Genomic DNA, 72089 nt, shown 5'->3' on the forward strand with positions numbered 1-72089 from the left:
CAACCTGGCCAATGTGGCAAAACCCCGTCTCTACTAAAAATACAAAAATCAGCCAGGTGTGGTGGCGGGTGCCTGTAATCGGGAGGCTTAGGCAGGAGAATCGCTTGAACCCTGAAGGCGGAGGTTGCAGTGAGCCGAGATTGCGCCACTGCACTTCAGTCTGGGCAGCGAGCAAGACTCCTTCTCAAAAAACAACCAAAAAAAGGAGTTCTTTTAATGTTTTACTATTAAGTATGATGTTTTCTGTAAAGTATGTATGCGTGTGTAACTATATGAAGATAAGTTTTGATGAAGAGCTTAGGCTGGTTTTTTTTTTTTTTTTTTTTTGAGACAGAATCTTGCTGTGCTGCCCAGGCTGGAGTGCAGTGGCATGGTCTTGGCTCACTGAAACTTCCGCCTCCCGGGTTCAAGCGATTCTTGCCTCAGCCTCTCAAGTAGCTGGGATTACAGGCGCGTGCCACCACGCCGGCTCATATTTGTATTATTAGTAGAGACAGGGTTTCACCATGTTGGCCAGGCTGGTCTCGAACTCAAACTTAGGCTGTTTTCAACTCAAGAATGAACACTGATTTTTATCAACGCTTTTTCTCCTATCTCTTTAATCATATTTTTCCTATAATTCGTTAATACGGTAAATTATATTAATAAATTTTCTAAAGTTGAAGGAAATTTACATTTTTCAAGAAATTAAAATTGGAATTTAAAATTTTGTATGGTAGCAGTAAAAAGAGCACACAATAAAATTTACCATCTTAACCATTTCTAAGTGTAGAGTCAGTAGTGTTAAATGTGTCCACTTTGTTGTGCAGCCGATCTCCAGAACGTTTTCATCTTGCAGAACTGAAATTCTATACCTATTAAACAACTCCCCATTTTTCCTGTTCCTTCAGTCCCCGGCAACCACCATTCTACTTTCTCTTTCTTCCTAAAATTAAAATAGGACTATCATATGATCTGGCAATCCCGCTGCAGGATATATTCCAAAGGAAATAAAATCAGTACATTGAAGAGATATTTGCATTCCCATGTTTGCTGCAGCATTATTCACAATCGCCAAGAGATGGAACCGATCTAAGGGCCCTTCAATGGGAGAATAAAGAAAATGTGGTACATACACACAATAGGACACTATTCAGCCTTACAAGAAAACCCCAAATTCTATCATTTGTGAAAACATGGGTGAAACTGGAGGATGTTATGTTACGTGAAATAAGCTAGGCAAAGAAAGGCAAAATATCATGTGACCTCACTTATATGTGGAATCTAAAAAAATTAAACTCATAGAATTTGAGAGCAGAATACGGGTTGCCAGGGGCTGGGACTGGGAGTAGGCTGGGAAATGTTGGTCAAAGGGTATAAAGTTTCAGTTAAACAGGAGGAATAAGTTCAAAAGATCTATCATAAAACACGGTGACTACAGTTAGTAACAATGCATTATCAAAAATTGTACTCTTGAAAATTGCTGAGAGTAGAGTTTAAGTGTTCTCACCACAAAAAAACAAGTATATGAGATGATATGTTTATTAATTAGCTTGATTTAATCATTCCATAATGTATACAGATTTCAAAGCATCATGCTGTACACGATAAATATATACAATTTTGAGTTGTCAAAAAACAAACACGGGAAAAAAGAGAAAAGAGAAAATAAAAAGAATGAAATACAGTTATAATACTCTACCCCGTCTCATTCTACTAAAGGATGAAGAGACCAACATCTACCCAAAAGATCAGTAGTCTCCAGGTTCCTCCTATTTTCCAATCCATCCCAAAGCCCACAGATATAATAAAGGTTGCCTCCAATTTTACCTGCGTCTGAATTTGTGGAGGGGAAGTGAGGGGAGAATCATGTTTGTTACTTAATCTACCCCAATGCAGAGATCATGTTGCTACTAATGCCCATACAACTATAACTAGTACTACCAGTAACATTTCATAAAGTACTTTCTCCATAAATTATCTACGTTTGAGCTAAAATGTACTTGTGAGTTACTTAATACCATCCCCGTTTATGTATAAAAGTTTATAACTAAACCAACATCACACAGCTGCCTAATAAAATCAGGCTTCAAACCTTAAAACCATTTTTTCTTTAATAGTTTTAAAACTATTCATGTGGTCTATTTCTTCTTGAGTCCATGTTGCAAGGTATGTATAATATATTTTTTAAAGAATTTACCTATAACTTTATTGGTATAATAAACTTGATATATTATTTTACTATTTTTTTAAATGGTTGGAGCACCTGTAGTTATATACCCATTTCATTACAATATTGTTTATTTGTATGATGTCTCTATTAATCAAAGTTGGCAGAGGTTTGTGAATTTAATAGTATTTTCTAAAGGGCCAACTTTGCATTTTTGATCCCCTATTGTATGTTTTAATTCTTTTTTATTGATTTCGGCTTTATTTTTATTACTTCATTCCACTTACTTTATTTGGTACCTTTTTTTTTAACTTCAAAGTTTTTGCCTTAGTTCAGTATTTTTCAGTTTTCTTACTCATATTGTAGACATTGAATGCATTAATTTTTTCTCTAAATATTTTATTACCGTTACTGAGTTACTTACAAGCATATTTTTATTTTTCAAGTGTATGAGCATTTAGTAAGTTTTCTGTGACTATCAATTTTTGTAATTATTATATTTTCATAAAAGAACATTTTATAACTTGCAAATGATCTACATGTGGTTTAAGAAAATCTGGATTTTCCAATTATTAGAAATAATTTAATATAGTTTATAATATTGAGGATACAAATTGTGTTCTATATTCCTATTTATTTCTTTTTCTTTTCTTTTCTCCTTCCTTCCTTCCTTCCTTCTATCTTTTCTTTCTTTCTCTCTCTTCTCTCTCTCTTCTCTCTTTCTCTCTTTCTTTCTTTCTTTCTTCCTTTCTTCCTTTCTTCCTTTCTTCCTTTCTTTCCTTTCTTTTTCTCTCTTTCTCTCTTTCTCTCTCTTTTTTTGAGATAGAGTCTTGCTCTGTCACCCGGCAGTTGATCTCAGTTCACTGCAACAACCTCTGCTTCCTGGGTTAAAGCAATTCTCATGCCTCAGCCTCCCAAGTAGCTGAGACCACAGGTGCACACCACCATGCCCGGCTAATTTTTGTATTTTCAGTAGAGACAGGGTTTCACCATGTTGGCCAGGCTGGTCTCGAACTCCTGGCCTCAAATGATCCTCCCACCTTGGCCTCCCAAAGTACTGGGACTAGAGGCATGTGTCACTGTGCCTCGCTATCTTTGCTTATTTCTTAACAAGAAAGGTGTTTTAAAATCTTACTATGAAAACAGATTTGTAAGTTTACCTTTGTAGTTCTCTCAAATTTCATCAAATTTCATGAATTTCATGAAATTCAACTTTCATATTGAAATTATATTTTGAGCTTTACAAACTTAAATTATTATATCTTTCTGGTGAGTTTAACCTTTTACACTATTGTGTTCTCTTTATCTCTAGAATTATTTTTTGTCTTAAATTATATAATTTCTGACATTAGTTTTATATTTTATGTTGTTTAATGTAAAATGAATCAGAATTTTAATATATATATATCTGAATTTTAATATACATATATATCTGAAATTTAACATACATATATTAATATACATATATTCAGATTTACTAAAATTAAAATACATATATTAAAATACATATATTCAGATATATTAAAATTTTTAAAAATTTTTAAAATTTTAAAAATTTAGCCTGAATTTTTAAAAATCTAGCCTGAAACACCTTGACTTTTAACATGTGTTGTCTGTTTAAGCTTATTGCGATTAATCATACATTTGGATTTATTTCAAATGTGTTACTGTAAATCCTCTATTCTATTTTTACTTTAGTATTTGTTTTGACTTTAATGTTGACTCTGAATTTAAAATTTTATAATCTTAAACTAATTCTTCACTTGCCCAACAATGTAGTGATTTTATAATAGTTGAATTCCCATTACTTTTCTCCTTTCCTATTTGACAAACATGGCTCACTGTAGCCTTGACCTCCTGGCCTCAAGCGATCCTCCCACCTCAGCCGGCCACCTGAGTAGCTGGGACTATAGGCGTGCACCACCACACTTGGCTAGAGATATTGTTTTATATATTCAGGGTTGTTTATTAAAGATTAACCCATGTTTACTAGTTTCTTTTCTTGAGTTTCTCACCATTCTTTCTTGTCTCTTAGACTTTACTTTTTTCCTAATTTTTATTTTTACTAAATTAAATCACATATGCATGTCTTTATTGAGCCTCTGTTAATAGTACAGACTCAAAGTCTTGTTTGTTGCCTTTATTATGCCCATATTCCTACACTGTAATTTTACTGTTTATAAAATTGACATTTTTGCTTAGCACTTTTTGATATAATTTGGCTCTTTTATGGCTTCTGTTATTACTGTTGAAAAGTCAGCTGCCTAATTATTTTTTTAAAAAATTGTTTTTAACCTCTGGCTTCTTTTAAGGTCTTTTTTTTGTTTTTGTTGCTCTGCAGGTTTTTCAGTGTGTCCAGAGAGATTTCTATTTATTTATTCTACTTAGGGTATATTGGGAATCTGAAAACTTGCATTTTTTCTTATTTCTAAAATAAACCTTAGCAAATTTATTTGAAGATTCTCTCCACCTTTCTTCCGTTATTTCTTTTATGCATGTCCATTAATGAATATTAGATAACCTCTATTTATGGCCCACCTTTTTTTAACCCTTAATTTCATATGTTTTTTTCTCTTTATCCTTCTGGACTTCATACTGTATAATTTCCCCAGATCTACTTTCCAGTGCATTGATTTTGTCTTCAGCTTTGTCTTTCCAGATGTTTAACTAGTTTATTAAAGTTTTGATTTCAGTTATTATATATTTCATTTCTATATAATCTATGTGGTTATATTTCAAATATACATCATTTAGTCTCCCCTTCTTCTGAAATAATTTAAATGCCCTCATATTTAAACATATTCAATATAATTAATTTACTTTTTATTCTTTATCTGATTATTCCAGTATCTGTAGGTTTATGGACCTGATTTGTTATTTGTTGTCTCTCCCAGCTCTAGTTAATAACAAATACACTATTTTCTTTTTAGTTGTGAGAATTTAACTCTTGATTGTATGGTTCTTGTAGGCCTGGGTTGAAAGTGTTTCCTTTAAATGGAGATTCACCTTTGGCTTTACTCAGTTCTAGGAGCCACTACCAATGAAGGACCATTTAAAAATAATTATCACCTTAGAGTTTTAGGATTAAATAGTATGAATTGTAGTCCCAATGCTCCATGTTTGAAATCTTAAGGGAGACTTTCCCCCTCTATCCCAAGTCAAGGAAGAGATAGGCAAAGTTCTATATCTATGTCACATATACCCTGTGTGTGTATGTGAGTGTGTTTCCTTAATTCAGTCTACTTGTTCACAGGGGATGACTGCAGACTTGGTCTTCTGACCTCCATGAAAAAACAAGCCATTACAACTGAAGTTATCTGACATCATGGTTTGGCAGAAGGTCCTAAGGCCGCTGCTAATTCCATTGCTTGGTTAATTATAGACTCAAGATTTCTGGATGTTTTCAGCCTTTGAGAATATCCACCACACACACACACACACACACACACACACACACACAGTTCAGTTATATATTTAAATATTTAAAATATGTTAGTTCTATACCTGAAATATTTTCTTACTATATTTTGTTCTACCATACTCTCACACAAAGTTTTTTCTTTTTTTTAAGAAAATAGTTACAAAGTTAAAAAATAGTTACAAAGTTAAAAAATGATATAAGGCTTATATTTAGTTATGCTATATGGGTTAGAAAAAGTAATGAGCTTTCAGGTACTGGTTTATATATAATCACACTTATAAAAACAAAAATGTTTTCTAATTTTGTAATCACACTTATAAAAACAAAAATATTTTCTAATTTTTTAAAGCATATTACTATTGTTTTCATTTAGGAGTGTAAGAAAGTGAAACAAGTTTGTTTTCAAGTACTATATTAAAGAGACAACCCTTAGGAATGTCAAATGAACCTTTAAAAAAATTAAAGTTTTTCCAATTTGCTGACCACAGGGAGGACAATGCATTTAGCACTCTTACTTGACTAGAGAAAGCCAAGGTATGTTTTAATTCCAAGAATCAAATTTTTATCATGAGTGGTTTTTGACCTCACTTCAGTTACAATGGCTTAGGTTATATTTAATGTGTGGAACAGAGAGAAGGGATGAGAATGACTTTACCTGGTAAACTTAAATGTCTCGTTTCTTTAAAATTGACATTATTTACATGAAGACAGGGTACATTGCACTTGTTTGTAAGGATTTCCGAATGTTTGTGTTTATTTATTCATTGTGGGAAAGAAACATTTCTTTAAAAAAGAAAGCACTTTGGCAATAAAGGAAAAGAAATGAGCTTTCATCCTGGGGAAATGGTGTGTATATCTGATTTCCTTTTAAGCAATTTCAAATTGCTGGATATATTTATAATGGGTGGCAATTTTTAATCATTGGGGGTAATAACCTCATGTTTTTTATTAGTTATTTGGCTTTAATAGGCCATTCAAGTAATGCTTTAGCTAATAGTTTTTTTGTTTTTAGAGGGAAGGAAACAACATTTTGTTATTATTCAGGAAAACCATATTGCTTCTTAATGATCTGTTATCACTGAGTTTCTTGGTTCTCTTATTCTGCGTAGTGTCTGCCATTTGGTATTCAAAAGATTCATTATTATTTTTATAGAATTAATCATAAAGTTCTAGTTCAGATATACAGCAATCATTTGATGCTCTGGTCCTTATAGTCTTCTATTTAGAATGCCCACAGCTTTAGCCTGTACTACTTTAATAGAAAGCATGCCATTTTGGCTATTAGATAAGGTATCTATATTAATTATTTGAAAAAGAAAAATGCAAAAATTGTTGTGAATTACTTTATACTTGAATTTAGTGGCTTGTTTTTTCCTCATGGTTATAGCTTTAACATTGGAAATCTCCTTGTCCATCTTTGAGGGGGTAGGCCAGGGTTTGGGACGGGCAGGATTGAGGATCATTATTTTTGGTAGGGGTTGGAACCTTGCCAATGTGTGTCTGGGGAGTCACCGAGTCTCAGATGTTTTGAATAAAGTGTAACTTGGATTCCACTTTCACTTCATTTGGTAACAACACATATTATTCCAGTGAAATTCTGATAATTTGCAGGGCTGCTAAAATGCACAGGTTTTTATCTGGAGTTTTGATTGCTTCTTTTGTGAATTGTTCCATAGAGCAGTTTTAATTGGTAATACTTTTCTTCAAATAAAAAAGTAGACCAAAAATATTGTGGCTTTTAAAAAACTAACATTTGACCAATTTGGTTCTTTGATTCTTTCATATTTGAAAAAGTACAAATGGTTTGGATACAATGGCAATATGTGGAACAAAGTTATCATCAACCAGAACATAGTGGAATGTTGTTAGTGACCTCTCAGAAATAAAGTCTTACATATTGTGAAAAAACGCACGATGAACTTAGCTAAAGGTAGCCCTTGTGAAAAGAAATAGGGTGCAACTGACAAAGTCATTGTCAAATTTCTTTATTACCATGGGTGGGAGGGCGGCAAGGAGGAGGTAAAAGGAGCAGCCTGGGCATGCCACATCTTAAACTTGACACACTCACTAATGTTAATAATCTTTAAAAATGTCTGAAATCTAAGGATTCAGTCTTTGTTATTTGATTTTTTCCCAAATTTCTTCTTCTTTATTTCATTTGTTTTTAACACTGACTAGTCTTCAGAGCCACCAGGGGGTGGTGTGATGGGTCCCCCACCAAGGTACTTAAGGGTGTATGTCCGCTGCTTGGGTCTTGAAGGCTGGGTCATGAGCCAAGGTCATGGTGCCCAGCTCAGGAGCAGATGTCCCTGAGAACCCAAACATCCCGGGGCATAGCTGGGAACATACCAAGGAAAACAAGGAAAACGGTCTCATCACACACACACACACAGAGTAGACAAAGGTTCAGAAAATGAACTTAAAAGCCACTTAGAGATGGGAGGCAGTGCAACTCTCTTCTTTTTTTTTTTTTTTTTTTTGAGACAGAGTCTCGTTCTGTCTCTCAGGCTGGAATGCAGTGGTGTGATCTTGGCTCACGGCAACCTTCACCTCCCAGGTTCAAGCAATTCTGCTGCCTCAGCCTCTGGAGTAACTAGGATTGCAGGCGTGTGCCACCACGCCCAGCTAATTTTGTATTTTTAGTAGAGGTGAGGTTTCACCATGTTGGCCAGGCTGCTCTCGAACTCCTGACCTCAGGTGATTCACCCACCTCGGCCTCCCAGTGTGCCGGGATTACAGGCATGAGCCACCGTGCCCGGCCACAGTGCAGCTCTCTAGAGGTGTCCCGTTGCCACCTGGCAGTGCCCTATACATAAGACCTAATGAACTCATCTACTCACCAAGGAGTATGTGAGTTTATTACAGTCCCAAGTTTTCTCTTTCTTAAAAATACATATGATACTCCAATACCATTGAATCAGAATTTTTAGGACATCTGCATTTTTAAAAGTTTCTTCAGATAAATATGATAATTGTGACCCACTGGTCCATCGTCTATTAAATATCTCCTAAAATCTCTTCCTTTTCTTTGTAAACAAGTTCATGTCAGAAGAGCGATCAATTCAAGATATTTTCTCTCCCAGTTAGCTATTGATCTAATCTATGCATTGTAGGATTTTGCCACAGATGAGATATGCAACAGTAAATAATCTCCAAAACAAATTAAATTTTTGATTCATTCTGCTGTCTAGGAAGACATAGGTAAGCAAAGACATAGTCCTGATTTTAAAAGCCTGTGAATCAAACACTTTGCCAAGGGTTATAGAGGCATCTATTGACTGTGTCCTTTCTATGCTTTCACATACAAATTTATATTTCCTGTCAATTTTCTAAATAGAAAACAAAAGAGTTGTTTAGTAAACATCCTTGGGGTGTTCATGTAGATCCCTGTTTAGCAGAAAACTTGTGAAGAAAATGCCCATTTTGTGTAAGGCTCTGTATGTAGGAACTCAGTCATGACAGAAATACGTTCTTGGAAAAATATAAACCCATATTCAAATGATTTTCAGTTTTCTTTTTTTAGTGTGTTCAGCTGGAACTTGTCAGCATTTCAAGGGAAAGAAGTCACTCACTAATTAATGCTGGAGGTGGTGAGTGAATGTGTGTGTGTGAGTGTACGTGCATGTGTAGGAGGATATAGAAATTAAGGGAGAGTAGGTTTTTACTTTATTTAATTCCCATACTACTTTTCTCAGATTTATATTTCTTTGTGATTAATTTTTCTCAGACACAGTAATAAGATCTGAGTTTTTTCTCCAATCCCATGTTTATTTATTTGATTTACAGACAACACAGCAAGCCTTGCTTTGTTCTTCTGTCATCTTAGTTGTAGGTCTATTGGATCTTTGATCAATTTAGTCTTTTTTTCTTTTGAATTTTCTCCAGATACTATAAATTGTAGCAGGTCCTTTGGAATTAATATAGTTTATCACCTCGGTAGGTTCTAAATTAAGATTCTTTAATAATGTACAGGAAGTGTTTATGACCTTTAGAGTGGATCAATGATTACAGGTTTTAAGAGGTTCAGAAAGTCCAAGGAGACCTTCCCCTCAAACCATTCTGCTTAAAAAAGGAAGGGTCACCAGCCAGACCAGCAACAAAATTCCAAACAAAATAAAACAATCATACAAACAAACAAAAAAAACCCTCTGCATTACTGGGAAGGTAAAACAACAAGAACCCTCGTGCATTGCTTGTGAGATGGAAATGTAGGAAAATTTTGGCTAGTGTCTAGTAAAGCTAAACATACATATACCCTATGAGTCAGTAATTTCACTCATCTGTATATGTTCACCATAAATTCCTGCTGAAGTATATCAGAAGATTTCTAATATTTTTCTTTTCTTTCTTTCTTTCTTTTCTTTCTTTCTTCTCTTTCTTTCTTTCTTTCTTTCTTTTTCTTTCTTTCTTTTCTTTCTTTCTTTCTCTCTCTCTCTCTCTCTCTCTCTCTTTCTTTCTTTCTTTCTTTTTTCTTTCTTTTGAGATGGAGTCTTGCTCTGTCACCCAGGCTGGAGTGCAGTGGTGCGATCTCAGCTCACTGCAACCTCTGCCTCCAGGGTTCAAGCAAATCTCCTGCCTTGGCCTCCCGAGTAGCTGGGACTACAGGCATGTACCACCATGCTAGGTTAATTTTTGTATTTTTTGTAGAGACTGGGTTTCACCATGTTGTCCAGGCTGGCTTTGACCTCCTGACTGCAAGTGATCTGCCCACCTCAGCCTCCCAAAGTGTTGGGATTACAGGTGTGAGCCACCATGCCCAGCCTTGACATATTTCAAAGTAGCGTTGCAATGGACCAAAATATATGTGTGCATGCATATGTGTATATATTAAAATGAGCCAAAATGCCCATCAACAATCAAATACATGAGTTAATTATGACATACTCATACATTGGAGTAGTATGTAACTATAAAAATGAATAAATTACAAATACACAAGAAATGTGGATCCACCTTAAGGGCATAATATCGAACAAAAAAGGCCAGACATGATATATCCTATGCAAATGGAATCACATCAATAAAACAGACATAATGTAATCATATTTTAGGCATGTATAATTGTATGTAAAATCTTAAAGTCAGGAAGCAAATAGGCATTTCAGGGATACTGGTTACAGCTGCAGGACGGGAGGCATTTATATTGAAGAAGTGGCAAGTCTGGGACTCTCTTATATTATGTCTTGCCATGAGTACCAGTTACGTTGCTGTGCATGTCAACAGTTCATTAAGGTGTACATTTGTTTTAGGCACTTCTCTTTATGTATTATATTTGATAATTACAAATAAAGTACCTGAACTATGTTTAAAACGAAAATGAAGACACAATCACATGTGTTGATAAAGGAAGTTTCAGGGTTTCACCTAAACTTACAAAAGCAAGGACAGACCCTGCTAATTGAACTTTGCTCTTCACTCCTCCTGGTGCGCCTTGTTATTAGGGCACATGTGGCAAGCTGTGACATGCTGAGGAGCCCCCCTGCAATGGTGTCAGGGGGATGAAATAAGGTTGGAGAGGAAGCCTTACATCGGAATCTCATTACTTGGGTGAGGTTAAGTCAGACACTTCATGTTACTATAGCATAGTTGTGTGTGTGTTCATATGTTAATTCTATTCTAGTATAATGAGGGAAGTGCTGGAATTCAGCACCAGCCAAGTACCTAATGTGCCCTTCAACCCCTGACCATAATGAATATAAAATGCTGGTAGTAATAGATAGATTGAAATGAAAAACCCCTTCATCTTGGCATGTGAGAGATTTGCAATCACATTTGGATTCTCAAAGTGCTGTTTGATTGGAGATTAACATGTGGGTGGCTTGACCTTTCTTGCAAGAGCCGTTGTTTTTACACTAGATGTGTGAAAAACAAATTTCAAATAGCTGCCCTATTGTACTTCTTTTGTGATTCATATTATCACCCTTTTAGATTTCTCAGCAATAATGGCGCTTATTAAACTCACTGGGTCTTTTTTTTCCCCTTAACTCTACTTAAACACCTTTTTTTTTTTTTTTTTTTTTTTTTTTGTCTTCCATAGGGGTGGAATTTTCTACCAACAGAAAAGTTTTTTCACATTCTTACACTGTCAACATATGGTTTTTTGATTGGCTTGTGCTTTAGTCCCAAGAATGTCTGCTTTAGAAATTAAGGGAAGCCTTGGGATATTTTGTATAGAGATTTTTCACCAATTCCTAGGGGGGAAAACATCGTATATTATTTTTATCAGCTTTAAAATCATTTTCTTTCTTTCTTTATTTTGAGACAGAGGCTCACTCTGTTGCCCAGGCTGGAATGCAGTGGTGCGATCCCTGCTTACTGCAGCCTCCACCTGCCAGTTAAGCAGGTGGCAAGATTCTCTTGCCTCAGCCTCCCAAGTAGCTGGGATCACAGGCCACACCCGGCTAATTTTTGTCTTTTTAGTAGACTTAGTTTCACCATGTTGGCCAGGCTGGTCTCGAACCCCAGGCCTTAAGTAATACACCCACCTTGGCCTCCCAAAGTGCTGTGATTACAGTAGTGATCCACTGTGCCAGGCCCATATTTTCTACATATAGATCTTTCTTTTGTCTTAGTTTTTTTCCCTTCATAAGTGTTTCCTACATGCTACCTTGTAAACCAATATGTCAATTTTTCTTGTTACAGCTATCAAATTGCAACAAAGTAGATTTAGGTTCTTGTCAAATTCTAAAATATTTTTAATTAAAAAAATTTAGAAGATGATCAAAATTGACCTACACTTTTAAATCTCTGAGTGAAGAAATTATCTGAAACTATATATTTTGTACTCCCAGTGTGGATCAATTTATTTTAAGCTTTTTGGAGTTGAGGTTGGGGTGTGGTTTGGAGAAGCAAATAATAGTTCCCCAAATTGAGGGCAAGTAATCATACCACTGTTGAGATATCTGACATTCCTCCATATTTTATGTAGGCTGAGATGTAAATTATTTTCCATCATGTATGCTTTGTTTGGTTATAGATACAATCTTTATTTTATTATTATTATTATTATTATTATTATTATTATTTTTGAGATGGAGTCTCACTCTGTCACCCAGGCTGGAGTGCAGTGGTACAATCTCGGCTCACTGCAGCCTCTGCCTCCTGGGTTCAAGCGATTCTCCTGCCCCAGCCTTCCAAGTAACTGGGATGACAGTGAGTGCCACCACACCTGGTTAATTTTTGTATTTTTAGTAGAGATGGTGTTTCATCATGTTGGCCAGGCTGGTCTCGAACTTCTGACCTCAACTGATCCATCTACCTTGGCCTCCCAAAGTGCTGGGATTACAGGAGTGAGCCACAGTGCCTGGCCTTGGTTATAGATACAATCTTTATACCCGTAGCTCGTTTGAACTTATTTTAAATATTTGGAAGCTATTAAATAGTTCCTACTCAATGGAGTAATGAATGCCAGCTCAAAAATCAAATACACGTGAGGAATCTTTTACCCAATCAAATCAACTAATAAACAGTAATATATCCCCTCTAGAAAGTTTAGCTATTTTGGTGTTCAGTGGTATCTTGTTCTGTTTCATAGAACATCTTCTTTTGAAGAACGGCATGGGGCAAAAGGGAATGTAAAAAGGCATTAAAATATTTAAATTTAATTCTGGGGTCTAAGTTTCTTAAGTAGCATCTGTAAAGGAAGCCTTTCTGTTTTAATGTTTCCCCTGTATTACTCACATCATTTTAGGGGCACACCACAAAATATGTTATTTCAATAGCTACATATTGAGTTTGTTTGAGGAGAATAGCTTTGAAAATCAATTTATTTTGTCTTATTTTCCTTAAGGCTGACTTATAAAAGCAATATTCCCCTAGTTGATTTCCTTTCTTTTCATAAGCTACCCAGGAAGAGATTTTGTGAGTCATGTTGCACTAAAAAATGGCCCTTGTTCCTTAAGTGTCATATGGACTAGAGCAAATACTGACTTTAAGTGGTCTTAGGAGCAGATTGATGGGACATTTGTACGTTGAAAAGCTATCTCTGGGGATTTGTAGAAACTCTTATTCAGAAAATAGATAGAAGTATGCACGCTCTTCAGGGTCACTGGGGAGTATAAGCAAAATGCCATCCAACCAGCAGTGACTGCCAAGACTTATCCACACTTCTGCCATCCGGTAGAATATGAAACAAAGCTGGAGTAAGCAACTTCCTGTGGCCCTTCTGCTGCTCTCACAAGTGGCTTTCTTAGATGATAGCCTTTGTCATCTGTAAACGTGACTTACTGTGGAGAGGAGACAAGTGATCCTCAAGTAGCGTCAGGCTGAAGTTCATCCTGGTTCCATCAAGATTTTTCAAAGTCAGAAGTTAAAATGTGGATTGACCTACTTGAAACTTTCTTAGCTGAAATATGGAGGATAAAATGTGGATGACACAAGCAGGCAAGATCTGGGAGGATTCTCATGCACCTCAACATCAATGGAACCACATTTGAAACCCATATGAAAACCCAAGCCCTAGACTGAGTTACTCACAAACAATGGGAAAAGTGAAGTTTTACAGGGGGTAGGGAGAGTGGTGAATTATAGGAATATAGATAGTGTAGGGAGAAGAGAAATAGACTCAGAAGAGCATTTATTAACCCTGCTAACATAAACTTTGCTGATAATGAGCTTAAAGATACTTGAGATGATGTCTTCCCTGCCATGATTCAGTCTGGCTTCTCTAGGCAGTGCACATACTTTGGTGTAGGTGACAGGGAGTGTTACACAAGAATACACGACCACTTTGTAGTGCTGGCCAGCCAGATGAAAATGAGCTCTAGGTAATGCAGTATTGCTGTTGGGAATATCCCTGTTTCTGTCCTTGTGTGTGTATCTACATATAGTTAGATATCAACACAGACACACACACACACACACACACACACAAATACACACACACAAACTTGGTGGCAATACACGGAGATTTTCATGATGCTTAAGAAAAGTGAAATTTCCTTTTCCTGGGGTGCATATATGTCAGTGGCAGGGTGCCTGAGGTGCTGGGCCAGCTCTGCCCCGTGGGTGAACTTGGGTGGTCTGTCTGAGGTGAGAGGCTTAGGTTGTGGGCTGGTGACCTATCTCAGCCTGTGCAGCTGACTAACAAGCAATTGTCTTCTAACCAAGTGTTGAACTGCATCCAGGTCTGTGGAAGGTTAGTCTACTTCCCCTCCAGGATTCAAGGCTCAAACAAGTTTCTCTTTGCTTTCCATGATGCATAAAAAGATTAAAAAAAAATTGTGAAAGTTTGCTGGCACCTTCATCTGGAAGGAAGTACAGTAGGTCCTTAGAAAGATACTCACCTCTCTGTGCCCTCTGTGAGGGGTGAGAGCCCTGACTCTGCAGGGGAGCAATTTGTTAAACGAAGGAGGAATTTTGGCAGTGAGAGTGCCAATGACTGGATGGGGTATATATGTCTTGGTCCCTCTGCCAGCAATTCCAGAACTTCCTTCCTCTAGTTCTGTGGCTGCAAAAATGAGAGCTAGAATAACGGGGCAGGGGGTGGGTGTGGGGCTAAGGGATGGGACACTATTCGTCTCCCTGCTTTGAGTATTAGCAGAAGAAAGTTGGGCGCAACCACTAGGGCTCCCTGGATGCTGTTTTTCATTAGAGCTACAGAAGATGTTTTACTTTGCGTCCTCTTTTAACTTGCAATCTTGCATATTCTAGCTCTGAATGTGTAAAATAACTTGGGGTAAATCAGTCTTAAGCAAAATCTCCAAATGAATGACTTGTTTGTGGGACTTGCTGTTCTCTTTTATTTATTTTAATTTTTCAAATGCTCGTTACTGTTTGGTGCCACCCCAGTTTTTAGGATGACTAATGATTTCATGCAGCCAGGGATCCCTCCTCAGAGAGGTCGAAAAACGTCAGATTAAAAGCAACCACAGCTAATTATAGGATGTGAAGATAGCTGAGTTTCTTGATAAAATCCAGAAGCATTTGCATTTTAAAAATGGAGACCTCGTTGCTGAGAAATCCAGAGGAACAGACCTTTAAAGACAGATTGTTGGGTATTTTTATGTCTGGGCAAGGGAGATATTTTGGGGCAAGGAAAGCTTCTTAAATTACACCATTCTGGCGTGCTGCCTTTATCTACTTGTAAGGTTAGTCCTAGTCATGGATGGGATGTATCCAGATGAATGGCATTGTTCGCTAGCAAAATGAGGCCATCAAAAGTGCCTGTGATTTTCCCATGGTCAGATGAAAGTTACTCTTAATCATTTAATTTTGCTTCTCATTTTATCAGCAGCCTCTAGAATGCTTTCCAGGGTTATTAAAATGATGATTAATTAAAACACAGGTAAGAGTTAATGAGATTTGAAAAGTGCTTGGGCATCATTGAGGCAGATAGTTCTAGGTAAGGAGATTCTGAAAGAAAGTCATCATCATTCCATCATCATCTTGATCACCACCATCACCATTGATAATAACCGTTAGCATTTAAGTGGTACCTATTTTCCAGAGATTTCAGCATCTGACAGAAAATTCCTTGCTCTCACAACATCCTATTAATGACAGAAGGTGGTTGTGGTTTAAGAAATCATGATGGTTATCACTCACTGGGTCCTGGCTGTCTAGTCATGCTGATGCATCTGTTCTCTCTCCTTGACTTTTCTGTCCCTCTAGAGCTGTGTAGCAACAGTACAGTGAATGGGCAGAACCTTGTCACCCAGGGACTGTGAAGAGCAGAGCTCTCTGTTCTTGTCAGTTGCCATTCACACTCATCTTGGGGGAATATTACACCTAATTCGTCTCAGCTCATTCTGTTCATCTGTTGCCTCATTCCTTTTTCTCAGCAATTTGTCTTTTTCCCTCTCTTTCTCCTGTCTTTTCTAGCATTCTACTGCCTCCCCTATCTCCATTCTCTATTCTCTTTCTATTTTCAATGGCCAGTTCATGTCTCTATTGTTCCTTAGTTTGCCCTGTCTTGGAAGCTTATACAAGATAAACCAGAGATGTAGAGATACGTGCGGGGAAACAGCTCTCTTTGACTTTCTTTTCTTTTCTTTTTTTTTTTTTTTTTGAGACGGAGTCTCACTCTGTTGCCCAGACTGCAGTGCAGAGTGGCATGGTCTTGGCTCACTGCAACCTCTGCCTCCTGGGTTCAGGCAATTCTCCTGCCTCAGCCTCCTGAGTAGCTGGGACCACCAGTGCACACTATTACGCCCGGCTAATTTTTGTATTTTTAGTAGAGACGGGATTTCGCCATATTGGTCAGGCTGGTCTTGAACTCCTGACCTCGTGATCCACCCGCCTTGGCCTCCCAAAGTGCAGGCATTACAGGCGTGAGCCACTGCGCCTGGCCTGTTTGACTTTCAAAACTGGGGAATTAAGTACTTTGCTCTGTTTCTAGTGTACATGGTTTTATGTGTTGATACTTCTCTGCCTTTGGTGACTGTTAGCATGTTTTTAGTAACTTGATTAGGTCAAAGTGACTGATTTCTTTTTTAGTTCAGCTCTCTTGTTCTCTATTAAAGTTTCATAGAAATTGGAGTGGGAGAGGAAATTTTGAGGGCTTCCAAGCAGAGTTTTGGCAACATGTACATTCAAGGGAGGAGTAAGAAGGATTGTGGACTCTGTACTGGTCAAGTGTGCATCCAAGTCTGCGGAGTAACAGACAACAGCTCACATGCATTGAGCACATGCTCTCTGCTAAGCATGGTTGTAAGCACTTAATAAATAATAACTAGGCATAGTCAACTCTGTATTATTAAATTACCTGTACTCTATGACTCCTTAGCTCCTGCCTTTTTGTATTTGCTTTTTTTCTTCAGTGTTCTTGGTAACAATTTCTTTTCCCTAATTTAAAATTCATCATGCCTGAAATATAAAGACAAAGACCCATCCATACCTTGGATGGGACTGAGAAGGTCACTCCCTATAATCTGTTACAGTGGGATTGTGTTTCTGTGAAGGGAAAATTGAATTGCAACATTAAAGAATTAAATTAGGCAGTAATAGTGAGTCTTTCTCTATTTGAAGTAGTCTTTCTAGTCTATGATTTTAGTGTTTCTGAAGATGTTACAAAAATAATTGTTCTTGCCTGGCACAGTAGCTGAGTCCCAGCTTCTCGGGAGTCTGAGAGGGGAAGATCACTTGAATTCAGGAGTTAGAGTCTAGTCTGGGCAACACAGTAAGACTGAGCCCTCCATCTCTCTCTCTCTCTCTCTCTCTCTCTCTCTCTCTCTCTCTCTCTCTCTATATATATATATATATATATATATATATATGGCATTGTATATATATATACAATGGTGGGTTATAAATAAACAAATGACCCTGCTTTTGGCTAGAGTTTATTCTGGCCACTTTCAAAACAAATAATTTTTCTGTAGGCATATTTGTTACAGACATATTCATTTGTGAGGAAGAAAAACATTTTCTATAGATGGTCAGAAGTTGCAGCATCCTCCTGTTTTGAGAAATGGTAAATCTAAAAACATAAAACAAAACAAACAGAAATCCACAGCACCTTTACAAATCTAAGATTTTTTTTTTTTCACATGATAGAAACTTGGTTCTCTTGGCCTCCATTAGGGAGGTGTTTTGATGTTCTCCTTTTTATTTCTTTTTAAAATAACCTTTTATGTCCTAGTGCTTGTGAAAAATACCTTTGATTCTCACTTGACCTCTTCCACTGAATTGGAAAATTTGGTTCCATTCTCTTAGCAGGTAAATAGCCTTAAAACCATTCATGGTTTTGTCAGGGTAGAGAAGAGTTGAAAAGCATTACATATGTTCCAAGTTAAGAGAGGCCAATCTTGCTGTTTTCAAGTGGTTCCTTCCCCTCCCTTCTTCTATTACGGGCTCAACCACAATGGAGCTTTAATCAGCTTCATTGATTTAAAGCTAATTTGCACTTGGCTTCAAGGTTAAGGTCCACAGCATAAGCTGAAGACCTTTAAATCAGAAGTCAGACTGAAAAGCCTTAGGTATATCATATTGTCTGCTGTGCATAAGAATGACAGCTCTTGATGACTGCGAATTAACTATTGGGGAAAAAGGCACAAAGCCAGTTTTTCTTCTGTGTTAATATAACCTCTGCTAGCCGAGTTTCACAGCATTGCTATCAACATTTCTGCTTCATCATGTAAATGGATGGAATTGTCTCAAAATACTTTGGGACTATGATGTTTGTAGCCATCCATTTCTGCTTGGTTTCAGTTGGATTTCAACCTAATTGCCAAACTGATTCCATCTGTAATAACTTTTAACATTTATTTTTCCCAAAGGGAAAAAAAATGTCTTGTCTGTATTCTGCAATTAAGAAGGTGATGAAATATTCAGTGTATGTCTCCACTCTGACTAAATTCTTTTGTTAACTTTATCAGATAAACTATAAAATATTAACCAGGCTCACTGTTTGAGCATGTGCAGATGGCATAATATTTACCAGACATATTTTTAATACACATTTAATTTTATAAATTGAATTAACTATTACATGGCTAATTTTTTTCCTCTCTTTTCCAAATTGATGCAACAAGCATCCCTGTTGTTGGCTGTATGTACTACACTAGAACATTTGTGGATAATTACATAAGCTTAGCTGTGGATATAATAAATAACATTTCCTCCAAACTTAACCACATGAAATCAAATCAAGCAGAAATAATGCTATTTTCTAAGCAAAATTATGCTGAGTCGCAATATGTGGGTTCTTTGCTTTTTTTTCTCTGACAGCTCAGTTTTTAAAATTTTCTGGAACGTTTAAATAGGTAAGTTAATTTTACCCACCTCTCTTATCCTCTATACGACTTGTTGTATATATCCATATCTTCTCTGCCATTCCCAAATGTACTAACATAATACCCACATAATGCTTCACCTAAATCAGATTTTCTTAGAATGTGATTTGGACTGAATCAAGGTCAAATTCTAAATCATGGCACAAAGAGCCATGAAAACCCTTTTTTTTTTTTTTTTAATAATTAACAAAAAGGCTTGGTTATTGGTGAGCTGCTAAAATATCAAAATGGTTCTGAGCAGGGCAGCCGTGTGATAGAGGTTATACTAGAATTTCACGGTAGGGATTGGAGAAAGGAGGGCGGATGGCTAATTCTGAGAGTCAGGGATAGTGGTAAGGAGGACATAACAATTTGGCTAAGATTTAAATGTTTGCCTATTTGGACGAGGGGTGTGCAGTGTAGAAAGGACATTCTAAGCAGAGGGAATGGTGGGAAGGGCCTGTGGGAAGTGGTGAATGTGTGATTACCATGAGAGACCTGTGAAAATACCTGGAGTATGAAGGAGAGAGTGGTAAGAGAGGAAATTAGGAGGGTAGTTGCAGCCTAGAACCTAAAGGTAGAATTAGCAGGACGTGCTGATGTCATGGTTCAATGGACCGTGCAGCCGCAGGAGTATGATGTGCAAGGAACAATGTGATGGTTGACAAAAGGCAAGCAATAGAGGGAACAGAGTCAGGAATGGTGATTGAATTCCTGGAGGTCCCCAGGACTCATTTAGAGAGCTGCATTTTGGAAAAGAATTCAGCTATGAGCAAGATGAAGAGAGCATGAGTATTCAAAATAATTCATTTTGAATATGAAATCTTATTTTGTACCCCAAGTTGATGAACAGGGGACTCAACAGCTCCATGCACGAATCACATTCAAATGTACACAAATGTCGAAGTTGTGGAATCTGATTTAATCATGTTTCACTATGCACTCAAAAGTGGTTTTGAGAGTCCCTCATCCCCTGCCCTCACTAATTGATTATAAACATAATTACTTAAAGTATCATACAGTGCAAAATTATCAACCCTAAAAAGAGCAAGCACTCCCATCCATAATGAGTAATATGTAGTTAAGCCCGAAAAACTCAAGTATTTTCCTAAGTAAAGAGACTAGTGTTGGGTGCTGAGGGATAGAGGTGAATAAAGCCTCTAAGAGCTTTCACTGGCATTGAGGACACAAAGCATGAATACATCACATTTTAAATAACAAAAGCGTTAAATTATTCAAAAGAACACAATTTAGCATGAGAGGGGATAGCTGCAGATGCAAAGAGGGTGCTTACAACACTGAGGCAATATCATTGCATCTACTTATTTTAGAATATATCAGTCCATAGTAATGTTGACAACCCGCTTCAATTTGTACATGCAAGTTAAACATAAAACACATGTTTCATAGATAAGTGGAGACAATAATGATGGGTTATCTCAAGTGAAGGAAGGCAGACGAAGCCAAAGAGACATTTGTGTAATAGAAGTGCAATGCAGACTGAATTGAAGCTAAAATTTGCTCACACAAAGGAGCAGGGGCACGCACAATAACTGAATTCCCCCAAAAGCAAAAGGGTGCGTTTGGACAAACAATGTTTTAACATCTCTGTTTATTTTAACATTAGTTTTTAATTCTCCCCCGACCACATTTAGTTATTATTCAGAGTTTTATTGTCATGGTCAGCACTATCATCCTCAAAGGCAGCCTCAGGCAAAATTGCAGAAGAGAACCAACATTCAACACCCCTAGCCACCCCTTTTAATGTCCTTCTCTGCGTCAGTGATGGTTGCCACCCACTTAGGGCTCAGAGCTCTTACCACCTTCCTGACAATCCCTTATGGGCATCTGCTCTAGGAAAAACAAACAAGCAAGTGTATTCACACAGAGGTGCTAAAATGTGAGAAGTTTAATTTTAACTCTCTCTGTGGGGCATTTACACTATCACTATGGACAGAGACTTTTGCTACAGGGAAGATGTCTGCTTGTATTTTGAGGATTCAGCTGGTTTAGGGAAGAAACAGTCTGAACAGATGTTGATCTTCTTCACCCTTGAGCATGCATCACAGAATCAGTCACCTACTGCACCTACCGCCTTCGCCACCTCTTATCTGTGTGATGACAGCAGCCTTCGGGTGGGTTTCTTCCATTTTTCAAGACTTTTTCTGTAACAGAACCTAGTAAGCTAAAAAAAAAAAAAAAAAAAAAAAAAGATATAAACATGTATTGGGGTTCAGGATATAGTATCCCTGAATATTTTAGGCTAAAGGAATTTGGGAAAGCCACAAAAGCAGGAAGGTCTGCCTGACCTTCCCCCCAAAGTAGGTCATAAAACCTAGGGAGGATTTTCTGACCTTCCTCTGACGCAGTTCATGAGAACTTCATGTGGGAGGTACCCTCCCTATACCCAGAGGAAAGGGCTATCCTTATTTCTGAAGACAAAGGGTCACAGAGAAGAATCGGAACAAACAGGTCCTGCTAAGTTTTCCCCAGTTTATTGCCATTAGATCATACTACTTTTGTCATATTATATTTCTTCACGACTATCCACCCTTCAAATTTAGCATTAAAACACACAGGTTTAACTATTTCTTTGGGTCTCATTTTCTTTTGAAGGCTCCTGCGTCATGAAAAACTTACATTAAATAAAATGGTATGCTTTCCCCTTGTTAATCTTTCTTTTGTTACAGGGACCTTAGCCATGAACTTGAGATGGGTGAGGAAAATATGTTTTTCCTCCCCTACAGATGTGCCAGAATGATAGTCAAACTACTGACTTTCTCTGCCTTACTCTGTTACTCCAGAATCCCTGAAAGTTTCTAATTGTTCATTAGGACAAATAGGAATGTTTCAACCTCATGACAGTATTTTTTTTACTATTTTTTTTTACACTATTTTTAATAGAGCACCTCTTCCCACCTCATCTCTTTACAATAAATCAACGATTTCCCACTAAATCCCAGCAATCCCTATGGTCTCACATTTGCCATCATCTTTTTTTTTTTTTTTTTTTTTTTTTTGAGGTGAAGTCTTTCTCTGTCATCCAGTCTGGAGTGCAGTGATGCAATCTCAGCTCACTGCAGCTTCTGCCTCCTGGGTTCAAGCAATTCTCTTGCCTTAGCCTCCCGAGTAGCTGGGACTATAGATACATGCCACCACACCCGGCTAAGTTTTGTATTTTTGTAGAGACGGGGTTTTGCCATGTTGGCCAGGCTGGTCTTGAAGTCCTGATGTCAGGTGATCCGCCCCTCTTGGCCTCCCAAAGTGCTGGGATTACAGGCATGAGCCACTGGGCCCGGCCTCTGTCCTCTTTCCTCTAACCTATGTGTGTTGTTTCAGAATACAGACTCACTTTATCCAATCATCTTTTCTTTCTAACCTTACTTATTCTGACCACTTACTTTACTGGTACCGTTTTGTCACTTTCTTCAAGTTTAATGGCCTGTTTCTTGGTATTTCCTGATGTATTGCCTCGGAGGTATCATTTTAAATATTGCTCTTGGCTTATAGCTCTTGGTGAACAAAGAATAACCACCATCATCACGATAGCTTCTGTTAATCTACAAAATAGATATTTTTTTCATGTGTTATTAATAATCCTACCAGGCAGTTGTTATCACCACTCTGTAAGTGAGAAAACTGAGGCAAGGAGAAACTGAATGAGAAAACTGAATCAAGGTCAAATTCTAAATCATGGCACAAAGAGCCATGAAAACCTTTTTTTAAAAAAAAAATTAATAAAAGCCTTGGTTATTGGTGAGCTGCTAAAATATCTAAATGGTTCTGAGCAGGGGAGCACTGATTCTTACAAGACTGTCCTTCATTCAGCATCATCAAAGAGCTAAAGATGGAGCTGGTAGGGAGAGAGACACATAAGGACACATTACAATCCAGCGTGATACGGGTTGTACTAGAATTTCACCGTAGGGGTTGAAGAAAGAGGGTTTAAATCATTAGTCATCCTAATGACCAGATTTAGCTATGACAGGACTGGGATTTTAGCCCCACTCTCCTTGTTGAAGTAGTGCCTTTCTATCGTGTTCATAGTATTCAGACTTGGACTGGTCTGTGAGGTAAAAGCCTTGCTTCTGCTGTTAGGGCTTTCTTTGGAGTCCTGAAAGCCTGGTAAACATGACTTTCTTTGGACCTGCCCTTTAAAATTAAAAACAGAAGATTTAGATACTATTCATGTGACAGGCATTTGCAAGCACTGCTTAATTCACCTCCCTCCAGTCTCTGGTCACATGACAGTAATATAATTTCACCCGATTACAGCCACACAAGAAACTGACAAGCTGATGTCCTGGGAATGGAGTCCTACGGTTAAATTTTCTAACCCCCATTTTGTAGATTTATGCTATAATATCATGAAAATTTATCCCATATCACCAAAAATAAAGAAATTGTTTGTGGCAAATACTATACACTTCTACCTATTGATCATATATTGACATGTGTTTAAACTTGTCTGGGTTAAGCCAAGGATAGACTAGGAGATAAAATTAAAAGGAATAAAATACAACACTTTAATTGCATTTGTGGCCAAGGGACCTACATTATACAGCAACCAGCATGTAACAGTGTACTTCATGTTCCATGATTTACCTTGCTGATAATTGCTTTGCACTCCTAATAAATTAACCCACAGAAAATCCATTCATCTGCATCTTCTTTTTATGCAGAGCTAGAGGAAAAAGGACCAGTATAGCAATTTGAGTGGCAATCATGCACTGATTGTAGCAAAGAAAGTAGCATGGTGAGAGTCTTAAGCATTCTGAAAGCATTTCTTTGTAAGAAAAGAGGAAGGAAAAAAGAAGAGAGGGCTTTTGCTAATTAAGTTCTGTTTTTTGTCTTATTTGCTATGGAGAATATATTATGTTCTAGGTCAAAAATTCTTGCTGGATATACTATATTTCTGGCCAGATATTTTATTTTAATATCATTTTCTTTAAATATTTGTAGAAAATTCTCATTGTTATGTTTAAGATTCCTAGAAGGAAAGAATGTATAAATATGTTATTATATTCCTATGAGGTTCCTTCCATAAATATTTTTCCATAGTAAATCTCACATTTAAGCTGCCCAATTTTTGTTAGACTCTGTAATCAAAATCATTTGGAATACCTTAATTTTATTCTAATGCTTTATGTACTTTCAATGTTCTGCCTAGTGCCTTGATGTTACTTAGCTCATTTGATCCTCATGGTCAACATGGTAGAATGGAAAGAATGCTGAATGAGTGAGGAGGCAGGATTTCTGGTTTCCACCCTGACGCTAAATTGGGTATAATATTGGCTTTGGTGTTTTACTTGTCTGAGTCTCAGTTTTCTGTATTTTAACATAAGGAGATTATAAGAGATGATCTCTAAGGTCCTTTCCAAATTTCAGGATATGCAGTCAGAATACTGAGAGTGATTAAGGTTCACAGAGGCCAGTGACTTCCTCAGTTTCATAAGGTGGATAGGTGGTAAGAGAAAAGCAAAAATGAGTTCTGCTTCTAGCAGTATGCAAACTTGACTGACCTTCTTGCAGAAAACAACAAAAATGCTGTTTACGGTTTTTGTTTTTTTTTTTGAGATAGAGTCTCACTCTGTTGCCAGGCTGGAGTGCAGTGGTGCAATCTCAGCTCACTGCAACCTCCGCTTCCTGGGTTCAAGTGATTCTCCTGCCCCAGCCTCCTGAGTAGCTGGGACTGGGACTACAAGTGCGCGTGACCACACCCAGCTAATATTTGTATTTTTAGTGGAGATGGGGTTTCACCATGTTGGCCAGGATAGTCTTGATCTCTTGACCTCGTGATCTGTCCACCTCGGCCTCCCAAAGTGCTGGGATTACAGGCATGAGCCACCGCGTCCGGCAAAAAATGCTGTTTAAGTTTTAAAAGGCTCCCTAGATACATCAACGAACTGGCAAGAAAATAAGAATTTCTTCAGTGCAGTGTTGCCAGAAAACAAACTACAGGCAATCCAGTCGAATTTGAATTTTAGATAAGCAATAAATAATTTGATTATATGAGTATGTCTCAAATATTGCATGAAACATATGTATACAAAATTATTTATCTGAAATTCAAATGTAATTGACCATCCTGCATTTTTATTTGCTAAATTTGACAACTTACTCAGAGGTTAAGAACTAAGTGAAAGCAGGGATCTGGAGAGGTAAATTACCATGGAAGCTGCTTTCAACCAAGAAGGTATTTGCTGAATCCAGATAACCTTGAGCTTTGGCTTTTGCATTCCCACAGAGGTGGGGAGAGGACAGGAATCTAGTAAGAGATCAGCAGAATAAAACTGAGACCCCAATAGGCTACATCATCACTGTAAAAGTCGCTAGAATTAAATCTGGTCCCTGTCCTGGATTGTATGTGTGGAAGCAGGTAGCATTGACAGAAGGAGCAATTTCCTGTCTTGAACCTCGGTGTTGGCTGTGGATAAGGGAGAATGTTTACCCTGAGAACTCACATCTGAATTTTATACCTGCATAGTCTCAGGAACCTCAAGCCAATAATTTAATTTAAAGTGTACTTTTGTTACCAGTATGACCAGGCATTTGACAGAAGCGAAGACTGATGCTGAGAAAGATAAACTCATGTATGGGAGAAAAGATTCCTCACCCATTCATTACAAGGTTTGTGACCGAGACCCCTGTAACAAAAGACAGATTAGAACAGGAAAGCATACAAATTTACTTATAACTTTTACATGAGGTGGGAGCCTTCAGAAGTGAAGACACAAAGAAACAGGGAAATCTGTTTTTATGAATGACTATTGCAGAAGTATGATTGGAGGACAAAAGGGTATGGTCTAATGGTAACAAACCGGGGGGGACATAGCACGATCTGTTTGTTCGGATGCTTCTTGGCAACTCTGTGTCTTTAATCCTTTCCTCAATATCTTGTGACCTACTCTGGAGGAAGTTTAGAAAATTCTTTTCTGGATGACCTAATGGCAGGAGAAGGTCGGTGAGACCTTCTTGCTTCTGCTGTTTTTTTCAAATGTCAAGGCGCCATGTTTTGAGGTAGCATGCCCTGAACCTCATCATTCAGGTACAAGTATAACAAAATATACAAGGAAATATGGCCCTGTGAATGAGGATTGGTGTAAACAAAGGTTGGCACAATCTCAAAAACGTCAATTAGAGTTATCTGGCAGGGAGAATAAAATATACGTTATCAATATGCTTAAAGATTAAAAAGGGAATTGAAAATGAGCAAGAGACTTCATGATCAAGTAGATTTAAAAAACCAAATATAGTTTGTTTTTAGGAATAAGAAAAAGGGCAATATTTGAAAATAAACATTCAACAAATGGTACAAACGGATTATACACATTAGGATAGATAGGGATATATTTAGGAGTATTTGTAATACAGAATAAGGAAAAACAGGTGAAAAATGAGAAAGAGAGATTAAAATGAATTAGGGTCCTTAAAGAAAGGAGAGAGAAAATAGAGAAGAGGCAATCATTAAATAAATAATGGCTGAAAATTTTTCCAGATATTAAGGTTACCAATCCTCAAAGCCAGAGACCATAATAAATGACACAGGATAGTCACAAAGAAATCTACACATAGCGATATTAGAGTATAGATTCAAGACACCAAAGACAAACAGAAGATCTTAAAAGCAGACAGAAAGAAAAAGATATATACCTATCTTTTTCATACATATGTATATACACAAACATATACATATATGAAGAATATATATCTCTTTCACATGTACATACATATATACACATATATGTCTACACTTTTATATACTTCTTATATATTATCATATATATATAAAAATATATATACATATTTAGAAGTAACTAGGTAAATACTAGTCAAAGGAATTTGAGATAGTTCTATTGATGTCAGAGGAAACAGACATTAAATCAAATGGCTAACTAGAGATAAGGAGTGATTATAAGATAAAAATTTCTAGCTAACAAGAAGTTGTCTGTGTGTTTGTGTGTGTGTGTGTATTGAACTTATATGTGCTTAGTAACCAAGCCTCAAAACATATAAAGCAAAAATTGACTGACCTGCAAAGAGAAGTTGATACCCAAGTCTATCGTTATAGTAATTGTGTCTTAGTGCTTGTTAGATTAAGACAAAAAAAATCAGTAAAGATAGAGAAGACCTAAAGAGCTTAATTAACCAGAGCTAATTGTGAACCCCATGTTTATCTCAAGTTATTTATGGAAAAAAAAGATCATATACTGGGCCACCACATAAGACTCAACAAACTCAAAGGATTTATCTCATTCAGAGTATTTTTTTTGAGCATTAAACAATTGAGTTAGAAACCAACAGCAAACTATCACCAACAAAACCATAGGCATTTGAAGATCAAGAAATATAAATTTAGGCCGGGCAAAGTGGTCCATGCCTGTAATCCCAGCACTTTGGGAGGCTGAGGCAGGTGAATCACTTGACATCAGGAGTTCGAGGCAAGCTGTGAAACCCCATCTCTACTAAAAATACAAAAATTAGCTGGACATGGTGGCACATGCCTGTAATCCCAGCTACCTGGGAGGCTGAGGCAGGAGAATTGCTTGAACCTGGGAAGCAGAGGCTGCAGTGAGCCAAGATTGTGCCACTGCACTCCAGTCTGGGTGACAGAGTGAAACTCCATCTCAAAAACAAACAAACAAACAAACAACAACACCCCAAAACAAACAAACATAATTTTAAATAAAGTATGGGCCAAATAGGAAATTATAATAAAAATTAGAAAATTTTTAGAATAGAACAAAACCAAAAATACTATACATTAAAAGAGAAAAAAAGATAGAACATTAATGAGCTAAGACTTTTATTTATAACACTAAAAAAACCTAATGGAATGTAACCTAAAAATAGATTAAGTGGAATTTACAATAAAATAAAAAAGTACAATAGAACCCACAAAACCAAACTTTGTTCTTTACAAAGGCAATCCCAATCCACCAGTCAAATTGATCAAGAAAAGGGAGCACAAAAATAATAATTTTGAAATAAAAGAGGATATTACTGCAGAGTCTTCATAATCAAAGAATAATAAACAAAATTATGCTAACACTGAAGTCTTATGAGACCTGGAAACAGTCTTCAGAATATAGTTTACCATAATTAATGCAGTAAAGAATAGATCATCACATAATCCTATAATCATTAAAGAAATTGATTCAGCAGTTAAAAACTTCCCCTTTTCACAAAGAAACAAACAAAACTGAAACAAAACATTATTTCCAGTTGAATTAGCCAATGTGGATTATGTAACATTCATGGAATAAATTATTCAAATTTCATACAAATAAATGTAAGGACTAGAAAGTCTGATCTTGCACATAGAGAGAGAAGAGCATTTCTTAAACAAAACATTAATAAAATGAATCACACACTATATAAAAAAGAATACTGGACTAAACTGGCATTATTCCAGAAATGCAAGGCTTGCTTTACATGGAAAGAAATTAAATTATAATTTATTATTAATAAAGGGCGAAAAGTACACCACTTCAGTAGACAAAGGAAAAAGCTTTTGATAAAATTCGTGATCTATAATCTATTCATTATAAAAACTTTTAGCAGACTAAAAGTAGATAATATTTATCTTCAAGTAACATGCAGCATTTTAGTGGAATAATTCGCAGTTAATTTAAAATTAACTCAAGATCAAGAACATGAAAATTTTCGTACCATTACTACTTCTTATGTACATTACACTAGAGATTCTAACCAGCTCATTAAGACAAAAATAGGGCTGGGCGCAGTGGCTCAACCCTGTAATCCCAGCACTTTGGGAGGCCGAGATGGGCGGATCGTGAGGTCAGGAGATCGAGACCATCCTGGCTCACACAGTGAAACCCCGTCTCTACTAAAATATACAAAAGAAAAAAAAAAAAAACTAGCCGGGAGAGGTGGCCGGGCGAGGTGGCAGGTGCCTGTAGTCCCAGCAACTCGGGAGGCTGAGGCAAGAGAATGGCGTAAACCCGGGAGGCGGAGCTTGCAGTGAGCTGAGATCCGGCCACTGCACTCCAGCCTGGGTGACAGAGCAAGACTCCGTCTGAAACAAAAAAAAAAAAGAAAAAAAAGAAGACAAAAATAAATAAATAAGTAAATTGTGACGATATATGGATTGTAAAAGAAGAGATGGTTATTATTTGCATATAATTGTGCAGAAAACACAAAATAATATGCAGATTATTTATTGAATTAACAAGATAATTTAGCAAGGTGGCTAGATATAAAATCAATGTACGAAAATCAATACATTTCTATTAACTTAAAAATAAGTAGGCAAGAGAGTGTGATTTATAAAAGCAAAAGTATGTACAGCGTTTTCAGAACAAAATCTGTAAAAGATATGCATGACTTTTACATGGAAAATAATAAAGCTCTGTGAGAACACATTGGAAAAGCCCTATATAAATGGAGGACTCTATGGTATTCATGGACAAGAAAATTCAATATCCTAAAGATGCAAATTTTAATAAAAATTACCTAGATTAAAATTACATTAAAACTCATAACATAATATTTTTGGTGATGCTTTAAAACTGATCCTAAAATTTATTTGAAAAAGTCAGAAGCCATGTAGAACTCAGACATGGGTCAAGAACCAAAAACTTAGGTAAAGAAATTTTCCTGCCAGATACCAAGACTTTATGTGAGTTTAGAGTAATTAAGACAATATGATATCACCAAATGGGCTAACAAAGACAATAATTAAATTGAACAGAGGGCCCCAAATAGATCCTCACATGACTGGAAATTTGATTTATGACCCAGATGGCATTGCAAGGCACTAAGAAAAATATAAATTTTTCAACAAATGACACTGGACCCACCCATATACTGTAACAGTTAAATTAGACCTCATATTTTATACAACACAGATACCTGTTCTAGGATGATTGAAGACTGAGGCGTGAAAGGCAAAACTGAAGCTTTTAGAAAATGATGTATGAGATGATCCATATAACCTTAATGTAAGGATAGATGTCTTTAAAAAGAACCACCAACTTGAAAAATTGACTTCAATAATGTTTAGAACTTTTGTTCATAAAAAGACCTCACAGAGAATGTGAAAATATATGCCTCTGACTGAGAGAAGGTATTTGTAGCACACATAGTGAAACATTGATTAGTATTCAGGACACATAAGGAATGCACGCAAATCAGACTGAGAAAGAAAACCCAGTGCAGAAATGGACGATAAGACTAGAACAGGTACTTCACACAAGAAGAAACTTGAACGGTTTCTAAATAAATGAAAGGAAGCTCAATTTCAATAGTTTTCAAAGAAATCCAAGTTAAAACCATAATGAAACAGCATTTCATACTCATCAGCAGATAGGTGAAAATTAGGAGGTTGACTGAAACAATTGTTGGTAAGTTTATGGAGCAACCGTAACTTTTGCACACTGCAGGTGTATACATTGTACAAGCACTGTGGAATATCACTAGACATTATCTAGGAAAGTTGACCATATGCTTATCCTGTGAGCCAGCAAGTCTCCTTGCAGGGATATACTCTAGAGAAATTTTTGTATAAGAAGGATAGGAAACTCTTTAGGCTAAAATCTTTAGGCTGGTAACTTTTATACTAGCAAAAAACTGGAAGCAATGAAAATGCCCATTAAAATGAGCATGGATAAAAAATATGGCATAGTCATACAAAAAATGATGTATCCATATACATGCAGAAATTCAAGGAAATGAACTGCAGCCACAAGTAACAACAAGCAAGTTCATGCATGAATTTCAGAAATCTAATGTTAAGGAAAAAGCGAGTCACATAATACTACTGATGAATATAGGAATGTTTATGTGCTAAATTATAAGCGACTAAGCAATACATTGTTTCTGAATGCAAACTGTGTAGTAAAATTACAAAGAAACAAAGGGAATGAGAAACATGAGATTTAGGAAAGTAGTTCCTCATGGAAGGAGGGAAGCAGGGACTCCACTGATCACATTAATGCTCTATTTAACAGTATGGTCCAGAGATAAGCATTGATTTTGCTGCGGTTCTTAAACTACAGATATTTACAGATGTTTCTTTGCATCTATTCAATATTTAATAAATGCATGTTAAAAATGGACCAAAAATCAGGTTTTGGGTCCCTGATGCAATGCTCATTCTAGTGAACCACATACCTGGCCACTGGCTTTTCTCTATTTCGTGTGTTCTAGAGCAATTAATTACATGCACATATACCTGCATTATTTTCATTGTATGCTAATTGTCTTTCAGTTTTCTATCATCCAGCTATTTACCATGCCTTCTGCAGACAAATGTTTTATTGCTTTTTAAACGCACTTGTACTGTATTCTTTGAGAATGAAAAACATTAATTAAAACTGTAGGTATGAAAGAACAACCTGTACTCAAATGGAAAGAGAAACTTCTGATAATTCTGAAAGACCTGGCAGCTGGGACAGTACAGTGTAGTGGTTAGAGGTGTAGGTTTAAAAGTCAGCACATGTCACTTTTAATCCTGACTCCACTATTTATTCAATGACCTTGATTTTAGATTTCTGAGTCTTGGATTCTTCATAATCTTCCACTGTTGTGAGGATTTTGCGGGCTGGTATAGGGAAAACATTTATTTGTCTGCCTAGTAGAACTCAGTATCAGGTGACTGATATCTGTCAACATTATTATTAAGTATCATTAAAGAGTAAGAAAGATTAAAGTTAGCACCTAGAGCTACAGGAAGTAAAAATATACCTTGAAATTAGCTGTTAGTGCAAGTGTAACACTTCCAGCTTTCCTTTGCTTTGGAGATAATTTTGATATTTTCTGGGTTAAAAAATCCAGTGAATAGAACTCATTTCCCCTCGTTGCCATGTATTTCTCATTTGATCTGACTTTTCATAGTCTCATTTTTCTTATCTGAAATATGATGACGATGTTTATACTGGGTCTTTGTGAACTTCCAAAGGAGTGATATATAGAAAAAAACTTATTTAATAAATATATTACCGTGAGTGTTATACCCTGAGAAACTATTTTGAGTATATTATTTGTAGTTTTCCAGAAACAAAAAGGCAAGTGCTCCAGTTTTTAGTGTGTGTGTGATTATGTTTTCATGACCCCTGGTCATTATTGTTGAAACTGCATAAAAGTGGTCGTGTAAAATGTCACATAGCAACATGTCCCATCTGCTTAGCAACAGAAAGAGGACAGGTAATAAAATATATATATCAAAACAGAGACTCTGTAAGAAACTAGAGTCAAAGAAGCATCAAACCCTAAACCTACTCATATTTTTTTCCTTAATAACAAAACACTAAAAACCACTCCCCAAATTGTTGTCTGAAATTCTACCAAGTTCTCTAACAATATTCAATTCAACTTATTTTTGTTATGAACCTCACAGTGTATTTCATTTAAATGGCACAAATTCAAATAGTCACAGTAATCTAGATGACTTTCTTAGACTCTACATGATCCACGTGAGGTAAGAGGAATAAAATACCCCACAGGAGAAAAATTCTCCTGTGTGGCAAATTAACTGCCTAGAACATCAATGTATAATTTAGTACTCTGTAAGAAGTGATTTTTTAAATGGTATCTGGAAGAGTTAATTTACCTCATAGCAGCAAGTAGTTTACTACAAAAGAATTGCTTACTCATCTTAGATACTTTGGAGTAAATTCATTATAGGATTACTCATTTTGGGGCTAAAGGAACATGTTTGCCATAATAATGGATAATTATACTGTACAATTTCTGCATTATTTATTCTGTTTACCAGCTGATGGACCACTGTTCTTGACAGGGTTTCCATCTGTTTTGATAGGAATTAAGGAGTTCTGAAAGCATTTAAAGGTATTCTTCAGTTAGTGCTTTATTTCCTCAACTCCAAAACACCATTTATTATACCAAGGCAGAAAAAAATGCTAATTAAACTCTGACACAATGTATTCTTATTACTGAAGAATTTTTATTTCATACTTGTTGGCAGAGTTCTTTAGACTGATTCAGATATAGAAGTTTTAATCACATATTACTCTTGTACATTCAAAAAAGGGAAAACAGAGGCAAAGTATATTAAAGGTATTCCCAAACTGTCTTCAAATTCAGTTTGACTCTTCTGAATTATTTTTCGACTCAGAGTCACTTATATCCATGTTTTTCCACGAAGTGTCTTCTTCTGTGCATGAAGTGGACTAGTGAGTCAGTATATTTCCAGGACTATTGCACGATTGTCATTGGCATTAAATTCTAAGTAATTGACAACTTTTCACTAGTTTTATGTCTACACAGTCTTCCCAGAAAATGTCAATGGAAGGATTTCAAGCAACGATTAGAGCTCATATTTTTTTTTTTCTAATGGTCCTTAAATGTTTTGTTGGCTGAAAACTAAGAAGTTGCAGTTTGCCAGGTAAGCCACCAAGAAAAGCAACCAACTTTGCTCATGAGTAAGAAGATAACTAAGTCAAGAGTGCTGCCTGGTTATGGTCACTTTAAGGTACCTTTGACTCTAAGATGCACTTCTATTTTGAAGACTTTAAGAATGAAAAAGGTGCGTATTTGTAGTGAGAAACATGGCATGGAGTTTTAAAACATTTTTACTTGAATTAATTACAGATATATCTGCTTCTATGAATCTATCAATGTATTGCTCAAATTAGCATTATTTGCAATCTTGTTATTCTCTTTAGAGTTGGCAAGAGGATTAGCACTTGTGTATTTTTCTATTTTTTCCCTCTATATGTTGATATCACAGTTTGGGTTCTAATTCTGAACCTTCCAAGAAATATGATCTACAATTACAAATACCATTTACTGAATATTTTCCAGTTCTTTATGGAGCTAGTTCACTACAAATTCATTTGGACTTTCCCCATCGGGGCCACTGATGCTGCTTGAGAACATCATTTTTTTCCTGTCATACATGGGGTTTATATCTTACTCTTTGCTTCTCTAAATCTTTTCTACACAAGGACCAATTGATTCCCCCATCTCTATCAAGTTTCCCACAAATAACGCAGCTCAAAGTGATCCTCATTTACCACTATCCTCTGTCATCCCAGATACTACTGTCTTTTAAACATTTTATGCGTGAGAAAATTGCAGCCTAGTTATAAAGTTGTGAAGAGCCTTGTGTGCCATGCTAAAGAACATATGACTCCTAAAATAACCGTGAACATTTTTTTTTTGAGACATAGTCTCACTCTTGTCACCCAGGCCACGTGCAGTGGCGTGATCTTGGCTCACTGCAACCTCCACCTCCTGGGTTCAAGTGATTCTCCTGCCTCAGCCTCCCAAACAGCTGGGATTATAAGCGTCTGCCACAATGCCAGGCTAATTTTTGTATTTTTAGTAGAGATGGGGTTTCACCACGTTGGCCAGGCTGGTCTCGAACTCCTGACCTCAGGTGATCCGCCCACCTCAGCCTCCCAAAGTGCTGGGATTACAGGTGTGAACCACTGTTCCGGGCCTAGGAGTTTTAATTCCTTAGACGCCATTTTCCTATCTATTAAGTGGGAAGAGTACATAGTTAGCAAGAGTTTTGTAGATAAAGTTATATATGTAGAGCATCTAACTGAGGGCTTGACACATAATAGTTGCTTAATAAATCACACTAGTTATTATCATATAGGCAATGATAGGACATTAGATGATTTTTCTTCCGAAAACAATGCAGAGACACACACATCTAGATAAGGTCCACAGAGCATGCAGTATCCCCAAATTCCAAGTGCATGATGATAAATAAATCCAGGTCAAACTGGTAGGACCACTAACAAATTTTGAGGTTTTCTTCTTGAAGTTTGTCTTCTTGGGTGAAATAAACATCCATTTGCTTATTTGCCTTGTGAATCCTTTTTTAGTCTGGCTGGATAGGGTTGTGGCTCCATTAGTAATTCAGTAGGATACTCCTGTTTTTGAAAGTGATGAAATCACTTTTAATTGCTAGTGCTTCAGAAATACCGACCTTATGTTAGATATGGGAAGGGTGAAGCCTTTACATACATCATCCCTAATCTTCATATGAGTCCTCTCTGGAGGGCAGTATCCTTATCCTACTGGTGAGGCAACTGAAGTTGAAAGATGAAAAGGGCTCCATCCTTGGAGGGTGACAGAGCAGGGCTCTGCCTAGAATCTGCTGACTGTGAGGCTGGCCCTCTCTCTGCACTTTACCAGGTCATACTGGGTCCTTTTTTCTAAGAGTTTACCTTAGGGCATCCTCCATAGTCTGTTTCACACTATCAGCTTGGCTATTTGTTTGGGGTTGATAAATCATGACTGGAGTATTTGAATAATATCCCTGCCCATATGTTTTTTAAATTCACATGAAATAAGCACTGGTGCATTGTCAAAAACTCTATTGTCTGGCGTATTTTTCAAGTAATAGGCATGGAGCTATTGATTTTACAGCAGAACTTTGAATCGAAACCAGAAATCTGCTGCCATCAAATTATTATTATCTTGGAACTGTCCTGCAAAATCAATAGAAATGTAGATACAAAATACAAAAATGTAACCTGCCATTTCATTTAGAAACTGATATAGTTTGGATTTGTGTCCCTACCCAAATCTCACGTCAAATTGTAATCCCCAGTGTTAGAGGAGGGGCCTGGTAGGAGGTGATTGGATTATGGGGGTGGATTTCCTCCTTGCTGTTCTCAAGATAGTCAGTGACTCTCACAAGACCTCATTGTGTAAAAGTGTGTGGCACCTTCCCCTTCACACTCTTTCTCCTTCTTTGGTCATGTAAAACGTGGCTTCTTCTGCTTCACTTTCTGCCATGATTGTAAGTTTCCTGAGGCCTCCTCAGCCATGCTTCCTGTACAGCCTGTGGAACTGAGAGTCAATTAATCCTCTTTTCTTCATAAATTACCCAGTCTCAGGTAGTTCTTTACAGCAGTGCAAGAACAAACTAATGCAGAAACTTATCGAAACATGTTATCTGTCATTTAATAGTTATTTTTTCTAAACATGATTTTTAATGGCTATGTAATATTTTATTTTATTAATATCCTTAAACAAGCCTCTATTTTATAGTTATGAATCCATTTATTAAATATTGTTATATGCTTTTTACATATCTGTAATGTTTCTTTAGGCTATATTTCTGAAAGTAGAATCTAGGTCAGAAACAGACCTTGTTTAAGGCCTTTAGTGTCTTATATTGCCTTCAACAGAAATTTCAAACTATTTCCAGGAGAGAACTGCTTCCCAATATCCTTAACAATGGTAAATTTTATTATTTCTATGAATTGTCAATTATATAAATGAAAATGGAAGCTTATTATGTAACTTGCATTTCATTCATTATAAGTGAAGGTGATTTTTTTCATATATGATCTGTGTGTATTTCTTCTGCACATTTTGTATTTATTACTTTTGCCAATTTTAAAATTTGACTGTTTATCATTTTATTATTGATTTGTGAAAGTGTTTCATAAATTAAGGATTTGCAATGTGTACTGTAAATACTTTTCTAGTTTATTTGTTTTTAAATCATATTTTTGTTGTTCTTGAAGTTGCTTTCTCTCCCTTCTTTAAGTTTCAATACAGAGAATTAAGACAAGATTTTAGACAATTTTCTCATGGAAATAACTGTCTTTGATTAGGTTCCATTAAGTAACATAGATTAAACATGCTACTGTAAACTTCAAAAACAGAATTGGGTCAATGTCACTAAACTAAGGCCTTCTAGCCAGAATACTTTTTTCTTTAATGCATCACTTATATGTATCATTATCAAAGTACTGTGAGAGCGGTTTTCTGAAATGACATTGTAATTCACTAAAGTAATCATGTTGAGGCATATACATTATGTTTCTAGGTTGTGACTGCTGAGGTTTTCTTATGGAATTTTATCTATTGATCATGCTCTTTCCTGCCTGCCTCTCTCATTCAGTTTAAAAAACTCAATCTGGGATTATACAGTTAATAGCTTGTGTTTAATCATATTCTACACTGCACCTAATATAGTATCTTACCATAATGAACTCTGAACTCTATTTGTGAATGCCTAATTCAAAGATAACTAGGTGGAAAAAGAGAGAAATCTTTTTTTTTTCAGTTTTGAATAAAAGCAAGAATAAAAACCTGGCAGTATGTCTAGAATGTATTAAAGGATTAGATATCTAAACAAGTTTCAAATTGGAATTAGCATATAGATCAAGACAATGAAACATGAGGAAAGTAAGTGACTAGTTCCAACTGCATGTAATTCAGTCTGATTTCCTGAACAAGTGTATGGGCTGGGTGGAGACCAGAGTTGACCAATAACATGACTTAGACTGTGTGTGTTGGTTTGGGGAGGGGGTGTCAAAAGAAATGTGCTTTGCAGACTTTCGACTACAGCAAACAAGACTGATGAAGGGCCCTAGCTGCTAGGCTCTAAAATCCATTGCCATGTCTGGGCTGAGGCCACGCTTCCCACCTGTTTCCCCGAAAGTGAGTATGGCAGAGATAACCAAGGCATACCTGTTCTTGTGAGACATGAAACTCCACTGATGACCAACTTTCGTTCAGGAACTCTCCTATAACCTTCCATAGACCACATGATGGCCTGGGGGTGATTTCTTTCCTCTCTTCTCTCAGGGTCAGAACTGCATCTTGGTCTAATGGGTCTTTTTGTCTTTCCGATTCTTCCCCCATTTTCTTCTCACAGCCATTTTCTCTAATAAAGTCCTTGCATGTTTAATCTTGTCTTTGACATCTCCTTCTTAGGGGACCTAGATTAATCTACAGAGAAATTGTTGGCCAATTTTCTTATTCCTTAGAGACTCTGTTTTGTTTGTTTGTTTGTTTCAAAAAATTTCTAAATCTTCTTAAAGACTTCTTTCTTCAGTAAATGGGAACAATAAATGGCAAAACGTACATAAAAATTTGCATGCAATGTTAGTTGGTGCATGAGAATTTTGGAAATAACTCAAGGATCCTCTGAAAATCCACTGGACACCAGGTCAAGTATCCCCAGAATTCTTTCTGAAGACATTGATAGTTGGTATTGATGAAGACTAATTATATGCTTTAAGGACTTTTATCTTCCCCTGGTAATGCAGGCTACATACCCATTCATACTCTGTGGTGATATTCAAATTACTTAACAACCAATCAGAACAATCACTAGCCTCTACAACACAAACTAGTTCTCACCCTGTTCTTTTCCATTATCTGTCTTTCATGAAATTGACGATAATTCTTAATGTATATATTCTTCTTGATATTTATTATGAACTGCTCAATAACTTTTATTAAATGTCAACAAAGTATGTGGCCTCGGGCAGGGGGAGACATCAGGAAAACCGACACAAAAACTAAGAGACAGGAAAACTAGCAGTAAAGAGCCCCCCTTTTAGTTCAGAGTTAAATGCAAGCATGGCTTGCGTGGTTTACGTTTGAGCAATTGTTTGTACCCCACTATTCTTTAAATAGCCAACAAAAGGTTTTCGAGGCAGCCATTTTTAATTGGTCCAATCCTCATTCATATCTTTTGAAAAACCCTAACAATTTGTGTTGAACTGCATGTCTACCTTCTTGTGTTCCAACTCTTTGGTTCACTTTGTCTGTTGTCTTTCCCATATGGTTCAAAAAAGCACTGTGCATAATGCCTTTCTCTAGCATGCCCTTTTGATTCCTAACATTCTTCTGAGGGCCTTAACTCTATAACCATTACCTGAACATGGTGCTTTCATCTAGGATTAAGTTTTGCACTTCTATTGATCTTCCTCTATGGGGTTGAATGTAGTAAATGAACCTCCTCGCTCCCAACAAATTTGCATGTAATTGCCTGTCCAGTCCTGAACACTGAATACTGGGCTGGAAGAATACACTAGCATTAACAGAGCCAAAAATGTTTTTCTTTCAAAGCCTCTGCTCCTTTGTAAAAGTGGCATATATGGGAAGAATCAGAAGGCTTTCTCAAGGTTTGGGAAAATGGCGAGGTGGGGGGGATGTCCGGAAATTATTACCATGCTATCAAAATTATTATAACCTGAAATGGACCTTTTGAATAAGTCTAGAGCTGGTGTTAACCTCTTTTTGACCACTGAAATATACTGACCTACATTTACATACCCCCAAAGAGAATTGAAATACTTTAATCATGCCTTCTTTTCACTTGAATTTCTTTAGACAGATTTTACTAGGTAGTGATAAAAATTTTGTCCTCTACTATGTCTTTGATGGATTTAATGATCAATCATATTTGAAGGGTTATTGTTGAATTCTTTTGAATAAAAAAGTAGTTTTACTTGAAGCTAGATAACTTTCATACTTAACGCATTATGTAAACCCTCAAACTTTTCCTCTGATCTGTCACAATGGAAAAGGTATGAAATTTTTAAGGGAGATGTAAAATTTACCACAGAGAAATGTCTGATTGTTAGACTTTTATCACAGTTAATTACAAACATTCAGTACTGCACTGTCTCAAGTCTTGATTTTTAATTTTTAAAAAAGTGATGGCTCCATCAATATTTGTGTGGGACACTCTTCATTTGCTGTCTCCCCAATGCAACCATATTATAAAGCACCCACTCCATTTACTTTAAAACATTAAGTGATGGATTTAATAAAAATTAAATGAAATAAAGTTTAATTTGCTCTGTAATAATTGGAGACCCAATACCGTGTCTCATATCAAGGGGCTTGGGAATTAGTTTTTTCTTTTTTTCTTTTTTTTTTTTGAGACAGAGTTTTGCTCTTGTTGCCCAGGTTGGAGTGCAATGGCGTTATCTCGTCTCACCGCAACCTCTACCTCCCGGGTTCAAACGATTCTCCTGGCTCAGCCTCCCGAGTAGCTGGGATTACAGGCATGTGCCACCACGCCCGGCTAATTTTGTATTTTTAGTAGAGACGGGGTTTCTCTATGTTTGTCAGGCTGGTCTCGAACTCCTGACCTCAGGTGATCCACCCACCTCGGGCTCCCAAAGTGCTGGGATTACAGGCGTGAGCTACCACGCCCAGTTGGGAATTATTTCTTATAAGTAAATCCCTTGTTCCTCTTTGGAGAACGTAGAAGCTCTGCATTCTGATGATATGTGACTGGGAGAGGGGTCAAAGTTCCTCTCCTCATTTGTCCTATTCAGTCTGATGAGCTGATGAAGTCAGCAAGTTAAAGACATGCTTTGGAATGATCAAGAGGAATTATTTAGGAGGAGGTGTGGTTTGTGAGGAAATGTTGAAAGCATTTTTAAATTGCACTAATAACTGATGAAGTTCAAGCATTATTAGCACTGACAGGAATCCAGCTGAGTCTTTAGTAACATCATAACTTTTTATACCATCCCTGTGAAAGTGACAATGTTAATGTTAATTTGAGTTAAATTCTTAAGCATCCTGCTTTTGATTAGTTCAAATGCCAAATACTAACGCTGTTTCATAAAATTCTGTGAGATATAAAAATAGATATATTTCAATATGTCCATTAGTGTTGGCATTGGCAGCACATATACTAAAATTGGATACAGAGAAGATTAGCATGGTCCCTGCACAGGAATGACATTCACATTCATAAAAAGCATTCCATATTTTAAAAGAAATAAATATAGCAACTACATTTAAGAAAGATGAGAAGGAAGATTTCAGAAAATAGAACAAGTTCTATTGTTTTAGACCAGATAATTATGCCAAGAATTATTTCTGTCATTGCCATTCTATTATTCATGTTAAGGGATATCATCTGACTAATAATAATATCCCCAGACACTGTGTAAAGCCCTATATGTGTTAACTCATTTGATTCAACACAAATAGTGAGAATATGAGATGTGGACAACTTTAAGATGAGGAACTGGGTTTTAGGGAGGATGGGGGACCTGTCCAGAGTCACTTTATTTGTAAAGGATATTTTCTGCCTTTGAACCCTGATTGTTGGATACAATCATTCTAACTCAAGAAATGTTCAAACTGGTGTTGTATGTGCATCATACTGCATTGAAAACCACTTAGGTGATAAGGTGAGAAGGGTCTCAGTTTAAGAATCAGAAGATCTGTGTTCTAATTCTGACACTAATCTCACTTTGTCCATGAGACAGTTTTTTTTTTTTTTTTAAACTAACAAAATTCAATTAAACTTGTATCATACAGGCTAAAGGAAGTCAAGCATTTAAGCTATGGCCTATATCTCTCCACATCTTATGTGATATATACACTCCTTCCCTCTTCATAGTGCTTTTGTCTGAATTGCTCATTCTGCAGTAAATTTACATGAAGAAATGTAAAATAAAATATGAATAAAACAGTTAACACTAAAAAACATGTTTTAAATTAATATGAAGTCATATAAACATAAAATAATATTTGAAAGAATAACATTATTAAATTCTCTATCATTTTGAAAGCATAGGACAAACATAGCTAAGAAGACAATGCCCGGTTCTTTGAAATGAGTTGCACACACTGGATTTAGATCCATCACACCCTAAGATACAGAAGTAACTTGTAGAATTACTGCCAGAAATATTTTGAGAATTTATGGAGAAACGAAATACTGTTGAATGGAAAATGTTGCCTCAATCATCATAAAGGAGACAAAATATATGTTTTAAAGCTGCAAAACTGCACCGTGATAACCCTGCAGCCCTCTTTAGTAGGTTATGAAAGGAACAGTTTGCCGAGGAATGGTCACGAGGAGCCAGCATGGGTTCACTGAGAATGAGCAATGCCAGGGTCGCTAATTTCACATTTTAATAAATTAGACTTACATGTTTGGGGAATTTTGTAGCCATAGTATATAAATATATTTCTGGACTTGAGTCTAAATAGCAACATATTGCTTAAAAATCCCAGAAATTTTGTATTTACTTTAAAGAAATTTCCCTTTAACTTTTGGGATGCCGATTTACTAGATCTTGGTTGGGACCGGGAATGTGTTTTGTTTTGTTTTGTTTTGTTTTGTTTGAGACGGAGTCTCGCTCTGTCGCCCAGCCTGGAGTGCAGTGGCCGGATCTCAGCTCACTGCCAGCTCCGCCTCCCGGGTTCACGCCATTCTCCTGCCTCAGCCTCCCGAGTAGCTGGGACTACAGGCGCCGCCACCACGCCCGGTTAATTTTTTGCATTTTTAGTGGAGACGGGGTTTCACCGTGTTAGCCAGGATGGTCTCTATCTTCTGACCTCGTGATCCACCCGCCTTGGCCTCCCAAAGTGCTGGGATTACAGGCCTGAGCCACCATGCCCGGCAGGGAATGTGTATTTCACAAAGTTCCCTAGGGAGTTCTGATCATCTTCTGTGTTTGGAAATCTCTATGTTGGGCAATCCATTTTTTTTAATTGGGCAATCCATTTTTTTTTCTAGCAAATATGAATACATTTCTTTTGAACTCCACTCTCTACTTATAGATTTAGCATCTGTTTTTGAACCTCATAAGGTCTTGGACAATTTGAGAAAGATGAGAAGAAAACAAGGATGCTTACTTGGGAGCATCTTACTGTAGCCATTCCAAGGTTAAATGCACAGATACGAAGCTGGCTTCCTAGGTCCAAAGCCTGACTCCCTAGCTGTGTGTAACTTTATGTGTTTGTGCCTTTGTTTCCTTTTACATGTAAAATAATAATAGTGCTTCCTCATTGGTAATTAATTGAGATACAAATAGAATACTTACAAAGGTGTCAGTGTATAGGATATTCTCAATTAGAGTTAGCTATTATTATTATTACCATTGTGATAAATACCTATTATTTTTCAGGTGGGATTGACAAGATGAATAGACATAATCCTCGATTTAACAACTTCACAGTTTATCATGGGAGTCAAGTGTGCAAATAAACAATTGCCATGCAACTTTCAAGGTACAAGTTTAAAGGTACGTACGAATTTTATTGGGCAGACATCAGTGACAGCTTCACAGCAATGTTGTCACCTGAGCTGGATATTTAGGTGAATTATCTGGACACGTAAGTAAGGGAAAAGTCATTCCAGATGACAGGAACACTATGACAAAGGTGCTGGGGACTAGAAAAGCCTGGCTTTCCAGAGAGTGAGTATTGCTTTAGTGGGCAATGGAAGAAGAGAGTAAAGAGAGGTATATTAGGATTTGCTTTAGGGGACTCAGTGCTGGCTAGATCCTGAAGGGCCCTGAATACCATGCCAAGGAACTTGGCTTTTTTCCTTCCTTAATGAGAGCCATGAAAAGATTTTAAGCCAGAAAATGATCCTATTGGATTTTCATATAGGATTGTAGGAGGCTGTTAGTAGAGTTGAAACTAGAGGCAGGCACACCAGTTAAGAGGCTGTTACTACAATTCAGGCAAGGCTTGGTAAGGGTCAAAACCAGAATGGTGACAATGGGAGGGAGAGCAATACGTGATAGCTGCTGGTAGGAAGATCCCAGACATCTTGCAGGAGGAATGCTGGTTACTGGCAGATGATGAAGGAATGGGAAGCAAAAAGATTCCCCTGATGTCACCCAGCAAATAAATGGTTGAATCTTCCTTCAAATTGAGCTAGGAAATATAGCATAAAGAGCATATTTTGGAGGCAATATGAGTTGTGTTTTATTCTTGCTAAGTTCTGTGTGTGTGTGTGTGTGTTGGGGGAGTGTTGATATATTCAGATAAAGTTATCCAGAAGATGACTGGATATCTAGGTCATAATCTTTGGGAAGAAAGCAGGGTTTGGAGCATTGATTTTGGAGTTGTGTCCTAAAGCCACACTTATGAGTTAGGTTTCCATTTTACTACATGTACTGCACGTGACGGTGACTTAATGAAGATAAAAATGCATTTCTATCTCACCTAAAATAATTTTGGAGATATATAATTCAGAGAGAGAATCATAACTCTATGACAGTTTTGTCTCTTTCCAGCTCACTTCTCAGCTACCTAGGTCAAAAGCTGCTACCAGAGTTCTAACATTCATATCTTTGCATGTTGTTATGGGTTGCAATTTGGAGAAGAAAAGAAGACTGTGATCTTCCTTTCAAAAGAAACTCCTTGGGAGTACCACACTTCTGTTTATTTCTCATTGACTGGAACATAGTCAAGTCATGGGATTCTGGGTAATGTAGTAATTTAACTGGATGGATATATGCCCAGCTTCTTGGAGTTCTGTTATAAATGTAGATTAGCGCCCATCCTGTTGGCCACATGCCATGAAGTCGCAGATACACCGCGACCCCTGGTGTGGGCTGTGGTGCTTGCTGCTCCGGAGCTGCCTGTGCTGGACATGAAGCGGCCCTTCCTGTGCTGGGAGCCGCTGAGTAGCCAGGACGTGGGCCTCAATGTCCCTGCTTCTGTTCATTGTTCCCTTATGGACATCAAAGTGCTTGCCTTTTTTAGGTAGCATTACAATGAAGTTTTAGGTAGTACAAAGTCTTCAAAAAAGAGCAGCAAGGCTAGAAAAGGCTTCTCTTATTTGTTAACTGCAACAGCTACTGTTGCATATGGTGCCAACAATATCTTTCCCCAGTTTGTTCCCAGCACGAGGGCTTCTGCTGATGTGTTGGTCATGTCGAAATCAAATCCAAGTTATCCGATATTCCAGAAGGCAAGAATATGCCTTTCAAAGGAAGAGGCAAACTCCTGTTTGTGGGCCACAGAACCAAGAAGGAAACTGACTAGGAAGCTGCAGTTGGAAGGCCCCATTTGCAGGATCCACAGCATGATTTAGAACAAGTAAAGAAACCCCACTTTCTTTATCCAGTTTATCACCATCAATGATAGACTGGATAAAGAAAATGTGGCACATATACACCATGGAATACTATGCAGCCATAAAAAAGGATGAGTTCATGTTCTTTGCAGGGACATGAATGAAGCTGGAAACCATCATTAACACAAGAACACAAAACCAAACAACTCCAACAAGTGGGAGTTGAACAATGAGAACACATGGACACAGGGAGGGGAACGTTGCACACTGGGGCCTGTCAGGGGGTGGGGGTCTAAGGGAGGGATAGCATTAGGTGAAATACCTAATGTAGATGACGGGTTGATGGGTGCAGCAAACCACCATGGGACATGCGTACCTATGTAACAAACCTACACGTTCTGCACATGTATCCCATAACTTAAAGTAGGTTATCCTGATAAGTGTTTGCATTCGCCTTGGTTATGTACTCCCTGCATTTGCAGGACATTCTGGTAGTTATTACGACCCTTGCCATGGGTCACACTATGATGCCTTTCGCATGATTAGGAAGGGGCCTGCACCTCCCAACCTTGAAGTTACTTCTTATCAGTTCACCAGTGTTGATATAGTCATTGTTGGTTAGAGACTTGGCCTCAAGTCTTGGGCTTTTTTGTCACCTCAGAAGAGTTATTTGAGTGCAAGCCTTCTGCACTTCAAGTTAGTTGATGTGAAATATGTAAGAACTGATGATAATGTATTTGCAAACGTTAATGTGAAGTAAGTTGAATTTAATGTTGAAGACCCACGTATTCACTTAATAAAGCCATGGTTAAACATTATTAAGCTCAGTCATACACTTGAAAAGTGCAATATCTTTTAGCTAGTTTTAATTAAAATTTTAATGTTTTACCTAATTTTAATTAAAAATTACAGACTGGTGTACAAACAAAATATAGGAGAACAGTGAATATTTGGAGGCCACTCTCAATCTCTGGTACTCTAGGGAGTGGATGCATTCAACCAGGAAAGGATACCAAGTGAGGAAGGTGAGCAGCAAGGATGGAACCTGGAAGACCTTTCGAGCATTCCATCCTTTTGTAATGACCTCTGGACCTCTGGTAGGCTCTGCCGGGTTGCTTCTCCCCATCATGTTACATCTGGATGCTCCTTCCTTGTTTCTTTTCAGCCCCTGCTCTGTGCATCTGCCAATGCCTGGTTTCAGAACCCAAATTATGTCTACACACTATCAAAGAATGACTGGAAGAATAAAAATAAGTTTATTAAAACATCTACATATTTTTCTATATGTTACTCAAATTAAGTTTATATGTTTGTAAGTAAAAAATGAAATTTTAACTTTAAGTATAGGTATTCTGAGTACTTCAGATGACAATGATCACAACTTACTTTCCTAACTTGATGTTCACAAATTTTGGAGATTTTCTCTGAAGCATGCTATAAACCTCCACTCAACTTTTATGTTAATGAATCTTGTTAGGGTGTTGCTGTAAAAACACCAACAGTGGAAAAAACAATACCCTCCCATTTGTTTTCTTAAAATTAAACCAACAAAGCCCCTACATCTTCCTTCCCTTCCTTCCTTCCTTCCTTCCTTCCTTCCTTCCTTCCTTCCTTCCTTCCTTCCTTCCTTTCTGTCTGTCTGTCTTGTCTTGTCTTTTTTTTTGAGACAGAGTCTCGCTCTGTTGCCCAGGCTAGAGTGCAGTGATATGATCTCGGCTCACTGCAACTTCTTCCCCCCAGGTTTAAGTGATTCTCCTGCCTCAGCTTCCTGAGTAGCTGGGACCACAGGCGCCCGCCACCACGCCCGGCTATTTTTTTGTATTTTTAGTAGAGACGGGGTTTCACCGTATTAGCCAGGATGGTCTCGATCTCCTGACCTTGTGATCTGCCTGCCTCGGCCTCCCAAAGTACTGGGATTACAGGGGTGAGACACCATACCCAGCCCAAAGCCCCTACATTTTAAAAGTTAAACACATTCTCACTCATGACACAATTGTCAGATTATTTCATATTAAAAATTATTTTATTTCATTTTTTAAATTTTTGGGTGGTTTTGTTTTGCAGAGAGTTAGTTTTCCTTTATTTGATCTAGAATTACTAACCCAGAAAAGGTACCATGGAAAGGCTAATATGGAGAATCTTTTTATTAGTTTCACATTGGAATTTTTATTGCCACATCTGTTATAAGTTGGCCATAGATGGTAACAGAGGTTTTCATAAAACTCCTATTTCACTGATCATATGCACTGGGCTTAGAAAAGACCTGTTATAACCTACTTCATATGTATAGCACAGTCATATCAAAGCTCGCCAACAGGAATTTCAAAATAAGCTGACTCCAAGGCAATCAATTAATATCCTTTAAACAGTGTACCACAGAATTTCCAGTAACCAGATTTATTATAACATCATGTGCATTACAATGAAATCTCATAAGATAACTGTCAATTACATTTTCCTTCATTTCATTAACAGAGAGGCCAGATATTTTTGTACAGCTGAGAATTCATGGCACTTAGTACACAATTGTATTGTAAATTGCTTCATTTTAAAAAGTGCCTGTTTGTGTCACGGCATGATTGACATTTTGGCGGAACTGTGTAGAACTCTGAAAATAATGTTTGTTACTTAACTGATGGATTTACAGGAAAGGCTCAAAAATGCAAAAAACATTTTTTTGGTAGAAACAATGATAATTGCTTTTGGGACCATATGGCTTCATGGTTAGAGCTGGGTGATGTGTCTTTCTGAGCTATCTCTCTATATTTGTATGAATAAGTACAAAATACGTGTCTATGCATTCATTCACTGCACAAATATTGTATGAACGCCTATTATGTAGGTATTCACCTAGTATGGTGAATTCAATAAACCTGGTTCATGCCATCAGTGAACAAATAGTTCTATAGAGGAAACAGAAATAAACATGAACATACCTTTATATTATATATGAACATATACATGAAATAGATGTTTCAGACACCATTTTATGTCTCCAAAATGAAGTGGTGCTAAACTAAGATTTTACAAGTAGGTGGCAAAAACCATGTAGAAAACTTTTAACTCCCTCCCTAAAAATAAAGGATTTAAAAGGGTCCAGAAAGGGGATCATGTAGAGAGAGAGAATTTTTAGGGAGACCTGCATGGGTTCTGTGAGTTCTTCTTTCCCACCTCATCACAATACAAGATATTAATTGAGTTCAGTTCCTCAACTTATTAAGAAAGGACTCATTGAGATAATCCTGAGGGTTGATGCATGTTCCTCAAAGTGAGAAGACCCAGGAGACAGTCCAACTCCTGCCTAAGACATGTAGCAGGCATGGGATCCACTGGCTGACTTCCATTGGAAAAGCTGAGCAAGAAGTGACTGCAGTGTTATAAAGCCTGGATTAGCAGGTGCGGCTGAGACAAGTGAATGTTTCCTGTGCATTAAATGTGAGACAAGTAAGACAAAGAACATCAGCTTGAGATGATCTCAGATTCTAAGGTCAAATCATCTTTGAAGAAGGAAACAGACTTCACCAAATAGATCCAATCTCTCTAATTCCTTGAGTGCAGGAGCAGAGGCAGTAGTAACCAAGGATCATTGCATTGCCTGCCTCAAGGGAATGGCAGGTGAAAGTTCTCCCAGTGATGGGAGTCTCCAAGAACCCACAAAAGGAACCCTGAGAGAGGATACTTCTCACCACCCTCCTGACTTTCAGTGTGGGATGCCAACTCACAACAATTATCAGTTGAATGAAAACTTCTATTTCCCCTGGCCCATGTTCCATGAAGGAGTCAGAAGCCACTTCAAGATGGGGCAGAAAGAGTATAAGTGAAAGGTTACTTAAACTTCTGCCCTTGAATTTCCTCATGGTTAAAGATAGGGTTAATAGTACCATATCGCAGAGTTGTTGAGAGGATTACATGGGGTAAATAAGACCCTTAGAACAGGGATTGACACATAATAAATACTATGCAAGAGTTAGGTATCATTTGAAAAGAAGCAGCAGTAGCTGACACAGTGTCAAAAGAATAAAGGGAGGATGGTTTCAGGAAGACTCTCAGCATTAAAAGAAAAAAATCAAACAGGGAAGGAAACCTAATACTCAGGTCTTCATAAAGTTAGCGTTTATTTATTTTACACAATGATTTCATCTCTCCACATCATGTTTCCTTCGGAAACTTTTACTGCGGATCTGGCTGACCTAAGTATTGCCAGCTTGATTTGGCTTAAAAAAATGCCTCCCATCCCCCCGCCGCCTTATTGTGCGCATTAACCTGCATGGAATAAGGTCAAACATTTTTAAAGAGAAAGAGGTTGACAGTTATCTTTGTTAAATGATAGCATGGTAGTGATGTTTCCTTAAACAAATTTCTAATGTTGATCACTGCATTTGTTTATTGTTGTTAGCACCTTATAGATACCATCAGTCGAACAGACATTTTCCATCACTCTTTTTTAGACAGATGACCCATCACCTTCAATAGCTTTCGCATGGAGCAGTAGTTCCTGACATAGAGGTGGGGAACCGCACTCTATCTGTAGGAAAAAAAGATGCATGTAGTTTGATAAACTGCTCAGTGATTCTGCTCTAGGTCATCCCTTCCTTGCCATCTCATACATCAATACTCTTCCTATCCCACCTTCCTTTCCACACACACCTTGAGAACCTGATGGCAAGGGTCCAAGATGGTGTAACTAATGAATTAATTCATGGCTTTTTTGTTCAGAAAATGAAGTTGATTACTAAATTCATTTTCTGAAAAAAAATGTATTGGGATATAATTCATGCATGATACAATTTGCTCATGTAAACTGGACAATTCTATGGTTTTTAGTGTAGTTACAGATATGTGTATCCATCCCCACAGTCAATTTTATAATGTTTCCATCATTGCAAAGAGAAACCGTCTACCCTTTAGCTATCACCCCCTTGTCTCTTATCCCCCACTCTGAGACCCATAGTTCTAAATAACCACTAATAGATTTTCCTAATCTGGACATTTCCTATGAATTCATCATATAATTCATGTTCTGTGTGTATGTGTGTGTGTGTGTGTGTGTGTGTGTGTGTGTGTGTCTGTGTCTGTGTATGTCACTGGCTTCTTTTCCTTAGCATAATGTTTTCAAGTTTCATCCATGTTGTAGCATGTATCAGTGCTTCGTTTATCTTTATTGCCAAAAAATATTCCAGGGTATGGCTATGCCATATTTGTTTATTCATTTTTGCTCATCTATTGATGGACATTAGTGTTACTTCTGCAGTCTCTTTCTCCTTTTTGTATCTTTGCATCTCAACTATGCAGTGCATCAAATCATATAATTATTCCGGATGAAGTTAATGGATATTAGTGGCTATCCACGTACCAAATTAACTCAAGAGAGTAGTATAGCTTAGAAAATTATAAACAATAATGTTGGCTATTTTACCATAACCAACAATACGTAGAGCTGATGAGCTTCAAATGCTAAAAAGTGAAGCAGAGCCAGCAAAAGTGAAATGAGTTTTCAGTGCTAAGGACTGTCCACGTTTCTTGGAATACTAGAGTCAGTTTGCCTGTTCCTATCCCTGCTGCTAGCTCGCACTGAGACTTCGTTTGCAGAATGAAGAACAGGTAAGGATTAAATCATAAAGAATTTCTAAAAATAAATTGTTTACTTATTTTTAACAATCATTTGCAACTTCAGCAAACATTTTTCTTAAGGTACATAGCAGCTTTTAATCCACTGCCAAAATATTAGGGTGAATAGGCTTTTTTTTTTTTTTTTGGCTTGGCAGAGTGTACATAAACATACGATGCCTTGCTTAAATATTCATAGACTCCCAGCTCGCAGTACAGTAACTTAATAATAAAATATTTTGAAGAGGGAATGATGCTGTGGAGCTTGTGATACCACTAATGGATTTGAAGAGGATGCTAATGCATTGTAGGAGGAAGTGAATTGAGCTCTCGTGTGTAAAGGAGGATTATAAAATATAATTATGAAAAAGCAATAGTGGCAGGCTTGAGGAAGTTCTGTTGATGTGTGAGTACTACAAACGACATGTTTTGTTGATGAGAAAGAGGCTTAGATGGATATTTACTGTGCTAGCAATCTTCTCTATCCGGAAACATGAAATGCATTATAGAAATGGCCATTTTGTGAACTCCAGAGTGAAAATTAAATAGTGTAAGATGGAGGCTGACAAGACCCATGCAGCTTTTCATTTCAAATAGCAGTTGTCTAGGAAGGCAAGGTTTTCACATCAAGAGTTTCATGAAGACACCGGAAGAGGAAAAAGTGATATGACTGTCAAAGTAGAGGGAAAACTTTTTTTGCAAAAAGAAGCTTAAGGAATTCTAGAAAATTAAATAATTCATGACATCCTGCAAGAAGTGGAGGAAACATGAAGACTTTTCTGAATATCATTTCCTGGGTTCAGCTTTGACAACTTCTTGTAAATTGTGGGCATCAGTGGGGGCAACTAGACTGGGGCATACAATTAAAATCTTGACTTTCCTTAGTTTCCAGTCCTAATCTCATTGCTTTACCTAAGGCCCTGCCCCCTCAGGCAAAAGGAAGAAATGTTCTTAGAATGTTACTCTAATATTTGCTGAAAAAATATACAATGCCAATAATTAAATAGAGATAAGAACATTGAAGAGACAGGTCATAAGTGATATAGCTTTAGTCTGAAACTATACCCCTTTTCTTCCTGGGAAATTATTATTATTATTTTTGAAAGAGGGTCTCCCTCTTTCCCAGGCTGGCCTTGAACTCCTGGCCTCAAGTAATCCTCCAACCTTGGCCTCTCAAAATACTGAGACTACGGGCATAACCACCCATGCCTGGCTGGAAATTCTTAATGATATGAATTTAATTCTTAATGATATTAAAGCTCAATGTTTTACTCCAATCTATTTTTTTTTCCTTTTTTTTGAGACAAAATCTTCCTCTGTTGCTCAGACTGGTCTTGAACTCCTGGGTTGCAGGATCCCCCTGCCTCAGCCTTCCGGGTAGGTGGGACTATAGTCACCCACCACTGTGCCAGGCTTACTTCAGTCTTTAAACAAGAGTGACATGTGAAATAGGAATAACGTTTATTTTTCAGAAGCACATAAGAATGTTGCCCTTTTATGGAGCTATTTGAGAGGATAAATGAGTGCTCTAATAATTTTGACATTGTTTAAAACATGTATGAAATGCTGTGATTCTCTAAATAAATTGTTTAAAAGTTATAAAAAATTCAAACACACAGAAAATGTATGCAACACCAAGTATAAATAGTTGTTAACATTTGCCATGTTTAGTTCAACTCTTTCTCTTTTTCTCTCTCTGTCTCTTCGTTTTCACAACACACACACACACAGACACACACACAGACACACACACAGACACACACAGATTTTTATACAAACAGCACTCTACGGCTATATCTACATTTTCACCCTCAGAGGAACACACTTTTGAGAAATTGATGTGAACTTTTCCCAGGCATTTTGAAATGTTTTTGAAACTATAAATGCATGAAAACTTACAGTATGATTTAAAAATGTTTATTTTTTATGTTCCCCTGAAAGTGTCCTTTTGCAACTTATTTTTTTCACTCAACAAAATGTTTTAAGGTTTGTGTAGATATATGTTCATTTATTTAAACTGCTATGTAGTATTCCATTGTATTAATAAACCACAGATTTTTTCATGAATTTTTTCCCTGAAGGACTAAATAAAAATATCAGTGTATTTTATAAATTAACAGCTATTCAAGCTTTTAGAACATTTTAATTTATATCCTTTGCTCACTGTTTGACTGAAATTTTTGTTTCTTTTCTTTTTTTTTTTTTTTAAGATTTCTTCCTATGTCCTGGATAGTATTAGTCATTTGTATTTGTATAATACAGAACAGACTTCTACAAAATAGTGCTACAAAATCTCCCAATCTGTGATCATTTTTGTTTGTTTCTCCTTAATTAAGGAATGCTTTTCACATTGAAATTTTTTAGTTGCAATAGTCAGATTGAGCATCTTTTCTTTTATCTTATTGTGGTATGGTGTTTATATAAAAATCCTCGGCTGGGCGCGGTGGCTCAAGCCTGTAATCCCAGCACTTTGGGAGGCCGAGACGGGTGGATCACGAGGTCAGGAGATCGAGACCATCCTGGCTAACACAATGAAACCCCGTCTCCACTAAAAATACAAAAAAATTAGCCGGGCGTGGTGGCGGCGCCTGTAGTCCCAGCTACTCGGGAGGCTGAGGCAGGAGAATGGCGGGAACCCGGGAGGCGGAGCTTGCAGTGAGCCGAGATCGCGCCACTGCACTCCAGCCTGGGCGACAGAGCGAGACTCCGCCTCAAAAAAAAAAAAAAAAAAAAAAAAAAAAAAAAAAAAAATCCTCTTGTCAGATGCGATGGCTCAGACCTATAATCCCAGTACTTTGGGGGGCCAAGGCGGGTGGATTGCTTCGAGCTCAGGAGTTTGAGACCAGCCTGGGGAACATGACAAAACTGTGTCTCTACAAAAAATACAAAAATTAGCCAGGCATGGTGGCACATGCCTGTAGTCCTAGCTACTTGGGAGGCTGAGGCTGGAGAATCTCCTGCAGTGAGCCGAGGTCATACCTCTGCACTCCAGCCTGGGTGACAGAGTGAGCTCCTGGTAAAAATAAAAAGCAAAACCTAAAAAAAAAATTCTCTTTGACCCAAATATCATACATTATTCTTTATATTTTATTCCAAAATTTCAGAGTTTACTCTTCACATTTAGGTCTTAATCCATTTGTCTGTGTGTATATGTTTGCATGTGTGCATATGCATGTCTGCAATGCAAGGTAAGGATCTAGTTGCATCTCTTACCATACGTCAGTAATTATTTTATCACCATTTAATTGAATAGCTCATCTTTCCCCAGTGATTTGTAAGGGCAGCTCTGTTATATCCTAAGCTCATATACCTACAATAGTCTGTTTCTAACTGGGCAAATGGAGTAGAATTGTTCAGCTGTATAGTAAGTGTGTTTTATTTTATAAGAAACTATCAAACAGCTTTTTATGGTGACTGTACAATTTTGCATTCCCGTAGGCACTCTATGAGAGTTTCGGTTGCTCTGTATTCTCGCCAGCACTTGGCATGGTCAGTTACTTATTTATGAATTTTTAACATTAGCCATTGTAATAAGTGTGTAGCAGTTTCTCATTGTGCTTCAGGTGTTTGCCATCTGTAACTTTTTTGATAATGTGTCCATTCAGATTTTTGTCCATTCTTTTATTGGTTTGTTTCCTTATTGTTGAGTTTTAATAGTTTTTTATATATTCTGGATACAAGTCTTTTGTCAGACACGTGATTTGCAAATATTTTTTTCTCAGTTGGTAGTTTGCCCTTCATTCTCCTATGTATTTCACAGAGCAAACAATTTTAATTATGAGCAAGTCCAAATGATCTTTTTTTTCTGTCTTTTATTGGTTGTGCTTATGGTATTGTGGCTAAGAATTCTTTGCCTAACCCAAGGTCAAAAGTTTTTTTTTTTTCAGATTTATTTAAAAAGTTTTAACAGTTTTACATTTTTTTGCTTTTATACCTATGATCTATTCTAATTTAATTACAGTAATAGGTGTGAGTATAGGTTGAGTAGCTTTTTGAATACAAGTGTCTAATTATTCTAGTAACATTTGTTGAAAAGCCTATTCTTTCAACAAGTTGCCTTTGTATCTTTATAAAAATCAGTTGGGCATATTTGTGTGGGTTTATTCTGATACTATAAGTTTAGTCTTGATAACTACACCTTTATAGTAGATTGTAAAGTCACATAGTATGCATCCTCCAACTTTGTTCTTTTTCAAAATTTTCCCTTTGGGATTTTGATTGGGTTCATATTAAATCTATACATCGGCCGGGCGCGGTGGCTCAAGCCTGTAATCCCAGCACTTTGGGAGGCCGAGACGGGTGGATCACGAGGTCAGGAGATCGAGACCATCCTGGTGAACACAGTGAAACCCCGTCTCTACTAAAACTACAAAAAACTAGCCGGGCGAGGTGGCGGACGCCTGTAGTCCCAGCTACTCGGGAGGCTGAGGCAGGAGAATGGCGTGAACCCGGGAGGCGGAGCTTGCAGTGAGCTGAGATCCGGCCACTGCACTCCAGCCTGGGCGACAGAGCGAGACTCCGTCTCAAAAAAAAAAAAAAAAAAAAAGAAAGAAAAAATCTATACATCAATTTGAGAAAAATTTTCGTGTTAATAATATCAAGTTATTAAATATGTGAACATGATATATTTCTTCATTTTATATAGACATGTTTAATTTCTTGCATCAGTGTTTTGCAGTTTTTAGCATACAGATCCTGCACGGAGATATTAGAGACACAGGTACTGGACACTTGGGGAGCTGTCAGGGTACAGGTAGCAGCTGCAGGGGAGCTCAGGTGAAATGAGGGGTATTAACAGTGCCGAATTTGTCTATGGCTAGGTTTAACTTTTTAAATCCAATCTGAGAATCCCTGTTTTTCAGCTGTTGGTTTGTGTCTATCTACATTTATTTCAATTTGTTTCTATTTCCTACTTTTATGCTGTTATTTATTCCATTTTTCTTGGCTTTTTCCCTTCTCTATGGGTATATTAAATGTATTAAAGCTTGTTTGTCTTCATCTTTTTTCCCTTTTCTAATGGTTTTGAAAATAAAGATTTTGTTTGTATTTTCTTAATAGCTATACTTAAAATTTGAATAAGAAATCCTAAACTTAACCTAAAGTTAAGTATTAGTTATCTTTAACTTTTCAAGACAAAAGAAGCTAAATTTTTAAATCTGCAAATCTCTTATGCCATATATGAGTAATTTTGTATAATATTTTAATTTACACGTTGTCTTATATTTAGCTGGTGTTATTTTATGAAGTCCATACTTGCTCATTGATTGATTTGTTTAGTATTGTTTATCACATTTACCCCTTCAATTTAACCTCAATTATCTTTTTCAGTAAATATTACTTAGCATTTCTTTCTTTTCTTTTTCTTTTTCTTTTTCTTTCTTTCTTTTTTTTTTTGAGACAGAGTTTCGGGTCTGTCGCCCAGGCTGGAGTGCAGTGGCGCAATCTCGGCTCACTGCAAGCTCCGCCTCCCCGGGTTCACACCATTCTCCTGCCTCAGCCTCCCCAGTAGCTGGGACTACAGGCGCCCGCCACCACGCCCGGCTAATTTTTTGTATTTTTAGTAGAGACGGGGCTTCACCATGTTAGCCAGGATGGTCTTGATCTCCTGACCTCGTGATCCACCTGCCTTGGCCTCCCAAAGTGCTGGGATTGGAGGCGTGAGTCACTGCACCCGGCTTTACTTAGCATTTCTTTTAGTGAACATTTGTAAGTGGTATATTTCCTTTGATTTTCTTTCTTTTTGCTAACACTTATTTTTCTCACTTTTAAGAAAATATAGTTTGTTAGAGACAAATTCTTGTTTGACAATTATTTTCTGTAAGTATTTTCAGCATATAATTCCATTGTCATGTAGCCTCTATTGTCTGTTACCTATTTAATTTTGTCCCTTTGCAGATAATTTACTATTCTTTCTGGTGGCTTTTGAACTCATTTCTCTCTCTCTCTCTCTCTCTTTTTTTTTTTTTTTTTTTTTTTTTGAGACGGAGTCTTGCTCTGTCGCCCAGGCTGGAGTGCGGTGGCCTGATCTCGGCTCACTGCAAGCTCCGCCTCCCGGGTTCACGCCATTCTCCCGCCTCAGCCTCCAGAGTAGCTGGGACTACAGGCACCCGCCACCTCGCCTGGCTAGTTTTTTGTGTTTTTAGTAGAGATGGGGTTTCACCATGTTAGCCAGGATGGTCTCGATCTCCTGACCTTGTGATCTGCCCGCCTCCGCCTCCCAAAGTGCTGGGATTACAGGCATGAGCCATCGCGCCTGGCCAATTCATTTCTCTTTTCTAGTACTCTTTGGTATCAGGATAATGTGTCTAGGTGTGGATTTATTTTTATTTATGCTCTTTTAGAGTCACTGGACATGCGTCTTCAATCTGAGAACTTATGTATTTCATTTTTTCTAAGAAATTTTGGCTATTGTGTCCTTGCAAATTATCTCCCTTTATTCTTCTGGAAGTTATCTTAGTCATGTATTGAAAGTCCTCATTTTTAATCTATTATGTCTCTTTATCACTGCTTTATATTTTCTAACTTTGTGATTTTCACTGCCTTCTTCTGTGCAGTTTCCTTAGATCCGTATTATAGTTCACAAATTCTCTCAGCTGTGTCTAATCTTTTCTTTAAGTTGTGCATTGAATTTTTAGCATAATTTTTTAGCCAAATGTTTTCAAGTTTCATCCATGTTGTAGCATGTATCAGTACTTCGTTTATTTTTATTGACAAAAAATATTCCAGGGTATGGCTATGCCATATTTGTTTATTCATTTTTGTGCATCTGTTGATGGATGTTGTTGTTACTTCTGCAGTCTCTTTCTCTTTTTAATTTCAATGATTATATTTTTTATTTGTATAAGTTCTATATGACTTTTTTTTTTCCAGTTTTTTTCCCCCAATGTCTTATTTTAGCCTAAGCAACTTGACAACTGGCTTTTATATTTTTAATTATTTTACTTATTCTTTATTCACTTTCTGATTTTTGTTTTATCATCTGAAGTTCTTCCAATGCAAACCTTGCTTAGGCTTGTGCATGTTGGATTGATGTATTTTGTGTTTGGCAATTTTTCATTGTGATCACATCTTTTAGGTAGGGCTTACTCTTTCTATGAGAATCCTTTGGGTCTGAGCTTTGGAAATGTCTAGGTGCTCCAGGACTGTCAATGGTTCAGGACCAAGTTCTATATTACTTATCAACTTGGAGTTTCCTAGACAACGTCATAGTATCTGACCATGGAGAAGATATATGTGAGTTGATATTTTCTTTTCCCCCCTTTTTTTTTTTTTTTTTTGAGTTGGAGTTTCACTTTCACCCAGGCTAGAGTGCAGTGGCACGATGTTGACTCACTGCAACCTCTGCCTCCCGGGTTCAAGCGATTCTCCTGCCTCAGTAGCTGAGACTACAGGCATGCACCACCATGCCTGGCTAATTTTTTTGGATTTCTAGTAGAGATGGGATTTCACCATGTTTGCCAGTCTGGTCTTGAACTTCTGACATCAGGTGATCTGCCCACCTCCGTCTCCCAAAGTGCTGGGATTACAAGGGTGAACCACCACCCCCCGCCAAAATTTTCAACGGAGGTTTTTTGTTTGCTTGTTTTTCTTTTCCAGTAGAGCCCAGAAAAGTACAAGATTCTTTGGCCTTTCTTGTTCTCTTCCTGTGCCTACTGTCAAATTTTCCCCCTGGTCCTCTTTGCCTTATATGCTTTTCAAGGATCCTAGTTTTATGAGCTGGTTTCTTTCTCTTTTTTTTTACATAGAGGGTGGCCTTATGTTTGCTCATCACGTGGATACTAAAAACCAGCCCATAAGTGACCAAGATAGAATCTTCCCCTTTCCCCAAGCAAGACAGCCACAGAGTATGCTCAAGTCCTACTATCTGATTTTTAAATTCTTTTTTCTTTCTGGCTTCTAGAGATTACCTTCTAATTCCTGAAAGCTCAGCTAAGCATTTAAAAGGAGTCTGGCTATCTTTTATTAACTGTTTCTAAAAGTTTGTATCAAGACAGTCTTCAGACTTTGCCATGTTCTTAACTGGAAACTCTATAGTAATTGTTCTGAAATAGATTTCAGAACACCCTTCTGACCTGTAGGCTAAATAACTTTATTAGTGAATAGTCATATACTACATGCCCAAGGTTGCAGAGATTCAAATAATAGCCTTTAGGACAATGCCACTAAATTTACCTCCACTGTAAGATTTGAAATTAAGCTTTATGAGAATGAAATGAATAGAACAATGCATTTTTTCCAGTGTACCTTATGCAATGCTGTCACATTGTACAGAACCTGTGACATTAAGTAGACCAAACATAAAAACTCAAGATTTGTGTATTTTTCTCTATGTCCAAGAGTGCTGCTGAATAATTTCGAGTCATAGCAAATAGAAAGAACCCATCACATTTATCACACTTTATGCTTTTAGCTAACCCAGGGTTTGGAAAATTCTTGTCTTTTTTTTCTTTATTTTTTTTTCTGTATGTTCTCTTTCTGAGATAATCTGACAGGTGGCTGACAATGATTTAAATAGGACTTAATCTGATCAGTAGAAAAAAGAAGTGTAGGAACTCATCTTACTCAAACCCTGAAATGCTGCATTTTCTATTCGTAATGGTAACCCTCATGCCTGTGATACAGGACTGGAGTCTCAAGCGTGCCTTTAGTTGTCAGAAATTGCAAAATAGTTGCTCATTGCTCCATCCAAAATAACCACTGTATACTTTTGTTTTAAAATGGTTCTTAAAGTTTTTACCCCAATGGTTTGAAGAGTCAGCAGCAATTCAGTAATTAATACATTAAACATGTTAGCCCCATTCAATGCAGTGTAATTTACCTGACCTTCAAAGAGAATCTTCTGTAGAGAATTCACTCCTGAGTAGCTGAGTAGTAGTCACTCTAGCCAATTACATAAGTGAAGCCCATGGGCAGGGAGATTTTCTTGGAGGCTTTTCTTTCAACTGTCAATGAAGAGAGAAAAAAATACAGAAATGGAGAAGGAAACACAAAGCTTTTCACCTTAAATAGGAATAGAGTCTCATAAAATCCTAAAATAGTAGGATGGATAAATCAAAGTTAAAGTGTGATAAGGTGGCAACATGCAACTAAGGATGGACAGAGCCAGACATAGATGTTGAGGCTTCTAACCCCCAAATTAGAGTGTATTTGAACACTAAATAAGTCATGAAATTTTCGAAGGTAGAGACTGCTTAATTAATTTTTATGTTCCTCTCATGTCCAGAATAGTACTTTATATACAGCAGTATCTTACTAATTTTTTTAATGTAGAAAATGAAAAAAATAGTTGGGTGGAGGCAGTGCCCCATTGTACTTTAATGTATTACAGCTTTGTGCTGAGTCATTTTGATAACTTTTCAGTCTTCATGAATATATCTCTTTATTCATCAGTATTTTAGAGAGTTGCCTAATTATGTTGCTATATTAATATTACCCAAGATGTAATATTTTTTATTTCAAATATGTATAATTGTCTTAATGATATGCTTTAATTTTTAAAATTAATTTGAATTTTAAGTTCTAGGGTATATGTGCAGGATGTACAGGCTTGTTACATAGATTAACGTGTGCCATGGTGGTTTGCTGCGCCTATCAACCCATCACCTAGGTGTTAAGCCCAGCATGTATTAGCTATTTTTCCTGACGTCTAGCTCCTCCTACCCCATCCCCCGAGAGCCCCAGTGTGTGTTGTTCCCCTGTGTCCATGTGTTCTCATTGTTCAGCTCCCACTTATAAGAGAAAACATGCAATGTTTGGTTTTCTGTTTCTGCATTAGTTTGCCGAGGATAATGGCTTCCAGCTCCGTCCACGTTCCTGCAAAGGACAGGATCTTGTTCCTTTTTATGACTTCAAAGTATTCCATTCTGTCTATATACCACATTTTCTTTATCCAGTCTATCATTGATGGGCATTTGGGTTGATTCCATGTCTTTGCTGTTGTGGATAGTGCTGCAATAAACATATGTGTGCATGTATCTTTATAGTGATTTATATTCCTTTGGGTATACATCCAGTAATGGGATTGCTGGGTCAAATGGTATTTCTGCTTCTAGGTCTTTTGAGGAATAACCACAGCATCTTCCTCAATGGTTGAACTAATTTTCATTCCCATCAACAGTGTAAAAGCATTCTTATTTCTCCAACAACCTTACCAGCATCTGTTGTTTCTTGACTTTTAAAAATTGCCACTCTGACTGGCATGAGATGGCATCGTATTGTGGTTTTGATTTGCATTTCTCTAATGACCAGTGATGATGAGTTTTTTTCATATTTTCCCCACATAAATGTCTTCTTTTGTGAAGTATCTGTTCATGTTCTTTGCTCACTTAATTTTTTTATTCTTTTCACAATTATCTACAACTGGAGGAAATCTGCTTGGTGAAATTTTACTATTCTAAATAGGCACCACCATCAGCCTGGAAGAGGTGACCTGAAGTGTAGGTTAGCCATATTTTAAAACTCTGTTCTATGTTAGTGACAAATGTAAAACACTAATTTATAATTTTTAAAAATTTTTAAATATATGGCCTTTATTTAAAGATAATATAAGGGAATAAGGACTGGCGGGTATGACCTGAGCATTGACTGAATAATCTATGAAAGGTTATGTATTATATGTATATATGTAGAAAATATTTATTCTCATATTCACAGAGCTACAGATAGGTGTTGATAACACCATCATTATCCTCTATTTATTGGTCACCTCTAGTGTTCTCAGTTGGATAGGAAAGTTTTTGGTTCTCCATCTACTGTCTTATAATGTGTTTTCCTTGGGTACTCATGGTGTGATACGCATTTTAAGTTGATTTTCCAATGAAGTATTGACTTGGAGAGACTCATCCAAACATTTTTGTCTTGTTTGTGGCAAATGGCTGGCCAATGTTTAAGCAAATAGAATATTATGATGAAGAACTTTTCTTTCCTTGTAAGGATAATTGCTTACTAATGAATCAAGTCCCCATCTTCTTTTTTATTTGTACCTATTTATGGAGTACATGTGACTTTGTAATATGTATATAATGCATAGTAATCAAATCAGGGTATTTAAGGTGTTCATCACTCATGTACAATACATTTTTGTTAAGTATAGTCATCCTACTCGCTATTAAACATTGAATATATTCCTTCTATCTTACCATGTGGTTGTACTCTTTAACACATTTTTCTTTATCCTCCCCACATCAGCTCCCCCATTCATGATTCCCAGTCTCTGTTTTCTGTCTTTTCACTCTCTACCTCCATGTGATCAGACTTTTTAGCTCCCACATACAAATGAAAGCATATGATAATTTTCTTTTGTGCCTGGCTTCATTTGTAAGACAACCTCCAGTTTCATCTGTGTTGCTGCAAATGACATTATTTCATTCTTTTTAAATAGCTAAATAGTATTCCATTATGTATATATACCACATTTTCTTTATCCATTCTTCCATTGACAGACACTTTGGTTGATTTTATATCTTTGCTATATTCTGAATAGTACTTCAATAAACACAAAGGTGCAGATATTCATTTGATATATTACTTCTTTTCCCTTGGGTAGATACCCAGTAGTGGGATTGCTGGACTGAATGGTAATTCTATTTTTATATTTTTGAGAAAACTCCATGCTATTTTTCACACTACCTGTACTAGTTTACCTTCCCACCAACAGTGTATAAGAATTCTCTTTTCTCTGCATCTTCACCAATAACAATAAATATCTGGGTTTTTTTGGTCTTTTTAGTAATAGCCATTCTGAGTGGGTTAAGATGATATCTCATTGTAGTTTTGATTTGCAATTCTCTGATGATTAGTGACAGTGAACATTTTTTCATATACCCGTTGGCCATTTGTATGTCTTCTTTTGAGAAATGTCTATTTCCTGTCTACTTTTTAATGGGATTATTTGTTTCCTGTTAAGTTGTTTGAATTCCTTGTATATTCTTAATATTAGTATTCTGTTGGATGAATAGTTTGCAAATATTTTGCCCATTCAATAAGTTGTCTTTTCACTGTGTTGATTATTTATTTTGTTGTACAGAAGCTTTTTAGTTTAATTAAGTACCATTTGTCAATTTTTGTTTTTGTTGCCTGTGCTTTTGGGGGCTTAATCATAAATTCTTTGTTTAGACCAATGTTCAGGATAGTTTTTTTCTAGATTTTCTTCTAGTATTTTTGTATTTTGAGTCTTTCATTTAAGTCTTTAATTCATTTTGATTAGAATTTTGTATATGGTGAAAAATGGGGCTCAGTTCCATTCTCTGCATGTAGCTATCCAATTTTCCCAGCAGCATTTATTGAAGAGGGTGTCCTTTCCCTAGAGATCTTGGCTTTGTTAAATATCAGTTGGCTATAAATATGTGGCTTTATTTCTGGGATTTTTTTCTATTTTTTTCCATTGGTCTACATATATATATATATATTTATACCAGTATCATGCTATTTTAGTTACTGTAGCCTAGCCTTGTAATATATTTTGAAGTCAGGTAATGTCATACCTCCAGCTTTGTTCTTTTTGCTCTGGATTGCTTTGGCTCTTCAGGCTTTTTGTTCCATATGAATTTTAGGACTGTTTTCTTTAATTCTGTACAGAATATTGCCATTAATTTAATACGGACTGAACTGAATCTGTAGATTGCTTTGGGCAATATGGTCATTTTAATGATACCGATTCTTTCGATCCATGAACACGGGGTGTGTTTCCATTTGTTTGTGTCATCTTCAATTTCTGTCATTAGTGTTTTGCAATTTTCCTAGTAAAGATCTGTCACCTACTTGGTTAAATTTATTCCTTAGTATTTTTTTGTAGCTATTGTAAATGGGATTGCCTTCTTGATTTCTTTCTTGGCTAAATTATTATTGGTTTATAGAAACACTATTGAGATTTGTATGTTGATTTTGTATTTTGCATCTTAATTCATTGATCAAATCTAAGAGCTTCTGGTGAAGTCTTTAGGTTTTTTTTTTTGTTGTTGTTTTTGTTTTTTGTTTTTTCCTTTACATACAAGATTATACCATCAGCAAAAAGGAACAATTTGATTTCCTCTCTTCCAGTTTGGATTCTTTTTATTTCTTTCACCTGCCCGATTGCTCTGGCTAGGACTTTCAGTACTATGCTGAGTGGGAGTGGTGAAAGTGGGCATTCTTGTCTTGTTCTAGTGCTTAGAGGAAAGGCTTTCAAGTTTTTCCCATTCAGTATGATGTTAGCTGTGGATTTGTTGAAGTTGGTCGTTATTAGTTTGAAGTGTGTTCCTTTTATGTCTAATTTGTTGAGAGCTTTTATCATGAAAAATGATGGATTTTTATCAGATGCTTTTTCTACACATCTATTGAGATGATCATATGGTTTTTGTCCTAAATTATGTTTATGTGATGTGTCATATTTGTTGACTTATGTATGCAGAACCCTTCTTGCATCTTCAGTATAAATCCCGCTTGATTGAGGTATATTATTTTTTTGATGTACTGTTGTATTTGGTTTGCTAGTATTTTATTGAGGACTTTGGTGTCTATGTTAATCAGAAACATTGGCCTGCTGGGCGTAGTGGCTCATGCCTGTAATCCCAGCACTTTAGGAGGCCAAGGCGGGCGGATCACAATGTCAGGAGTTCGAGACTGGCCTGGCCAATATGGTGAAACCCCGTCTCTACTAAAAATACAAAAATTAGCTGGGCATGGTAGAGTGCACCTGTAGTCCCACCTACTTGGGAGGCTGAGGCATGACAGTCGCTTGAACCCAGGAGGCGGAGGTTGCAGTGAGCCGAGATCATGTCACTGTACTCCAGCCTGGGTGACAGAGTGAGACTCCATCTCAAAAAAAAAAAAAAAGAAACATTGGCCTGTAATTATTTTTTTCTTGTTGTGCCCTTCTCTGGTTTTGGCGTTAGGGTGATGCAGGGCTCATAGAATGAGTTAGAGAAAATTCCTTCCTCTTTAATTTTTTTGGAAGAGTTTCAGGAGGATTAATATTAGTAATTCTTTGTATGATTGGTAGAATTTGGCTATTAATACATTTAGTTCTGGGCTTTTCTTCGTCAGGAGACTTTTTATTACTGATTCAATCTTGCTACTCATTATTGGTCTGTTCAGGTTTTCTATTTCTTCCTGATTTAGTCTTTGGAGGTTGTATGTTTCTAGGAATCTGTCCATTTTCTCTAGGTTTTTCATTTGTCAGCATATAGTTCTTCATAATAGTCTCTGTATTGTTTTATATTTCTGTGGTATCAGTTTTCATGTCTCCTTTTTTGTTTCTGATTTTGTTTATTTGGGTCTTCTCTCTTCTTGGTTAGCGTAGCTACTGGTTTAAAGGAATCAACTTTTTAAAAAATTGATCCTTTGTATTTTTAAGTCTCTATTTCATTTAATTCTATTCTGATTTTCATTATTTCTTTTCTTCTGCTAACTCTGGGTTTATTTTGTTTTTGCTTTTCTAGTTTCTTGAGGTGTGTCATTAGATTGTTAATTTGTAGCACTTCTATATTTTGATCTAGGGGTTTATTGCTACAAATTCCCCTCAGCACTACTTTTGCTGTATTCCACAGGTGTTGGTACACTGTTTCTCCATTTTCTTTTATTTTAAGAAACTCTTTGATTTTCATTTTAATTTCTTCATTGACCTTATGAGCATATTGTTTAATTTCTATGTATTTGTTTTGTTTCCAAAGTTCCTCTAGGTATTGATTTCCAGTTTTATTCCTTTGTGATCTGAAATGATACTTGATATAGTTTTGATTTTTAAAAATTTGTTGAGACTGTTTTGTGGTCAAACGGTCTGTCCTAGAAAACGCTTCATATATTCAGTCACTGAATAGAATGTTTTGTCAATGTCTGTTAGGCACATTTAATCTAAAATACAGTTTAAATCCAATTTTTCTTTGTTGGTTTTTTTATTTAGATGATTTGTCTAGTGCTGAGAGTGGGGTATTGAAGTACCCCACTAGTTTTGTGAAGTACCCCACTAACAATATTTGCTTTATGAATCTGGGTGCTCTAGTGTTGGGTGCATATATGTTCAGAATTTTTATATATCCTTTTGCTGGATTAATCCCTTTATCATTATATAATAACCTTCTTTGTCCTTTTTAAAAAAACTATTCTTGACTTAAAGTGTGTTTTATCTGATATAAGTATAGTGACTCCTTTTCACTTTTAGTTTCCATTTGTGTGAAATTTTTTTTTTTTTTTTTTTTTTTTTGAGACGTAGTCTCGCTCTGTCACCCAGGCTAGAGTGCAGTGGCCGGATCTCAGCTCACTGCAAGCTCCGCCTCCCGGGTTTACGCCATTCTCCTGTCTCAGCCTCCCATGTAGCTGGGACTACAAGCGCCCGCCACCTCACCCGGCTAGTTTTTTGTATTTTTTAGTAGAGACGGGGTTTCACCGTGTTAGCCAGGATGGTCTCGATCTCCTGACCTCGTGATCCACCCGTCTCGGCCTCCCAAAGTGCTGGAGCCACCGCGCCTGACCGTGAAATATTTTTCTTTAATTCCTTTACGTTTAGGCTATATGTGTCTTTAATGGTAACGTGAGTTTCTTGTAAGAAGCATATAGTTAGATTGTATTTTTAAAATTAATTCAGACATTCTATATATTTTAAGTGGAGATTTATTTAATTTATGTTCAAGGTTATTATTGATGTTACAGCTTCATTCCTGTCATATTGTTAATTGTTTTCCAGTTTTTTTATATATTGTTTTCCAGTTGTTTTATATATTCTTTGTTTCTTTTTCTCTTATTGTTTGTCATTATGGTCTGTTTGATTTCTGTAGTGATACAATTTGAGTCCTTTCTCTTCCTTTTTTGTGTGATCATTTTACCAGTGGGTTTTATATTTTGTGTGTTTTCATGATAGTAAATGTTGTTATTTTGCTTTCAGGAATAGTACTACCATGAATGTTTCTTGTAGGTCTGGTCTAGTGGTAATGAATTTCTTTAGTATTTGCTTTTCTGGGAAAGACAATTATGAATAATAATTTTGCTAAATATTATATTCTTGGCTGACAGGTGTTTTCTTTTTTCCTTTTGACTATATTTTTACATTCTCTTCTGGTCTGTAAGAATTCTTCTGAGAAATCTGCTGTTAGTCTGATGGGACTTCCTTTACAAGTTACTATGGGCTTTCTCTTGATGTTTTCAGAATTCACTCTGTATCTCTGATGTTAAACCGTCTATGATGTGCTGTGGAGAAAACCATTTTTTCATTGTATCTGCCTGGGGATCACTGAGCCTCTTCTATCTGAATGACTAAATATTTTGCTTAATTTAGGAAGTTTTCATCTGTTATTTCTTTAAATAGGTTTTCTTATATTTCCTCTGCTTTTATTTGTCCTTGAGGATACTGATGATTTGTATATTTGGTTATTTCATGATGTCTCAAATGTCATGAAGCCTCTGCTCATTCTGTTTTATTATTTTTTCTTTATTTTTGTCTGAATGGGTTATTTCTTTTATTTTTTCAACACTTAAGTTCCAGGCTACATGTGTAGGATGTGTGGGTTTGTTACATAGGTAAACATGTGCCATGCTTGTTTGCTGCACAGCCCAACCTGAATGGGTTATTCCAAAAGACCTGTCTTTAAGTTCTGAGATTCTTTCTTCTGCCTGATCTAGTCTATTGTTGAAGCTTTCAAACATATTATATATTTCTTTCAATGCATTTTTCATTTCTAAAAATTTTATTTGGTTTTTTAAAAAAATATCTGTCTCTTTGGTAAATTTCTCATTTGTATCCTTAATTAGAATTTTTAAAAAATATTGTTTTTCAGAAGTCCCTTGTATCTCATTGAGCTTCTTTAAGATCAATATTTTGAATTATTTATTTGGCATTTTGAATATTTCTGTTGATTGAGATCTATTGTTGGAGAATTACTGTATTTTTGAAAGGTGTCATATTTCCTTGCTTTCTCATGTTTTCTGTGTCCTTATGTGGATATCTACCTATCTTGTGTAATAGTCACTTCTTCCTATTTTTGAATTTATTTTTGTAGAATAGAACTTTTCCTAAATATATATATATATGGTGTTGGTTGTGTACAGCATTTTAGTTTGATTCTGGATGCAACTAGTAGTGTAACCTCTGTGTGATTTCTTTGGCTATAAACAGTATTAGGGCTTTCTGTGATTTTCTTATGGGGGTTAGTATGCAATCATTGATGGAGGTTGTGGTGAAGTTGTGGGGGACTGGGAAGCCAGACGGGCCAATATTCAGGCCCTAGTGGTGGCAGTGGTGGGCTATGCATGCCTGACTTTGAGCCCCAAGGCAGTGTACACTGGCACCTGCATTGGCAGTTAATGGTGGGCCAATTCTTGGGACTCCAGGTGGTTTGCTCAGTAGTGGCAGTGGTGGGCTAGGGGTGGCTGAGCAGGTTCTCAGGCCTCTGGGTAGGTAGTGTGGTGGGTGCAACTGCGGTAGCAGTGGTGAGATGATACTTTGCGTCCTGAGTGGTGGTGGTGGTGGCTGTGGTTCATTTACACCCAATGGCCTCAGACACTCTGCTCTCAGGCTCACCTGATCTCTGTAGCAGTACTAGTGCCAGGGGGTGAGGGACCTGCCTCACTCATGAGCCAAGGCAAGAAGGCTACTCTGCCAGTGGTGTCACAGTTGCCACTTACCCCCCAGACAGGTAGTCCTCTAACTCACCTGCCCCAGCCTTTGACAGCAGCAGAAGCAGGTGTGTGGAGGAAGGATAGGGATCCTGTTTCCGACCTGAGTGCCCAAGCACAGAGGCCACCCTACCTGTGGGAATGGATTTTACCTTTCGCTTACAAAGGCAAGCACAGAGTTTGTGCTGCCACTGGGGGTGGGGTCACTTCTCACAGTTCTAGACAGACAGCTCTCGGGCTCTGAAAAGCACATGCTTTGTTTTGCTTTGTCTCAACGGCTGTCTTTTCGTACACTTGTACCATCTCTTCTCCAGTGAGTAGCACTCCCTGTGGGCTAGAGAACTGAGGACCCTGTAACACCTTCAGGACCAGCCAGCTCTGTGCTGCCGTAGCCCTCCTATTAGACACTGGGAAATGTCAGTGAGAGCTCCCGGGGTACGGAGATATGGGGGCTGTTGTTCTCAGGGCAAGATGAAGTCCCATGATGGCTGCACTCCCCAAATGGCACCCTCTCACACCTGTTCAAGTATCGGGGTGGGGAATAAGTGGCCCAGTGTGAGTTTCCTGTCTGCTGCAATGACCTCGCAGGGTCTCCAAACTGCCACTCGTACTTGGATCACTGTACATATGGGTAGAAGAGCTCTCCTGCAGTTCAGATGGCAGGAGTCCATGGCAGGCATGTGGGGCAACAAAGCTGTCTTGCTAACTCTTACCCTGCAATATTGAGGCCCCTGGGGCTCTTGGCCAACCTTGGTTGAGTGGTCACTTGCTTCCTTCCCCTTCAGTGCCTCAGATGTTTCATGTGGGTTTTTTGTTGAATTCTGGTGTTCTTTACTAGATATTCTATTTGAGGTATGATTGTCTATTCATAATTTTGGTTCTTCTTTCTGGAGAGGGTGGATGTCTGATGTCTCTAGTTAGCCATCTTGAATTAGAATCTAAGTCCCCATCTTCAATTTCATTCTACTGTACCACCTCTGTGTGTGTGTGTGTATGTGTGTGTGTATCTATATCTATATCTATGTCTATATCTATATTTATCTCTGAACTTTTTATTGGCCTCCTGGTCCCCAAAGGGTACTCTGCTTTTGCTGGCTTAATGTCTCACAACTTTGGTGTCTCAGACACCACTTTGCCATCCACTATCTGGCTGGTGGTGGTCTTCTGGATGGTTTGCATGGAGTTGCTGCTGTCCAGGGTATCACTAAGATTAAAGCCCTTGCCGTCTTCCAGCAGGAGGCAGTTGGTGGCGATCTCAGCCTCCAGCTTGCCCTTGATGTTCAGCAGGGCCTTGTACTTCTGGGCCTGGTGAGCTGTCCCTCTGCCTGGGTCTGTGCCAGCTCTGACTCCAGGTGCAACAGGATCCCATTGAGCTGCTCCATCTGCAGGGTGTAGCAGGCCTCCACCTCCCTCAGCCTGTTCTCCAAGCTGGTCTTCAGATTTCTCGTCAAGTCCAGGTCGATCTCCAAGGACTGGACTGTATGTCTCAGCTCCATGAGTGTCATCTCAGCAGCTCCAACCTTGGCAGACTGCATGGTGACCACTGTGGTGCTCTCCTCAATCTGCTGAGACAAGTACTTGTCCATCTCTTCTCGGTTTTTCCAAGCCAGCTTGTCATATCAGGTCAGGATGTCTGCTATGATCTTGGCGAGGTCCTGAGATGTGGAGGCATCTACCTCCATAGTCAACCCAGAGCTGGCAATCTGGGCTTGTAGGCATTTTACTTCCTCTCCATGGTTCTTCTCCAGGAAGAACAGCTCCTCCTTGAGAGCCTCGATCTCTGCCTCCAGTCGCAGCCGAGTGACATTGTTGTCATCAATGACCTTGAGGAGCCCATGAATGTTGCTCTCCACAAACTGGCACATGGCCAACTCTGTCTCACACTTGACTCTAAAGTCATCAGCGGCAAGACGGGCACCGTTGATCTGCAGAAAGATGCGGACATTGTCCACAGTATTTGTGAAGATCTGAGCCCTCAGATCCTTGATGGTCTTGAAGTAAAGGCTCCAGTCTCTGAACTGGGGTCCCTTCTTCTCCAGGCGCTCCCGGATTTTGCTCTCCAGCTTCTGGTTCGCGGTCTCCAGGCTCCTCACTCTGTCCAAATAGGAGGCCAGGTGGTCATTCAGGCTTTGCATGGTCTCCTTCTTGTTCTGGATGCCTCCCATTCCTGCCAGACCCTCAGCCATCCCCATGGCCAGGCCCCCAGACCCCATGCCATCCTGGAGGCTGGTGGAGCAGGACACGGATATCCAGGAACCAGAACCCCCAGTGCCTGCATAGATGCTGGCTGCCCTGCTGACTGGCTGGACCCATAGCTGGGCCCAGGGACTAGTAGTTGGTCGAGAAGGTGGAGCCAGTGGTGAAGTTCATGCTCTCCAGGGTTGGGGGAGGAGTAAGTAGAGAGCGAGAGGACAGGACTCAGGCTTTGCCAACGACCGAGTGTATGTATTTATTTATGTATGTTATGTAAATGTGTATAGCTATCCATTCATCTATCTAATTTACAGTTATCTATTGACTTTACTCATGTAATATAAGCAACAATTTATGAAACTAAACAATAAATAGAGTTGGACACTAAAGATAAACATTAAAAAGAAAAAAAAAGTAGATATATCAAAAATCATTTAGAGAAACAGCAGAAATTTGACAGGAACTCATGATTGGTTAGTTGCTATTGATAAGATTATATTGGGCTCCATGTTTCACAAAGGACAAAGCACAATATAGTCTTGGCACAAAAACAATACAGGAAATCCAGTGGGTTAGATGGTATTTATTGAAGAGTAATTATGGAGGCTACAAGTTATTCTGGAAAGACAATTGCAATAAATTCTGGAAGGGATCTGTCATTTGTATCTTTATGGAATGGACACTGGGTAACATGATAAATGCTATGCTCAGTTATTTTGTAGAAGATACACAGTTCTTCCACAAATCGAGAGCAGTGTGTATTGACTATAAAAGTTGTAACATGAAATTGTAACTCATAGAAAGCATTTTTCTAAAATCTGGGTTACTAGAATTGATGATCAACTGTAGTTGATCACATGTTTCTGATAATCAAACTTAATTCAGTGAGTTTCCTCCTGCTCCTTTGGTTCAAAGATGAGCGTTCCAATCACCTTTAGTATCAAAGTTAGCTCATGATTAAATTATGTGATCAGACTAAAGGGAGAATATTTTTCATTGTTTATTAAAAAGAAATTCGAATGTTGTAAGTTACTCGGATGTCAATTTTAACCTTACCTGTGGAGGTAGGCTGTAAGAATAGTTATAAACAAAGCCATTACTATTCTTAAAATGGAGTTTAATCTCCTTACATGTTTGAGCAAATACTCAGAGAAGATTCTAGCATTCTGGACACACAATATGAAAGGAAGCTTTTTTTTTTTTTTTTTTTTTTTACCTTAAAAAAGAAAAAAATGCAAGCACTGGTATTACCAATTAGACACTTAGACCATCAAAGAGCCCTGTAGGGCAACTGACTTTAGAAGAACACGATACCTTTGTTTTGGGCTCATGGACATAAATTGGCTCATGAGAAACAATATTGTTTAGCCATCAGCCCCAGACATGATTAAGTCAGATAAGCCTGACTTCAAATCCCAGCTCCATCATTTATTATCTGTGGGATCTCAGGCAAATTACACTTTTAATTATAGATTTTCTTATTTATAAAGTATACACAAGGGTGCTACACAGTTCAGGATGCTGTTGTGAGACTGATATGAGGCAATACACTTAGCACAATGCTAAATATGTGGTAGGTGCTTAATACTCTTATTTATAATTATTAAGTGAAAAGTATTCTTCCAGGTATCTGAATGAATTGACCTATTTTAAAAAATATTCTCCAATTTGGAAATTTTCATACAATAATTTCATTTTATCATGGCTAATGCTAAACTGTTATTTCTGGTAACAATTAGCCTCCAGGTACAGTTATTTCTTAGTGTTACCCTTAGCTGACATTTACAAGTCCATTTCATCAGCATAAGATGGGATCTGCTAATTTTATTGTTCTAAGGATCGGCCTGCTTTCAACCAATTCATGTAAGATTTTTATCAAATTAC

General features: G+C 37.3%; 1 non-coding gene and 1 pseudogene across 1 annotated transcript; both read left to right on the forward strand.

Annotated features, from left to right (window-relative positions):
- Nucleotides 1-21231: 21231 nt before the first annotated feature.
- LOC135970482 (cytochrome b-c1 complex subunit Rieske, mitochondrial-like) lies at nt 21232-45519 on the forward strand (annotated as a pseudogene).
- Nucleotides 40662-40764, forward strand: LOC123573158 (U6 spliceosomal RNA). The gene has a single exon (XR_006697905.1). It is a non-coding gene; the product is annotated as a U6 spliceosomal RNA (small nuclear RNA).
- Nucleotides 45520-72089: the final 26570 nt, after the last annotated feature.

Source organism: Macaca fascicularis, chromosome 4 (assembly GCF_037993035.2).
Source record: "Macaca fascicularis isolate 582-1 chromosome 4, T2T-MFA8v1.1".
In the NCBI taxonomy this organism is placed as follows: Eukaryota; Metazoa; Chordata; class Mammalia; order Primates; family Cercopithecidae; genus Macaca; species Macaca fascicularis.